Here is a 59,462-nt window from a genome sequence, read left to right on the forward strand (position 1 = left end):
TGTCCTCCCCCATAAAATCAATTTTGATTTGTTGGTTAACCATTTTCTAAAAGCTTCTGTTGGTTTCTTCACCATTAACATCCTCATCTGCAAGCCTTCACCCTCTGTTATTTCAGTTTTCTTCTTTGAAGATCGAGAAACCCAGTTAATATCCAGTGTAAAAGCTACCTCATGGCACAAAAATGTGATGACCAGCCACACCCACCCCAAGCTTCGCCAGAAATGTGGTAAGTTCATTCCTACAATAATGTAATGTGCGTGATGGCATTGCGGATAGTTTAATGTGATGAATGGAGGATAACAATAATGTAACATTCATAATTTTTTATGTATTAAAAGAATTTTCTAACAAATTCTACTCACAACTTCTCAAAATTCACAAATGTCCTTCAAGGTAATTTTACCAATAAAGCACTTACAAAAGCAACTTAACCAAACAAATATCAAGTGCTTTTTAGATAACTTTAATTTTAACAGCAATAGTAACCAAACACATATTTACTTAAAACAACCACACAAAAAAGTGATTTTTTAAAAAGTATTTTTTTTCAACCGCAATCACAAAAGCTACCATTCTTCCTAACACACTCTAAATTTGGCTATTTTGATGAACTGAATCGTAATAACTAATCTCTTTCTCTCTCCTTTGTTGTTTTCCAATGAATCTTTTTCTCTTATCTCAAACTCAAGGATCAAACTATAAATAAAACAAAGCTCTATACTAAATCATATAATTTCAAAATTAAAGGGACTAAAGTGTAAATTTGACAAAGTTTTAAGTCTAGAGGCACTAGCACCCTTTTTTAAAAAGAAGAAGAAGAAGAAGAAGAAGAAGGATTGCTATCTTACCAAGGTTTTAGTTTTGGTCCCCTCGTTTTTAATTTCTCACAAATAATAAAATTTAATAAATTCTTGCAAAATTGAGAATCAACCTATTTGGAGTTGTTTTTTAGATATTATGATAATCCAATTGATAGCAATACAAAACAAATCACCAAGCCAAACCACCAAATAACATAATGTTGAAAAATGAGATTGAATTTTTTTTTTTTTAAAAAAATCAATAGTTAGACTAAAAAAAATAAACAAAGTGCTGCTTTTTTCACCCTCCTTTTAGTTTTGGTCCCCTCGTATTTAATTTTTTGTAAATGACCAAACTGGAAATTTATTTGCAAATTCAAGAACCAATTCAATAACAAGATAGTTTTTAAAAACCTTGATAACCTAAAGGAAAAAAATATGAAATAAATTATTAAGTGTGATCACCAACCACAATAAAAAATAATAAAATTAAAAAAGAATATCGGTAATTAAAGCAGAAAAAATTTCAAGGATAAGAAAGAGTTTGATTTCTCTCTAATGGCATAGTAAAACATTGAGCCCTCTTAGTTTTTTTTTTTTTTTTTTTTTTTTTTTTTTTTTTTTTTTTTTTTAATTCAACAGAAAAGGGCATAGTTTGATTTGTCTCTTTGGTAGTGTCCCATGGTCAAGCAGTGTTGTTACGAAGCACAGAGAGAGTGGTCGATCATGGTGAAATTTTGACAGAACACAATATAAGATAAGAACAAGCAGCAGGCATTTGCTATTATTTGCTAGAAAATATAATGGTTACTTTAGTGTTTTTTAAAAAAATTAAATTTTTTTTATTTTTAAATTAATATATTTTTGATGTTTTTAAATTATTTTGATGTATTAATCTTAAAAATAACTTTTAAAAAATAAAAAATATTTTTTTAAAATAACTATAATTATATTTTCAAACACAATCTAAAAATATAAAACAATTCAATCAGAGACAGCCAAGTATGAGAGAGAGAGAGAGAGAGAGAGAGAGAGAGAGAGAGAAGGTTCGCGTCCTTGTCTCGAAAATAATTCTTATGGAGTGTTTGAAATTCTATGTTGTGGATTGACTTTCATTTAAGCTTGCCTTGTTGACTGGGAGGAAGCAAGGTGGTCCTGTACTCAACGTGTTGTCCTGTGATTCTTGTTTTGGTAGTTGTTGTTTTAATTCATGATTTTTTGTATTTTTTTTATTTTAAAGTCATTTTTTAATATTTTTTTATTGTTTTAATGTATTAATATAAAAAATAATTTATATTAAAAAAATATTATTTACATATATTATGAGTAAAAAATATTTAAAAAAACAACCATTATCAAACTTTTCAATATTACTTAAACATCTTTTTTAAGATATTTTTGTATTTTATAGTGTTTTGTCATGTGTTGAAAATACTTAAACTGATCATAATTTTAAAAATTATTTGGTTTCTATTACTTAAACTTGTTGTTCAACTCAATTTATAATAAAAACATGGATTTGAGAAAAGTTATAATTTATAGCTTTTTTTTATCTTGTTTTATTAAATCGTAACTGCAACAATTATTATAATGTCAAATATATATTGAAGTGTCTTTTTATTTTTAAAATAAAATCAAAATATTAAAAAAAATTATCTCAAATAAAAATAAATTAAGCTTTAAAATAAAATTTATATTATTTTATAATATATCTTTTTAAATGAAATTTTTCTGATGTTTGAAATTTGCACAAATATATTTTTAACTCAAGTTGCTCTCAAATACACTTTTAAAAAATATATATATATATATATATCCTTCAACCTACTTCACTATTAATAAAGGTAATGCAATTTTTATTACTAGTTTTTAACTCTCTTTTTTTTCCCTTCAAGATCCATAATATCGCGCTTTTCTTAAGCAAGATATCAAACAATCTTGGAGCAAGCCTATGAGCTGGAAAGCCATCAATGGTCAGGGAAGGAAAACTCGATCCTAGACTGGAACTTGGTAGCAAGAAGCTTAATTTCTTGAAAATGGTGTTATAATAATCTCCATCGATCATCGAACTCTGATAATTGTCATTCGAAAACGCATCGAAGAAGATAGAATTCTTCGGTTCGTTTTTCTTTTATGTGTCTGAATTATGTCAGCAAAAGCACTTTACTTAATCTCTTACACGACAAGAACGAAAAGTAACATTAGAATAACTGCAGCAGTTGATCTCCCATGGCAACGCCAAACTCACCTTTCACCAAGCTGAAATTAACCACCCATAGTAATTAGGTGGGTGAGATCTTCATGGGATTTAGTCACCACCGGCAGATCAGAGTTTCAAAGCTGAACGGATTTGCCACAACTTTGCGCCAAGTCAAATCAGCCCATATCTTCACTTTTCTGCTTTCTTGCCTCCATTGATGAACCTAATTGGTGTTCATGATTCCCTGTTTGGTTTTATAAAGACTAGTTCTGTAGAACTTCTCTGCACTAATAATTGGTTAATGGAAAAACATAATCTCCACTTTCAATTATTTATCCATTCCATTAGTCCAGCTCTCATGATCATCACGCACTTTCCCTTAAAAAATCTCCAAAGTAATGAATCTAAATAAATTTAGGTGGTGTTTAGTTATAGTCTCGGAAGTGACAAACGCATCTGTATTTGTCTCTTCAGTAAGCATGTTTTTGTCCATTTTTATATCTGTTTTTTAATCCTAGAAAACCAACCAAACATGATCTTAGATTTTGGTTCGAATATAATTATCGAATCTGCACGAAATCAGCGGTAGGAGAACTTGGAAATAAATAATCCAAACATTTAACCAGTTCGAATCTCATGAAAGATTGCTTAAACAATGGAGTCATAAAAACCAGAGAGAATCATTAGAACCAACAATTTGTTTAGAGACTTGGTCAAGCTACAATGAATCATTTTAAATATAATAAATTTATGGAATTAATATATATTTTAAATTTTTTTAATAATACCATGAATGATCAACCTATTGAACCAATGAAACAACCACTTAGAAAGATTTTCTACCAAGATCTTTTATATATATATATATATATATATAATATATATATATATATATTTATATATTTTAGTTTAACGTGGATATCTAGGCCAGATTGCACGTACCTCGACTAATTCCACGAGTTCTGAAATTAATAATTATATAAATCTCTAATAGTCATTATATGAGCAAGATTTGAACCTGAAATTACAGATAAAACAAATTTATTGATCCCAAGTTATTAGTTGATAACATTGGTAGAAGTATAGACTAACGAAACCCAAAGGAAAAGATTTTACTTTTCCAAATTCCAAAAGCTTTTCTTAGGTCAGGGCGTCAGGCTGCTTTCACCGTTCAACGTGGGGCTCCACCTCAAAGACTAGACTTGGAGGGTTTCATTTTTCCACAGAGAAATTTCTTTGATGGCCATTGCCGTGCTTTCTTTATAATCTACCACCAAATTTCTGGGAAAGACGAGAGGTGAGCCTGTCCAAGGTGTCCAAGTCAAGAAAAGAAAAATTAAGTAATAAAAAAAGAAAGAAAACAGGAAGGCCTCCTTGGCAAGTTCGAAGAAAAAGAAGAAATCCCGCAGCCCTACAAACACACATTACACAAAAGGTGTGATAACACCAATGCGTGCCAGTCCAAGTCTCTTGCCCGAAGAAGAAGCACAAGTTTCTGCTCAAGTCCACAGTCAACTTGCCACTCCCGACACGCCTTACATTTGTTTTATCTTTCCCACGAAACACAAAGCAAAGCAAAGCACTTACTTTGAAAAATCTTCTCTACGTCCCTTGAGTCTGCCATTTCCTTTTATTCCGTCTCCTCTTTACCTGAAACTGAGCCCAAGAAACAAAAATATATACAAAATACTGCACACTTGCACATCCAGAAACGAAAGTTCAAGTATAGAAAAAACTAGCTGGATAATTCAGCTAAAATGACAAGGTATGTGCAGCAAAGAACCTCTCTTTTCTTGTCCTTCTTGTTCTTGTTGTTTCCATCAGTGTTCTCTCAACTATCTTCAAACCAGGCCAGCACCATGATGAATCTGTCTAAGTTACTTAACCTTTCTGATTCGTTATGGGATGTTACTAAAGACCCATGTTCTTGGAAGGGAGTTAGATGCAGCTCTGGTAACTCGTCAGTAACTGGTCTTTTTCTATCTGCGTTTGGTCTCTCCAACTCTAATTTCTTGCCTGTTGTTTGCGAGATTGAAACTTTACAAGCCCTTAATCTTTCTGACAACCGTTTGAGCTCAATTTCAGATAAGTTCATCAATGATTGTGGAAGGATTGATGGGCTAAAGTTGTTGAATTTTAGCAAAAATTTGCTAAATGGTTCTTTGCCTGCTTTTAATGTTTTTGTTGGGTTAGAATCTTTGGACTTGTCTTTCAATTATCTGTCTGGTAATGTTAATCTACAGTTAGATGGATTGCTTGCACTTAAAAGCTTGAATCTTAGTTCCAATATGTTCACTGGTCCTATTCCTGTAAACCTTGGAAATTCCTCGATGTTGGAGGAACTTCAGCTCTCTGTGAATAACTTCCAAGGTACGGTCCCTCAAGAAATTGCAAATTATCAGAACTTGAACTTAATTGATCTCAGTGCCAATAATCTTGAGGGGTCGGTTCCTACTAGGATTGGGAATCTCACCAAGTTGAGGATTTTACTTCTGTCTGTCAATAAATTGATTGGGGAAATCCCAGCAAACATTTCAAATATCCCAACCTTGTATCGATTTGCAGCGAATCAGAATAAGTTTGGTGGTACAATTCCCAGTGGAATTACAAGATATCTTAGCTTCTTAGATCTCAGTTACAATAGCTTAAGTGGGCCTATACCGACAGATCTTTTATCAGGGTCGAACTTGCAACTTGTGGATTTGTCTTATAATCTGTTGGAAGGCTCATTACCTGCAAAGGTATCTGAGAGCTTGATCAGGTTGAGATTGGGAAGCAACAGGCTCAAGGGGTCAATCCCTCCTTCTTTCGGGACAATTGATAACTTGACCTACTTGGAACTGGATAACAATAGCTTGACCAATGAGATACCCCATCAGTTGAGTTCTTGCCGTAGGTTGGCACTATTGAATTTGGCACAGAATGACCTTACAGGCCCTGTACCTGCACCGTTGGGTAATCTCAGTAATCTTCAAGTTTTAAAACTTCAGCTCAACAACTTGAGTGGAGATATCCCTTTAGAGATCACTCAATTAAAGTTGTTGTCGACCTTGAACATCAGCTGGAATTCGCTCACTGGTTCAATACCTTCTCCAATTTCAAACTTGCAAAGACTTGCTCACCTGAACTTGCAAGGCAACAATCTTCGGGGTCCAATACCTGCCACTATCAACAACATGAACTCTCTGTTAGAAGTCCAACTTGGACAAAATCAACTAAGTGGAAATATCCCAATGATGCCGGTGAACTTGCAGATCGCTTTGAATCTCAGCACCAACCTCCTTCAAGGAGCTATTCCAGGAACTCTTTCCCGACTGACAGGCCTAGAAATTTTGGATCTATCAAACAACAATCTCTCAGGTGAGATTCCAGAGTCTCTTACTGGAATGGATTCCCTAAATCAGTTGATACTCTCAAACAATCAGCTTTCTGGGGTCATCCCAGATTTCAAACATTATGTGTCTTTAAATGCAAGTGGAAATTCAAGACTTATAAATAATACAGCAACAAACACTCCCCAAGAATCCCCGAAGAAGAGGAGATCAGTTGTTGTGCCAGTTGTTGTTGCAGTTGTTGCTGCTGTTCTTGCTGTTGGCATTGTCTCGATTATAGTTCTATTGTTCTCCAGGCGCTTTCTCAAGGTTAATGATCAACAGTCACAACCAGGGGAAAATCTTCCACCACCTCAAGTCATCCAAGGCAATCTGTTGACTACAAATGGAATTCACAGGTCCAGCATCGATTTCACCAATGCCATGGAAGTAGCTGCTGATCCATTGAACATTGAGTTGAAGACTAGGTTTTCAACATACTATAAAGCCACCATGCCTTCTGGAGCAAACTACTTTGTCAAGAAGCTCAACTGGAGCGACAAGATCTTCCAATTGGGTAGCCACAATAAATTCGGACAAGAGCTGGAAGTCTTAGGGAAACTGAGCAATTCTAATGTCATGACTCCTTTGGCCTATGTATTGACCGTCGACAGTGCTTATCTCTTCTACGAATATGCTGAGAAGGGTACGCTTTTTGATGTTCTTCATGGTAAACTGGGAGATACATTAGACTGGGCAAGCCGTTACAGTATAGCAGTTGGAGTTGCTCAAGGCCTTACCTTTCTTCATGGATGCTCCTCTGGTCCGATTCTCCTCCTTGACCTTTCAAGCAGAAACATTTTGCTCAAGTCTCTGAAGGAGCCACTAGTTGGAGACATTGAGCTCCACAAAGTGATTGATCCAACAAAGAGCACGGGCAGCCTTTCTACAGTTGCTGGCTCTGTGGGCTATATTCCACCAGGTAAACAAAACTCTATGCTCAACTTAATATCCAACGAGTATTCAAAATTTAATTTGTATGAACTGGTTGTGACCAAAATTCATGAATTCTCCCATGAACATGGATATCGAATAGTTTCTTGTAAGTAGTTTCAGACTGCTTGATGAATCCTTGTTCAGCATATGCCTGAGCTTCTGATATTGACTTGATGAGTGATTGTGGTTCTTGCAGAGTATGCATACACAATGAGGGTGACAATGGCTGGGAATGTATATAGCTTTGGGGTCGTTCTACTGGAATTGCTGACAGGAAAGCCATCAGTTAGTGAGGGAACTGAATTAGCCAAATGGGTTTTAAGGAACTCAACACAGCAAGACAGGTGGGATGGCATCCTTGATTTTAACATCAGCAGGACTTCACCTGCTGTCAGAAGCCACATGCGTGCGGTCCTTAAGATTGCCCTTAGTTGTGTTAGTGTTTCCCCAGAAGCAAGGCCAAAGATGAAGAGCGTATTAAGAATGATCCTCAATGCACGATGAAGACTGGCCTTCGGAATACAATCCCCCTAGAAACAGCAGTTCTATATATTCGAAAGATTATACTTCGCAAGTTTTTATTTCAAATCTGTAAGTAGAACATAGGTTTCTTGCTGGACAGAACGAGGCAGCTGTTGCAAGCCGACTTGCATGTAATCTGCAATTCCTATGTATACATAATACATAAATGAAAATTATGAGTAATGCATCTATCCATCTCTTGTTTTGCCCCGGTTAGAGTTCTTCCAAATTTTATTTTTATCTAGTGCCTATAATTTAACTAAATTGAGTGAAGCAACTGGGTGTTCAAGTTCGGTTCAATCTTTACTCGAGGCGCAGTTTAGGATCAAACTAACAATAATTCAAGTTTGCTATGTTTCTTCAATTAAGAAACACATAAATTTGATGATAACATGATGGTGACCACAACATGAACAAAAACATATAGATAAGAACAACAATGGAATATGAGGGAAACACATCTTACATTGGCTCTACCTATATCTGCAGATGCTCCATTTCTGTAGTCATTTAAGTTGCAGGCAAATTGCAAGTTTTCAAGCTAATATGAACATGAATGCTGACGAGATGGCGACTGGCATTTCCAGCCAGGAGTGCAGGCAACTGGCAAGTGCTGTTTACTTGTGAAACCGTGCAAGGGATGGAGAGACATTCATAAGAACTAAAGCCAAAATGATTCCTCAGTCACCGGACAGCAATCTTCCCCAAATGGAAGCACCAATTCCATTCAACTTTATGGACACATGGGAAGAAACATTGAAGATCACATTTATGTTTCACATATCTGATAAACAGCTACAACAACCAATCGCAGAAAAAGAAAAGGAAATTTGATAAGAAGCAAGAACTGCCAGCGTTTACAACAATGTTAAAGTGTAAAAGAATTTGTGATATCTGAAACCCAAATAAAAATTGCTCTTCAAAATTCTGCTCCTGTTCTAAATAGAACTTTGGACAGAGATTATAGCTCCTACATTTCTCTTTTTGAGTATGCTCCGTGAAGATTGAGGAATGATTATCAGAGGAAGATGGGCTCTGAATCATACAAGGAAAAGGGAAATCTTCAGAATGTAAAGATGGCCTGCTTTGGTGGCAGGATTCTGATTAGAAGGTAAGATCTTTGGGGTCCTCGATAATCTTTGCCAGTGTTTGCAAGAAGGCAGCAAGATCAGCACCATAGATTACCCGATGATCGGCTGTGACATTTACCTGTAGATATAGCACTTACAGTTTACAGTATGAGAAATAAAAATTAAACTATTTTTCATACAGAAACAACCTTTTCAGAAACTAATGAATATAATATACTTGTTACCTGCATCTGATTCTTCATGCCAATCTGGCCGTCCTTGGTTCCTACAACAGTTGGCTGTGATGCTCCAACAGCCATAATTGCTCCCTGCACCAACCATCCAGATGAATAAACCAAACCATATGTCACACCAATCATCCAGATGAATAAACCAAACCATATGCCAATCACTAATAACGAGCATACTATGTATAGTAGCCTCTTGTAGAGAATCCAGCAGGTATGAAGCTTGTGAAAACACTTACAGTTCCAGGGGGCAGAATGGCATCAAACCGATCCACACCAAACATTCCCAAGTTAGAAAGTGTGAAAGTACCTGCAAATAAGTGAACAAGAGCAATAAATAGAGATTGGGAAATGACATGCTAACAATATAAATGCCATGCCTAAAAATTTCTGTGAAAACACAGATGAGAAACACAATATTACTTTGTGACATCAAGGATTATGAACTACAGAAATCAAGAAAATATGACTAACGAACCAGTCAGCACAAAGCATGTAACTGGATTATCAGAAGTTGCAACAGACCCTATCAGTTTGCACTCGCAGCAAATTAAAGCAAGCATTACAAGCTGGACTCACACAGGAATGGATTGTCATCCCAGAATTAATATCTCCACACGTCCTCCTTTCAGTTTGCAACAGCTTTATATGCACTAATGATTTTGGAAACAGAGTGATTCTGGCAATCCACTTACAAAGGATATTTGCACAAGAATTACTAAATAACACTTCAAGCATTAGAAAACACAAATCGAATAACTCAGTACTCCACAATGAGAAAAACACAACAACAAGAACTATGGAACTATAGTCAATATCACCATTTGCAAACCTAGAAAAAACAGCCCTTCCCAACTCTGGGAAATGCAGTGAGACACTATCATTCACTCCTATGAAACTACATTGTTTCTTGAATACCTAAAGTAACCCAGATGATGATTTAGTCAAATGAATAGAATTATGATTATGCTGGACTATGCAGAACAAAGTGCTTTTCCATCCATTTTGAAATTACAATTATCCATTTGGAACTAATTAACCCTTTAAGTTCACAACTTGCAAAAGAATTAAGATTTGTATGTCCAGGATATCAACAAGAAGTTGATAAACTATTATAGTCACATTATGCATCAAAATAAATTGTTGTGAGCAATGTGGGTAGCCAAACTGGAACATGGATCACCAAGAATTCCTGATAAACATATCTTGAACAGTTAAATAAGAATTGAGAACATGTAATAGGTATACCTGTGTTGTATTCTTGAGGTTGCAGTTGCTTGGCTCGGGCTTTATCAACTAACTCCTTCCATTTTCTTGACAATGAGAAAATGTCAACCTGATACATGCATTAAAAGAAAAATATTCCAACCTGAACAAGGATTTATAACCCAGAATATCAATAGAACATCCCAAAACAGATTAACAAGAACCTTATCAGCATCTTGAAGCACAGGTGTAATCAAGCCACCATCAATAGCCACAGCAACTGCAATGTTGACGCAACTATTATATGTAAAGCTATTACTGTCTCGGCAACTGGAGTTTATTACAGGATGCTTAACCAATGCCAGTGCGGTTGCCTTTGCAAGTAATGCTGTCATCGTCACTCCCTTGGACTTGATCTAGACATGCACAGAAAAGGAAGCACAATGGCAAGGATGAATCAACAGACAAATGAATTCGGTACAAGACAATCAAAACCTGCCCTGTAGATCCCCATCTTAAATTGCTAAATTATCACTGAATCTAAATTATTGAACACTCAGAACTTTGGCATTCTTTAGCCATGATGATACCTTCCTTTGGAAAGCATCAATCAAATTACTAAACACTAATTACTCGAACAGCATATTTGAAAGAAGATCACGATAGAAACTTCTCCATACAGGGTACCGTTTTATGTTCTCATCTAGGATCGTTTTAAAAAAAAATAGCTAATCGCAAATACAGCAAGCTGTTTCGGATTCTAAACTAGAAAAATCATAAAACTTCACCAATCTAGAAGCGAAGCATGATCATCAATCAAACATCATCATCTCATATACAGCATATAGTATCAATCTTACGCAGCAGCAACATCCAAATATCATTATATTACCGGCAAAATCCCATCTTAAGCATCCCAAATTATGATTAGAAAAGGAAATGGCCCAATAACAATTATTACCTTCTTGTAAAGAGCATCAAGTGCATTGGTGGTAATAGTATACCCCACTCTAAATGTAGGCACTGACAAACTCTCCATCATATTCCTACTCACTGCCCCTTGCATTATCGTAAAAGGCACCACCGATTCCAACTCAAACCCAGGCGGTGCGTGCACAGAAGGTGCCCCCGAAACCTTTGCTGCTGTTGAACCCAATTCAGCAGCCCCCGCCGCCGCAGCCTCAACATCCTTAGCCACAATTCTCCCATTAGGCCCACTCCCTATCACTCTCCCCAACTCAACCTTCAACTCGTTCGCAAGCTTCTTGGCATACGGCGACGCCACCACCCTCATCCCTCCCTCCGACGCAGGGTGCACAGCCGATGCCACCACCGACGGAGAAGGCGGCGCCACCAGAACAGCTTTATCAACAGAAACTGTGGATTCCGGAGCCGGAGCCGCGGCGGATGGAGTCGGATCCCGAGCCGGAGAAGAAGAAGACGAAGAAGCAGCAGCTTTAGACTTGGCCTCCTCAATTTCCTCCTGGGATTCAGCTAATAAAGCAATAGCCGATCCAACTGCAGCAACACCACCTTCCTCGACCATGATGGCAGCCAAGTAACCATCATAGAAAGTCTCAACATCCATGTCAGCCTTATCGGATTCAACAACGACAACACTTTCACCTTTAGAAAGCTTGTCACCTTCGGATTTGACCCAAGAAACAATCTTTCCTTCAGTCATAGTAGAGCTCAAAGCAGGCATGAAGATTTCGCGGATCTTGGCATGGACCCGGGTTCTTGAAGAGGAAATGTGAGATGGGCATGAAGAAAGACAGGATTTTTGAGGGAGAGAAGAGGAGGAAGGAAGGAATGTGGTGTGGAGAAGGTGAGCCATTGAAGCGGGAGTTGTGAGAGAAGTGTTTGGAAATGGAGGAGTGTTTGATTACTTTTTACTATTATGTAAGAAACGAATGAATTCTTGGAAACATCGGGAGAGGGAGAGGGAGAGGGAGAGAGAAGGCGGAGGTTTCAACACAGAGATCAATTGTTATCATCGTTTTCGTTTAACTATGTCTCGTGTTTGGTTTCAGTTAGGTTCCAACTTCCAATATGATATCATATGGCAACCAAACCTGATGTCAGCTTGTGCTCAGCATGTTTGATCATCAGCTCAGCTGTGTGTTTGGGGCGGAGGTTTCATCATCGTTTCATAAAAAATAATAATAATAATTAATTAATTAATTAATGTTTATGAATTGTTTTTTTTTAATAAAAAAATATATACTATTTTAATATATTAAAAAAAACTTTAAAAATATCTTTAAATTATTTTGTTCATCAATGCTTGATAAACAAATTATTATATTGTAAAATATACTAAAAGAGTTTAGTGACTCTCTTATAATTTACCTAAACATAGATTTCTGTAAATTGGTAAAATATAATGAAAGAGTTGTCTTTGCCAAAAAAAATTGTTAGGCATGCAATGGGGGTAAGATTATCTTTTTCATGGGATGCATTTGGCATCGAAAAAATGATTGTGAATAAAATAATCAATTCGGATTTTATTGGGGCATTATAAGGCATGTAGGCTCCATCGCTTAGGCGAGACAAGACTGTCAGCCCTGCCCCAGGTGCTCTGACATGACATGGCCACCGGATACCCAATGCTGGGACATGGAATGATTGTTATATCCTAGGTGCCCAAGTCAAACAAGGCAACAAAACTCTAAGCCCTCGAGTCAGGCATGTCAACCAAACAAGTTTAGGGTCTGGCGTTCGTATCTAATGCTTTTGGGTCTGTCACTGAGACCTAAAGCCTCGGTCTAGCATCCAAACCCAAGGCTCTTGGATCTGGCATCTAGACTCGAGGGTCTAGGGCTTAGTGTTTGGACCTGCAACTATTAGGTCTGGTATCTAGACCTAAGGCTCTAAGATCAAAACGCCCAACCTAAGAGCCTAGGGTTCGATGTCAGGTTCCTAGCCTCAAAGGCCTGGAGTCAAAACTCGTAGCTCTTGGGTCTGGCGTTTGGACCCAAGGCTCTGGGTCTGGCGTCTGGCTAGCACAACAAACCTAAGTAACTTGGGTTTGGCTGGGGTTCCCGACCTAAGTTAGTTGGATTTGGTAGGTGCGCTAAAGACAATTAACTTGGGTCTGGCAGGGTTTAAAATTATTATTAATAAATTTGAAAAAAAATATTTATTATTACTATTGAAAAAAAAATGCATTTAATTTGAAGGGTAAAATTAAAAATTATTATCATTATTGTTGTTGTTATTGTGGATGTCTTTCAAGGCTTTTGAGCCCGACATTCGGATTCAAGTTAAAGGCATCAACCTTTCACTATGCGAATCCATAATAAAAGGAGGATGTTTTTCAAGGTTTTTAGGTCTAGCGTCCGGACCCGAGTCACTCGAGTCGGTCGGGAGCTCGACCCAAGTTACTTGGGTCCAGACAACACGCCAGACCCATGTAACTTTGATCCGGCTGGGGGTTCCCAGCCCAAGTTAATTGGATGTGGCAAGTGCGTTAGACCCAACTAACTTGGACTTGGCCAAGGTAGTGTGGGTCAAAATTAATGTTTTTTTCTTGCTTTTTTTTTTCAAAGTTTTTATAAATTTTAATTTTACTCTTGAAATCAAATTTAAGTTTTTTTTCAATAATAACAATATTGTTTTCAAATTCATTAATAATTTTATATCTGAACTCTAAAAAGTCCCTCAACACATGCATATTCTCCCCCTTAAAAGCATGGTTGTATCTACATTTTTTTTTTTAAAAGACCAAAAAAAACCCATAACCCAACGGTTAAAGAACGATAGTGAAAAAACAACATCTTCTAAGATTGAAGTAAGTAATAGATTTTTTTAATTCTAAAATAAGATTTTAGAATTAATAATAATAATTGTTTTTACCCTTCAAATCAAATCTAGAAAGTGATGTTAAACCCAAGTTTATAAGGACAATAATAATAATAATAATAATAATAAGAACAACAACAATAATAATAATTGACTTACCCTTCAAATCAAAGCTATGTTTTTTTTTTCGATAGTAATAATATTTTTTCAAATTTATAATATTATTAATAATAATAAATTTATTTGGCCTAAGTTTTTATAGTTTTTAATCTTTTCAAATAAAATTTATGGTTTTTCGTCGATAGTAATAATATATTTTTTTCAAATTTATTAATAATGATGGTGATGATAAATATGTCAGACCCAAGTTTTTAGAGTTTTTAATCTCTTTAAATCAAATTTATAGTTTTTCTTCAATATTAATAATATTTTATTTCAAATTTATTAATTAATAATAATAATAATAATAATTTTTTTTATTTTATCTTTCAAATCAAGTTTATGATTGTTTTTCAATATTAATAATATATATTTTTTTCAAATTTATTAAGTATTATATTAATAATATTAATTATAATAAAACTAATAATATTTTTAATATTAATAATAATATTAAACTTGTCTAACCTAAATTTAAGTGGGCCTAACAGCAATGCAAGGCTCAAGAACTTTGGGCCCTTCTTAAATGCCAGACCCAAAAGCCTTGAATCTGACTACAATGTTGGATCTAAAAGCCTTAAGTTTGACGCCAGACTCATGAGCTGTAAATTCGGACATCGAACCCATGAGCCTTGGATTTGGACATCAGACCAATGAGCCTTGGCTCAAGAAAGACAGGTGAATATAAATTCTCTAGAAATACAAACACTCTAGTAAAAATGCGTTGATTCCAGCTGTAGCGAGACCTGATCACTATTAAGCATGACAATATGCCAAGCCCCATCATGATGAGCTAGGCAATTTCAAAATGTGAATTATTAAAAGCTATGATCAGTATGGCATAAAAATCTTATTACATGAAGGGGAAAAAAAGATAAAAAAAGGTTTAAGAATGCATGAGAGGTTAGTTTTTAAAATATTTTTTATTTGAAAATATATTTAAATAATATTTGTTTGTTTTTATTTATATTTGGCATGTCAAAACGATAAAAAACATTAAAAATATTAATTTAAAAAAATCAAAACTTTGAAAAAGAATGCAGCCTTAGAGAAAAGAAATGGAACAAAGCAACACTTAAGAGAGAAAAGGCGAAACTTTATACATCTTAGGATTTCCAGTCCTCTCTTCCCTTAATTACCTTTGATGAGTAAACTTTTTATTAAGTTTTTGTTTGGTTATTTAAAACATATGAATATGACAAATATATCAGATCCAAAGCATTTGAATTGACAGTCAGTCAAGTGCAAAGTAGGTATAACATTTTAGACAGACTTGGATAAAATGGGTATGGTATGTTTGCCAAACCCAACACAATTGGACTTGACAATTAACTAAATCCAAGGTGACATTGATTTGGCACACTTTCCAAACCTAATACACTTGAATTTAGCAGTCAGTCAAGTCCAAGGCGATTGGATGTGGTAGTCAGCCAAGTCTAAGGAATATAGATCTAGCACGCCTACTAGATCCAAGGCACTTGAACTTGGCAGTTAGCCAAGTTGAAGAAACATGGGTCTTGCATGCGTGTCAGACTCAAGGTGCTTAAGCACTTGAACTCATCATTCAGCCATATCCAAGACACTTGGACTTTGCTGTTAACCAAGTTCAAGGTAATGTTGTTCTGGCACACATGCCAAACCCAAGACATTTGAACTTGGTAGTCAGGCAAGTCTAATGTGACTTGGGTCTAGAAAGCAAGTCAGGCCCAAGACACTTGGACTTAGCGGTTAGCCAAGTTCAAAGTGATAGCCATCTCTTGGCATGTCAAAGGGAATGATCAATCTCTCTTGGGTCTAAACCTCAGGGAAGAACTAATACTTTATAAGCTTAGCTACATTTGACGTCTTAAACTCTTAATCTCTCTACATCTTTTTAGGTATATAAAAGTCCTTAAAAAACACACCATATTCCTATGAAATATTAATATAGATGTAAGGATATTTATCCCTCATTAAATGCTATCAGAGTAATTACACGGCAGACCTTTCTTTTCATAAAAAAAAAGACTCATGGGTTATAAATACATCATGAGACCTTTAGAACAAAAGTTCATAATCTTCATTTCTTTACTGCATTTATATTTTCAGAGCATATTTTTATAGAATATTCTTGTATTTTTTTTATTTAAAAAGATAATTATTTAAGTATCAGAGAGTCCTCACCTCCACCAAAAAGAACCTTTTGACTAGCCATAATATGCATATGTTGTTTGGTTCAGTTTCTTTGGCCTCATAATTCTGATGTTGTAGTGTACAACTTAAAACATTATGTAGAAATGGATGAACAAATGATAATAAAAGTTATTCCCAACAAATTGGATGAATAACAAGTTCTAGGTGCTCTTAACCACAAACAACTCTTTAATAAGAAAGTAAAAAAGAAATCAACACAAAGCAACTACATAAGTAGCTCATGAATTTATTAGCAGGAGCATATAAAAGAGAAGTAATTTTTTTTTTTTTGTAATCGTGGGTGTCAAAGCCAACTTACGTGCACCTCAACTAATCCCCCAAGATTCTAAAGTTAATGATTAGGTAAGCTTTCAGTGACCTTAAAATTTATGGCATTCGAACCGATGACCTTTGCTAATTAGCAAGAGCACATAAAAGAGAAGCATTGTACCTTATCAATGACATCTAGGTAAGTCAAACACGTTTCAACGCCTTGCTGAGTGATAGTGCCATAGATGCCCACTTCCTAGAGGATGGAAAATTTAACACCCTCAACTCCAGTCTTTGCGATGATTGATTTACTTGGGTTTTCATGTGAAAGGATGGCTTGCCAATAAAGCTGCATCATGAAATCAAAAATGTATGGAAGGGCCGCCTCCCACAACCATATGGAAAGGATGATATTCCTTTCACAAAATTAACAGGCAAAATCAAACTATTTAACAGGGCAAGAGTTGAAATAATAAAAAAAAAAAAAAGCATATCATGTCTCCCCTTCTTCGTGGCCTTAAATAAATTAATCTGAAATCATTTAATGATACTCATTTATGTAAAGGGTAAAGCATTGGACTATTTCTTCTCTATATACCATAATACCCAAGCATAGACTCTTATTATTATTATTATTATTATTATTATTAACATGGGTGTTTGGGCCAGCTTGCACGCACCACGACTAATTCCATGATATAGACTCTTTTGAATGTTTGTGAAAGAGGAGAGTAAATTTTTATTGAAAGATTTGAGCATTCCATAATCATCATTTGAAAGAGTCCTTGTAACCTATTTATAATAAATGAAGCTCAACCATGAGGGGTGCAATTCAACTGATCAGGTCTTAGGTTTAACCATCACAAACTTTTAGAAACAAAAATAAGCATAAACTTTTAAAAACAATTAAAGCTGATTTGGTTGGATATACCCCTACAAAAAGTCAATTATTTGAGCGATAATCTACAATGCTTGTATTATATCCAGCACCAAAAATATGCTAAGAATCTAATGGAAGGTTTTAACATTTAAGTTGCGGCAATTGAGGGATTGTTTTCAAAATGCATATTAAATATCAGTTTAATAAGTGTACCAGTGAATTAAAGAAACAAAATAATAGTACAATGCTAGCAGATTAATTGAAAAAAATATAGCTATTCCATACCATTTTAAGGTGCCTTTCGAATTTGAGGTGCAGACAAAACCTAAAAGCAAACATGCGATCTTTGTAGAATCTTCTTTTGTCATCTCCTATAAAGGCAACAACAGTGGTAGAAAAACCATTTTATAGTTCAGCTGCTTTAAAACTACATAATTCAGTTGTTGAATGAAGTTTATAGGTGAAATGAGATTAAAAATACATTTTGTGACTTACACTGCATTGTCTCCACTGAATGAATTGATCAAGACCATCACCAGCCCTCTCGAAAATTTCAAGCAACTTCAATGCAGATATCATATTTTTCTTATCTATAGACATCTTGATCGATGAAATGTTTTGCTTATCCATATATATCTCCGTCGATTTTCCCAATTGTTGCATTTCTTTGTCAATTAGCTTCTCAATCTCGCTCATTAAAAAGGCGAATCTTATTGTTAATTAGCATCATGTTTACTGTCAAATGAGTCACGACCATTAGCTTTTTCCAAGCCACCATCAACAAAGCAGCCACTTTAACCACTCCTCATTCTCTGGCATAATAACAAACCAACTCCCCAATCTCCTCAGTTTTGTCCAAATGTGACTTGATTGTCTCTAGTAATTTTCTCTGTCATTCAGACAAGCTATTTTAAAAACTCTTGATTTCGATAATAATGACCACAAAACAAATAAAGAAAATATAATATAAAATTTCAAGCACCAACCAAGTCCATTGAACCAAGTGCATAAAGCAATGAGGTGACTGGATTTTCAGAAGTTCAATCCCCTAAACAGATATTTTGACTACAACAGAATAAGTAGTTTCAAATAAACCTATCAATCAAGCAAGAACAAGAACAAAAATGTTTAGGTTTCATTTGAATTATGGAAAAAGGTTCATAACATTTCCATATTAATTAGTTTCATACAAGTATGAAAACAAGAAAACATATTTACCTAGAATTAGTTTCAGTATAAGAAAAAAGGATCTTTCCAAGTTTAACTTAAAATAGAAAAATACAAAGGTACAAAACAAGCAGACCCAAGTTCTCTATTACATAAAAATCCACATGAAAATCTAGAATATTTTTTCATAGATAAACACACCCTCAACACCTTTGCAAAGCTTTATTGAGTTGTCTATTAGTTAAAAGTAACTATTTGAGATCTCTTAGTTGTACCATAATAATTTTATATCTTTATCGAGTAACACATCAGGCTTGAAGTCAATCTTGTTATACTTCATTTTAGTGCATCGCTGTGATTGGGAAGATTGGATTCTTTCTCCACTTTGTATAACTATAGACGTTTAAAGAAGATCCTTTTAAAAGTAAGGCACACATTAATATCACGCCAAATTTGCATGATGCACACCTACAATAAAAAGATAGTTTTGGGCAAGCTCAATTCATTTTTACAACCTACAACATTGAGAGTGTTTTCTAATGCATTAAATATGCATTTAGATTAAATAGGCATCAAATGAGCTTTCAATCTCTTTTTAATCAATTTGACATCCTCGTACAAAAGCCACCAAACATCATTCGGTTCATGCCTTTCCAGCCCAAAATCACCTCGGAAAAGGCCCTTCAAACACATTGCCAAACATAGCATGACCAGAGCACGAAATACACTGCTTTCATTTAGTATTTAGGTGTTCTATAAAATATGTGCTTAGAAAAATGCTAGTTGAAAAGAAATGTTTCCTCTGAAAGGAGCATTTTATAATTTTCTAGTTTTGTGGAAATAATAAAGATATACTCCCAAAAATTATACTTTATTAAATGAAGTATGTGGTTTGACAATCTTCTATAGTTAAAATACAATAATAGTTAAAAAATTTTGTTGTTAATCTGTTATAAAATAGTGATGAAATTGAGTTAAAAAAATAAGGATTAAAAAAATGCAAACAACACTTATCTATTCAAAATTTATTCATGTTAATATGGTTAACTTAACTCCTGTTGGAAATCTAGTGGACAAAGTAGTAAGAAATTATAAGCAACTATTGGAAGAAAAACACATTCAACATGCTAGCTCTCACCATAAATAGAAAACAACATTTCCAACCTTACCAATTGATAGCTTTTTTCTGCATTCTTTCTAACAATCTAGACTTTACCCAAATCCAGTAAACTTGGCCATGAAAAACTATGAAAGTTCAAAAAAAAAAATGAGATAACAAATTAATACCTTTCCTATGGAGCCTAAAAAAAAATGATCATACAAAACAAAATATTAACAAGTAATTCCAAAAGGCAGATTGATATGAAATAAATGTATGTTTGCAATGGCAATCATTGGCCAGCTAGAAATAGCATGAAAATCCAACCTTCCAACGTGGTTCATATCGGTGTCCTTGTCATCCAAACAAAAGCTCGTTTCTCGAAGTGCTTGGGCTACTTGTTCTTGTGGCGTCTACAAGGGAAAAAAAGGATTCCATTCAATGAAAATATGTTAATCATTGAAAAATATACGATAGGAAAACATGTTAATACAGTGGATGGTTGTTAGAATATTACGAGTCATGATTCTAATCTTATGATTATTCTCTAGCCACAAACAGAACAGCACAAGTTGTAAGTTGTGGGGTGAATCGCAAGTGTACATGAATAAGGCGAATTGGATTCGGTTCAACTTGATTTAGTGTAACTAATTCAATTTTATGAGTCAACTCAAATAGAAATTAACATGGTAATTTTAGAATAGATGGTTGCAAGAGGAATGATAAGTCTAGAAGGCATGGATGATGACAACAAATCAACAATCTTCTTTGGTAAATCATAATGTTCAAAACTAAAACCAATTAGACATAAATTTTCAAAAGGAAAAATGTTAAAGAAAGCAAGTGTGACAAAGACAACTAGAGTAACAATAGCAATCAAAAGCAAAACTAATTAACACCTTAGCAACACTACCATGGGTCGTCACATACCAATAAACAATACAAAGAAATTCCAAGAAAATCATCCAACCAACTTGGTTTTGAAGATAACTCTCAATGGTTTTGCCAGCCCTCTTAAAAATTTCAAGCAATAGTAAGGCATATATCATCAAATTCTGCTTTTCCTTACAGCTACTTGGTAATTTATTGTCTTCACAACAAATTTACAGCTTCACTTGAAGAGCAATTAGTCGTGCAAGCTCAAAAATGATGAACTCACGAAGAGTCATGCAATGATCTAAACAAGTAGAATCATGATCATTTTGAGATAAAGATGATTTTTTAACTAAGGAAACAACAATAACCTTCTCTCGAGCCACCAAAAGTAGAACAACTAGTCTTTATAAGCCTTCTATGCTTTACATAGCAAAAACTTTCCTCCCTAAGTTCATTTATCTCCCGAGCGAGCAACCTCACGATTTCCAACTTTGATCTCTACATTAATAGGGACCAACAAAAAAATAAATGACTAACCTCAAAATGAAATAAAATAGGCAAACAAATGAATATCTAATGACTTCAAATTAGGAAACCAACTAATTATGGCAGGCAGAGAACCATAAGCATCTTATAAATCGATTGCTCTAGAGTCAAAATCTTAAAATGAATTAGGTAGCTATTGTAGTTGGCATTATATATAAAAACTATGTTAGAGCTCATATAAGGGAGAGATACTTGGATAACCATAAAATTAAGAGTGTGAGACTCCTATTACATGAACATGCACTCTTAAACAATCGCAATGTGAGTAAATTAAAACTTTAAAGGTAACTCTGAATAGAATGAGAGAAAAGGTAGTTACCTTAACAAGTGAAGTGAATAATTAAAAGGAAGCATTTGATACTAATTCCAAATATCAAACGAGCTCCTAAAATCTATAGGAGCATTGTGCTTTAGGAATAACTCAACCAATGGAAGACAAGACTTCCAAACTGCCAAATGCAGTGGGGACAACTCAAAATCGGGATGAACTGCATTAAAATCAATGTGATTCGCAACTGCAATTATGCATTTCACTGAATTAAAGGTAAGGAATGTCATTAAGCATATGATGTGCAATGTCCGTGATCAGTCTTGGTGGTCTACTAGCCCCTTCAATGTTTCTATAAATCTGTTTGCATCATTAGCGATTAAAATGGTGGTGATTGGACAATCATACTCATAAAACCACATTAGACTACAACCATCCTGATAGACAATAATGAAAAGAAAACATATATTACTATTATTACTGCTATCAACAAACAAAAACTTCATACAAGCTAAAATCACCACGCAACCATTAGTGCTGGTAGCAAAACCCAAAATATCCAAAAATATATATTTTATTATCTTTTAGTATATGAGATTACAAATTTATACGTAAAATGTATCATTGATATTAAAAAGATAGGTTTTTTTTTTTTTTTTTTTTATTGACATTAAAATAGTTAAATTTTACTTGATGAGATAAGGATTTCCTTACAGAGAAAGACTTTTCTTAAACCTAAGACATGCCAACAACTAGAAAACACAATCATACCTTTAGCTTTTATCAGACAATCAAATAATGTAGCTTACTTTATGCATGACATATTTGGGTGCTAATACCTTTTTTTACGCAACTTGTCCTCATACCCAATCTCTAAGACCAGTTAGGGTTTTTAGTAATCAAAATATCATGTGACGACTCTCATTCCACTGATAAAAAACAAGAATTTCTTGTCTCCCCATATTTGCAGATACATACGAGATTGAAATATCGTCGCGATGTTGTACATGTGCGACAATTACTACAATTATTATCACTATTATTTGCATTATTATTGGTTTCATCATTATTATTACTATTATTATTTTAATTATAATTATTATCACCATTATTGTTGTTGTTATTATTATTATAAGTATTATTATCACAATTAGTACCACCACCACCACCATTACTATCATAATATACTATTGTTATTACCACTATTATTGACATTATTATTACTATTAGTAGTATTATTAATAATATTGTCAGTATCAGTATCATTATCTTTATCATTACTACTATTACTATTACTATTATTAAAATTACAAAAATCATAAACTTGACTTGAATGATAAAATTAAAAACCATAAAAACTTTGATAAAGAGCAAAGAAAACAAATAAAAAATCAAAAGAAGAAGGACCCAACTAAAATAAATATTATTACTATTGAAAAAACCTTCATTTAAAGGATAAAGTTAAAAACTATAAAAACTTTGACAAAAGAGCCAAGAAAAAAAGAGAGGATGGAATCGCAAAAAATGAATAAAATTGATAAGCTATTTAAAAAAATAAAAAGAATATAGATCAAATTCAAGAGATGAAAAACTTAAGGATAAGTTGAAAAGCTTTTTAATTTGAAGTGATTTTTTAAAATGAAACAAATAAAACATGAACCGAATGTCAAAAGAAAAAAAAGTTCAGCATTATGTTTTTTTCTTAAAAAATGTAAAAATCAAGATATATAAAAGAAAAATTAAAAAGATAAAAAAAAAATTAAATTATGATCATCATCATAAGCGCATTACCAAGAAAAGAATAGAATACCGAGATACATCCTATGGCATGACAACATATTTTTTTCCACCGTAATTTCACTATTATAACCTCTAATAAATCACGCTTAATATATAGTGTTTTTGCCACACGAAATAGTTTTTCTTAATCTATAGTAAGTAAAATTATAATTATAATTATAATATTATACAAGTTTGCAGCCCAATTTACCTTCAGCCGAGCCCAGCCCAGCCCAGCCCACATCGTTTAGCTATAAAAGTTATCTCTTCTCCATCCCTTTCTTTTCGACCTCCAATTATAGGGTTTAAGTCAAGACGACGTAGCAGGCAGCACTAAAACCCTGAGAGATCCACCCTCCCACCTGCCTGAAGCTCTCCTCTCTTTTTTCTCTTTTTTCAATTTCCTTTAATCAGCAGGTAACTTTCTTCTTCTTTTCCCGTGATATAGTTAGTAGGGTTTGAACTTTTGTCATGTGATTAGGAAAAAAAGAAAGAATGATTACTGATTTTATTAAACAATTTTCTCAGATCAAAATGGGGTTATCCAAGAAGCTGTCAAGGAAATCAAGCAGAGACAGTGACGATTTTGAAGAGTTTGATGACATGGAAAGCGAGCAGCTTCTTACTACCGTTAGTCGTGTTTTGGCTTTTCCTCTGTTGCTTTGCTTAATGACTGACAGCTTTTACGATTTAATTAACCACTGATTTAAATTTATGATGCAGATGGAAGATTATGATGATGATAGGGAAGACGACGAAGATGAAGAGGATGAGGAGGAGGAGGATGGCGAAGAAGAAGAGGAAGATGAGGACGCGGAGGGTGGAGAAGAAGGAGAGGATAAAGAAGAAGAAGACGAAGAGAGTGGAAAAGATGGCGAGATGGAAGACCTTGAGAAAGAATATATGAATCTTCGCAATCAAGAGCAGTAAGACAAATTTCTCTTCTGTTTTTGGTAAATATTCTTTTCATCTAGCTGTATAGAGAGCACACGATGAATTTGGTATATTTGAAATTTGTGCTTAGGGTTCAGCTTTGGACAAGCGAATGCACCTTTTTGCTATTTTTTTTTAGTTTACAGTTAACTTGATTTTTTCTCGAAGCATGAAGAGAATATGTGGGAATAATAAGACTGCAATTAGGTAGTGAGATGAGACATTTTGGTTTTATTGTTAATTTGACAAAGTTAATTATAATAATATTTGGGTTTTATACAAACTTTTAAAAGTTTGATTCTTGTTTTTGAAACTTTGTTTACAAGGATCATGAATTCTAATAGATTTGCTTTAATTAACCTTTTTTGTTTTAATTTCAGAGATATATGGAAGAATCTTAAACGCCACAAGGATGAAGATCTCATTAAAGGTCAAGCAGTGAAGAACCAGAAGGTTTTCAATCTTATGGTTTCTTTCACAATATTCATTGGTTACAATAGCTACTATCATCATTGATAAGGGATCAACTTGATAAATATTCTAATAAGATTTTTCATGCGCTGTGATCAAACACTCACAAACTTCTCTACCATTTTCTTAAGGCTCTCTGGGACAAAACTCTTGAGTTCAGATTCTTACTTCAAAAAGCATTCGCAAACTCAAACAGATTACCGCAGGTATCTTTAGGTTTCTCTACCTCTTTTATTGCTCAATGACTTGCTTGAAGCATTTGATCAAACATGAAAGGGATTGATTGCAGGAACCAGTTAGGTCTTCATTTTGTGATTCTGATGAAGTAGTTGGGATGGCATATGCTGACGTGATTACCTCATCCAAGAAGACTTTGGAATCTCTACTGGAACTACAAGAGGTATGGCTGTCATCGGTCTTTTATGTTGTACTCTTTTTACAGCTATTAATCTCATCAATTTCTGTTTCTTTGTTTAACTTGGGTTGTTTTTACTTCATATGATCAGGCTTTGCTTGAGAAGAATCCATCAATTTCTCAATCTTCTAATGGTACATTGCAAATGCTTGTTCATATTACTATATTCTGTATTTTGTGCCTTTTCTGTTGTTATTTGGAGGCTAGCATACTAAAACATTTTTGCACAATGATTCTGTCATTGTACGAATTATGTGCATCTAGTTGTCCAAGTGAATTGAATTATGTGAATAACACAAACTATAATTGGCAGATGATTGAAAAATAAATTGAGTGATGTAAGTGTATAACTACGCTTTTGTTTGTTTGGAAGGGAAGGGAAGTGTGAGGTGGGGAGGAGGTACCCATTTGCAGCCTGTCTTCAAATTGAACACCAATAGGCATCTAGAATGCTTGTTTCCATTTTTAGATGTCGCTGATGGTTTTTTTAAGACCCTTTACTGATACAGTTAGCATTCTATCTGGATGTTCAATTGTGATTTTCTTCATTAAATTCTACACTGTTTATTATGTGTTTTTCCTTATCCAGTATGAATTGGAATCTCTCTTGAAAGTTAAAAGACTTGCAGTAAGAAATTCCTGTGTATCTAAGCAATAAAATTGTTTGCTGACCTAGATTAAAAAATAAGTCCTGTATATTGGAATGAAACATTTTATTTCTTTTATTCCCGAGTGAATGGAGATATAACAGCATCAATCTTCATTTTTTCTTGCTTTGATTCTGAAGCTTTTGGAATTTGCTCCTGCAGTATTAATTGACTTTAGTATTAAGCAAGTTGTCATTTTTCAACATGCAACCTTCTCTTTTCTTGTTAGAGCGGTCTATGAAGTTATAATTTGAAGCCTGAAACGTTTTCTTTATTAAGATTTGTGTACAGTGGACCTCAATGTAATTTTTCCATGTATTTGTTCTCTTTTTAAGGTGATTCTGGACAGGTCACTAAGAAGCATTCAAAAGATTCGACAAATTTGGATGCCGAAGAGGATATAGATTGGTTAAGAATTTCTGAGATGCAAAAGAGGTATTACATTTGTCTGTAGATGCACAGCTATTGCTATTTTATTTTGAGCAATTAGGTGAATTCATACAACTACCTTCTGAATTATTGATCGTTTAGATGAAGATCTCTCTCTCTCTCTCCCTCTCTCCCTTCCCTTTGTTTTTGTTTGGATTGACACCCTTTTTACTATGTAAGTTATTAATAGACCCTTATTTTTTTTTATTTGGATTTACACTTCTTATATTTTTTGTTCTTTTGATTTTAATACATAAACTATGATTGGGGGCTCCTTTATTAGGTTTTAGGCAATGTTAGCGATGACATTACCACCGGATAAAGTTGCGAGTTCATTTGTATGAATTTTATACCCCACCACCACCGGATTTTACTGTTTTAAGGCTTTAAAATTTTAAATTGAAAAATTAAGAACTCAAATTTTTGAGTTTGATTGGAGTTTAATAATGGATTTTGATATCAAAATTTTGTGAGAGAGGTTGAAAGGATTATTTTAGTGATCTTTAGGGTTGATTTAGTTGTCAAATAGGTAGAGTTCCGATGGTGATGGTGACAAAAGTAGTGCTAATCCAAACACATCATAGTTCACGTGTTAAAATCAAAATTAAAAGAATATAGAGGGTGTCAATCCAAACAAAAAAGAGCAAGGAACTTATTAATAGTTTAACATAGTAAAGAGTTGTCAATAAAAAAAAAATAAAAAAAAGAAGAAGAGAAGGGGTCTCCATCCAAATGACCAACAATTCAAGGACTGTTTGTACAGATTCCCTGAGCATTTAATAGAGCATACAGATTTAAAATTTAAATGCTTCTTCGTTTTCATATTGGAAAACTAGCGTTCATACTTGGGATATGTTTCGGCTAGATTTGGGATGTGAAAAACTGCTGTGGATATGAACACATGAATTAAGTATTGAAACTTTAAATGCCTGTATCTTGTAGAATAGCTCCTTTCCGAAACAAATCGATAGATAAATGGCAGAGAAAGACACAGGTGATAACTGGTGCTGCTGCTATGACAGGAAAATTGCAGGCTTTTAATCAGGTTTGGCTCTACAGCTGATGATGCCATTATGCTGTCCAGGGTATGATGAAACTCACTGGATTTTACTTTTCCAATCACAGAATATCAGTGAACAAGTTGCTGCTTATACGAGGGATCCAACTAAAATGGTCAAGCAAATGCAACAAAGAAGATCAACCATTGGTGTTTTTGGAGCCGTAAGATAATTGGCAATTTTTCTTAGTTTAGTATGAAATGATGCAAAATTCATGGTATGATGAGCTCAGATTTTTTTTCCTTTTGCTGTTACTGACTACATGAATTTTACTAACGGGCAGGTTCCTGAGGTGATGGGCAATGCCAGGGGAGAGGTAATCCTGTGAATAATTATTTTGAATATCATTTTCCCATATAAGTTCAAACTTAGTAAGTTTAGGTAGTCCACATTTCCACCTAGTAACGTGGCTAAGAACTGAGCTAGAATCGAGATATGGAGTGAGAACAGGCTAAGCAAAAGGCCTCAGCAAAAGGCCTAAGCAGACACTTAATTGAAGTCAGGTTACATCTCATCAGCTAACACGTGAAAGTGTTCTGATAGAATCCAAATATTAATTGCCTGATACTACGGACATGATGTTTCCCTGGAGGCCTTTCCTCTTTCCTCTTATTTTGCCTGGGAAATTCTCTATTCTTTTTCCTTCATTTCATTATAACAATTTTTTTTTATGGATATGGCCAACCTAACAGTTTTGCTGAATCTTTCAATTCTAATTAGGAAACATGTCCTGATGGTGATCCTGAACTTCTAAATGACACCGAATTTTATCAGCAGTTATTGAAAGAATTTTTGGAGAATGTCGACCCCTCATCCACCGGTGAGTATTCTATCTCATCCTATTTGCTTATATTCATAATTCGTGTGGAAACTTTCTCCATATTAGACCTGCAGCCCCAAGGATCCGTAAAGCTATAATTGGTAGCCTTTTTTCACTTTCACATTCTTCATTTCCAAGATAGAGGATCAGATGGTTTCCTCAATTACCAGCCCTACACTTATTTAATGTCTTTAATCTTGCTTATTGATTGTCTGCAGAGACAACCTTTTATGCTCTAAAAAGGTTGCAAACTAAGAAGAGAAAGATTGTTGATCGGCGTGCTTCAAAGAGTCGAAAGATCAGGTACATGCATGGAAGGGCTCCTGTTCTTTGCTGTCATTTTCATCTCTATTAACCCAGAGCATTTCATTGATTTTTCCTTATCAATCACCATTTTTAGGTACAACGTCCATGAAAAGATTGTCAATTTCATGGCACCTCAGCCAATGAACATTCCTCCCATGGCCCCAAAAGTATTTGAGAATTTATTTGGATTGAAGACACAAAAGCCTGCTGTAGATTCATAACGTTATTGTTGGAATGTTTTGTGGGGGGAATTTTGTAATGTCATCCTCCAATAAACACTTGCATTTCTTTCTAGTTTACAATTTATTCCCTGGGATATAACCGCTGTAAGCTTGAACTTGGTGATGTCAAATTCCAGATTTGAGCATGCATCTGTCCTAATTTCTTGAGCTCGAGATTAAAGGTCAAATATTTTAAATTAAATGCTCCTCTTAAAACAAGTGTTTAGTACCAAACGGCAGCCAATTAAATGCTCTTCTCGGGCAGAATGGTGGGCATTAGGTCTTTGAGCTTGTTTTATTTGACTGTGTGACTGTTGTTGTTTTTTAAATAGTGTGTTAAATTGTATGTTAATAATATTTTTTTATTTTTTAAAAATTATTTTTGTAATAATTTTTTGAATTTAATAAAAAAATAAAAAAATTAAATTTTTTTTAAAATATTTTAAAAATACTGGAACAAACAATCAAATCTTATGAGTCAGTCTTGACGTCTTGTAAAGCAGACATTGAGCTCGGAGTTTAGCGACTGAAATGGGGAAGACCGTCGCCTCATTATTCAAAAGAGCTGCAGGAGCATATAAAAAAGATGCCACGGGGATTCGAGAGTTTAAAATATTAAAATGTTTTTTTATTTTGAAATTATATTAAAATAATATATATTTTTTTATTTTTAAAAATAAATAATGACAATGCAATGGCTATGGATTCCCGACAGTGGCCCCAGGTTGATTTCTATGCCTTGTTATCTCTCTTTGTAAGATGGTTATCTTTTATCTCCTTTTTTTCACAGATGAAATTTACTTTTACAATATTGTAAACACCATCTCTGTGCGAGTTGCTCATCTGTGAAGTGGATGAGTGCACTCCGATTTCAATTTCTAAGGGTTTTCAGTTTTCACATGTCAGTTCAATCTGAAAGTAAAAGAAAAAATAAAAAAAAAATCAAAATCATGGTAAGAACAAGGCCTTTCTTATGCATAGAAACAGAAAATAAATATGAAAATAGAAGCTGTTAATTCTTGGAGAGACTCTCCTTTAAGAAAAAGAAACCAAACGCGGCCTTATCTACTTCTGCTGTCAGTTGAGGACACTCTACACAAGTGATCTTTTTTATCTTCGACAACCAGCGAACTCTGTAGAGAGTTGAGTGCATTCATGTTCAGAAGAACGCCTAATTTCACATAAAAAGTAGACAGCAGTTTTTGTTCTAAAGAAACCTCCCGCAGACAGTAAAATCAAAGGAAAATGCTTCTCCAGGCAACCATCTCATCATCTCCACCTCTACAACACCATCACCCTCACCCTCACCCTCTCCTCCCATTTGGGTCTCTCCGGTTCAGGCCACACAGGCTCTCTCTTCAGGTACACATTTCCAGTTCCTTTTTCAACCCTCCTGGTCTCTCAAAGTTGAAATTTTTTTCACTTTCTTCAACTTATTTTGCTGCCTTATCTATTATATCATGTTTTAGTCTTTCTTGAAAATTGGCATGAGGGCTCATCCTATTTGATAGGTCTTGAATTATGGTGGTATATTTTTACTGTATTTCTTTGAACATGCCATGATAATGGAGGGTTTATTTAATGTATGATTTAACATGTAGAAATATTGATATGAAAATAATATTACTTGGGAAAAATTTGTATATTTTTTCAGGCCCTTTTTCAGCACTATAGTTCACCAGATTTGACAACTTTCAGAGTAGGCCATGGACTGAACGTCACAGAGTTTCCTGATTTCCAGGTCTGTGTTCCAACAATCTCCTTGCTTCAATGGTGGCTACTTTTGTATAGAAACCAAGTCAACTAGTAATCTGAACCTTAGCCTTTTTAAATCAACACTTACTGTTTTCTTTTACTCTATTTATTATAAAGTTTACCCTCTTCGTTAGGACAGAACTTCTCAGGACTGAAGGTTCTTTGGAGACTTTGTGAATTCATGGTTAGCAAAGAGTGGTTAGATTTAGAAAGTATGGTCTCCCCAGGCAGACACAGTATATGACAAGTTATATTTAAATTCTGGGAAGAATTGGAGTCTCGTGCACAAATGAAGAGGATTGGAGGTTTGTTATGGGAGGGGAGTAGGGTGGGTAGCTTTTGTTAGCCACATTTCCACGCTGGATCTGGCTTAGTTGTAGTGTTGAGGTCATCCTAGGGCTTGTTTCTGCATTGCTGAAGGAAGAGAGCGTTTGCCTAGTTATTCTTTAGTGTTGTACTAAAGTTATATTCTGGAGTCCCAGATTCTCATGGTGGTATAGAAGTGGGAACTGAAATCTGTGAGACATGTGTTGGTTTTCTACCAACATGAAGCTCTCATTATGAAGTATTGCTAGTTTCTTTTTAGGATGAGATTTCCTTGGAAGATGGTCTGTGACCGTCATGATTACTAGACTTCTCTTGGACTGGAGTGAATTAGATGAATACTCCCTAGCATGGCCTAGGGTTGTCGGAGTTGAGCTTGAAGTTGTAGCAGTACAATTGGAGAAAACTGCATCTATGTGCTCAACATGAAGTGCATGGTAAGAGATGAAGAGAAGTGATTTAGAAAGGATGAGCTAGCAGACTTGAGAATTAAAACTTTGATTCCCTCAGAAACATTTCCTTCTATTGCAGGTTTAATTTGTACCTTGTATTTGAACTGTATTGGTATCTAATATTTATTTTTGTACAATAGCTCCTGGGTGTAGATCTCTTTGCAGTTCTCATCATCCATACTCCTGCCTTCATTTCATATGTTGCATTCCATAGGGTAAAGATTGTTACCTAATCATACAAAAGTTGGCTATTGTAACAAAGACATGTCTGAGTGTGTAACCAAAATCATGGTCAACTAGTGCAATGCAAGTTTTTTTTTATATCAGCAGAGAACCATTTTTCTTAACAAATTATGATTTCCTCTCTTTCTTCTATGGCTTATGCTGTGAACCTGCAGAATGATTTTCTTCATCTCTCTTTCATTTTATTTTTTTCAATAGAAGCTTCTTCAATAAGGTGCCACACATTTTTCACCACTCATTTTGCATTCTCTTGTGGGTGAAGGCAGAACATGGAAAGGAGTTGGCAATGGGATCCTATAGCTTAACAAGTACCGAGAGTAGTGCCCTCTTCTCACCTTAATCTTTCATTTCAGTCTGATTTTAGTGGCTAATTAAATTTATGTGTAGTTGATGCTATATATCTCTTACATCAAATGTCGTAGAAGTTTTGTCAACAACTTCATGTCGTTATTTTGTACTATTCTTATAAAATCATTAATCTGGCATGTAATTTGAAGCCTCTCCTCGTTTTGTATTTTGTTAATTGTTTGCAGAATAGCCCTTATACTTAGCAGTTAGGATCCTCTTAAAACGTACTATCATTTGAGTCATGTCCTGAGCTAATTGAATGATGATCCAGATATATCAGTCTTGTTTGAGATGTAATCATGGTGATGAAAAAATCCACTATGGAAATCAGTAAATGGAATGCATCTAGACATATGTATGTATGCGGGTGTGTGAACAAATGTTCTATAAATGGTGGGCACAATTCCGAGTAATCAGGAGTTAATAATTTCTTGAAGATTGGGAATTTCTAATTGAAATATAATGGACACTGCTAGGCATGTGCACTCGTGCTCATGCTCACAGATTTCATCTAGTTCTGTTGACAATTTCGGTCTTCAACAATATTGCTTTGCTGGATTGTGTATTCCATTCTTATCTTCCAAATGCAACTCTGCAGATTTGTATCCTGGGTTTATTTTTCCTTTCAGTGACTGCTTCCTGCCACCCCATATCATTTTCAAAATTGAAGTGTCAAAGGACATCATACTAACAATGGTCATTGTTTGGTGATTGATTTGCACATCCAATGAAGCCAATTCAACTTTCTACGTATTCTTTTCCTATTTCAATAAGTGATCATGTAGTCAAATCAAAGATGTCTGAAGTAGCTATACTTGATAATGTGTTGTTAACAGCCTATCAGAAATAATGTTTATATTTGAGTTCATCATGTTCAGACTCCTCAAGAAGAGCTGCATGAAGTTTCGGTTTTTTTTTTGTTTACTACCTTTAGTGGGAGGAAGGATCTATATTCATAGGCTAATTTTAGCAACATTCTGCAGCTTCTTGGACATGCTATTTGCCTTTTTCCTACTGATTTCTTTTTTCTTTTTGTGTCCCATCCTCTTAATAACATAACTTATTGCAGAATCCTCGAGCAATCTTTGGAATATTGAGGATAATGAGCGCATGAAAAGAGTGAGGGTTTGGGCGTCTGTGCTCTCATTTGGACAAATCTCATTGTTAACTTCGGCTCAAGTGGCACATGCAGGAGAAAGTATCAAACCAGAAGCAATTTATGAGGTTGGGGAGTTATTTGAATTGGGAATCCAGCTCTCTTATCTGCTTTTACTACTAGCTTTGCTTGGGGTTGGAACTTTCTTTGTTATTCGTCAAGTCCTGACACGTAGAGAGCTCGACCTTTCTGCTAAAGAATTGCAGGCAAGTTCCTCTTTCATAATCTGTATTATGCTTTCCAAGAGTTCACTCTTCCTGCCACTGACATTTATTACAAAACCGTCTTGGAAATTCTTAGATATTTAGATGGAGAGGTCGGTTTGTTTAGAAAAATAGATCCATTTAGTTTCTCTCTCACCTTCCCCGGCACTCCCATCTCATGTTTGATAGTCATAACAGGCATTGGGCATCTGCATTTTGTTTAATATGATCTTATTATCTTGTTGTGTTTTCCCCTTTTAATTTCAGGAGCAAGTAAGAAGTGGTGATGCCACTGCAACTGGGCTTTTTGAACTCGGTGCAGTAATGCTGAGGAGAAAATATTACCCGGCTGCTACTAAATATTTACTTCAGGCAATTGAGAAATGGGATGGTGATGATCAAGATCTTGCCCAGGTATGATTGCCTTGGGGTAACTGCTTCTGATTTGACCTAACAGTTTCGTGTATTGCCTTAGGAAATGCCAAGCAACATCATTTTTTTTTGTTTTCACTAATAAAAGAAGGAAAAAGAAAATTTCATATGCTCCATCATACTTGATGGTCAAGTTCATATATTTAGATTACTGTCTACGAATACATTTACCAAGAAAGTTGCCTGCATGACACACTGAGAAAGTTGTCAGGATCTAGTCTTGGTGTTAACCCCTTGCAGGGATGGGTAATCAACTTGCAAATTATGAACAAAGACTAGAAATAAGAACTGAATATCTTTTTTTCTTGAGCAATTCTGTCTTTCAAATCAACATGATAACAATTCTCGTGCATGATATTGATGGTGAGTTCCTTTCTGCCTGCCAAATATTTGGATAGGTTTACAATGCCCTAGGCGTTAGCTATGTTCTTGACGGGAAGCTTGACAAGGGAATCAAACAGTTTGAAGCTGCCGTGAAGCTTCAACCAGGTTATGTCACAGCCTGGAACAACCTTGGCGATGCCCATGAAAAGAAGAAAGACCTGAAGTCAGCTCTCAAGGCATTCGAAGAAGTTCTACTCTTTGATCCTAACAATAAGGTGGCAAGACCCAGAAGAGATGCCTTGAAGGATAAGGTACAAATGTACAGAGGAGTTCCCATCAAGTCTAAGGATAGATGAATCTACTAGCTACTGTCATCAGATTATCAATTTTTTCTTTCTTTTTAAATTTTGTCGTCTTAAGCAATGCTGAACTTTTCTTCCTCTAACAAATTTTTGTACCTTTTCCAAAAATTACATGTCCAGAATCGAACATCCTTTGCTTTTATATCTGGATGACTGAATGTATAATTTTCAGAAATTGCTATTTTTTTCAAATGAAAAATCTTCTTTTAGATGATAACTAGTTAGATGACCCGTGTGATGTCGCAGGTTTTTTTTTTTTTATATAAAAAATATCAAAAAAGTTCAGATCTAAAAGTATTAGGTCTTTCTGCAAAACTATATCCAAGAATCTCGGGTTTGGCTACAATGCCTGATCTAAGAGTAATATTTATAATATTAATAATAATATTAAACTTGCATGATCCAAGTTTAAGTGGGTTTGACAACAATATCAAACCCAATAGCCTTGGATGGGTTAAATATTTTTAAAGACGATACATGACACGCGGGTTAAATATTTTTATTTTTTATAAAAAAATTATTTATGTAGAATTTTTTTTTGCATTTTGACAATTCAAAAAATATAACAAATTAAAAAATATATTTTCATGACAATTATAACTATCAAACTCGATCTAGAAGTTGACTCAATTAAGGAGTCAGGTCTTGGGTTACATGGGTTGACTCGGGTCAAACCTGTAATGTTCACAAAATTAAAAAAATATAATTTTTTTTCTTGTGAACATAGAGCATACATATTATAGGGTTTCAAATCCCACATTGAACAAATAAAACTTTCTTCTAATATTTATCTAGTAAATTTTAAAATGAATTAACAATCAATTGAAAAATATGAAAAAAAAAAATTGTATGAAGAAGAGAAAATTTAAAAAAGAGATTTTATCAGGTCGACCGGTTTTCTCTGGCTTAATTGCAAGCCCAGATTTCAAATGAAACAAACCCGGTTAATATTGTTAGGTTATAGTGAAAGCAGGATCCACCACTTGCTAGATCATGATGTCAGCTGGGATCATCTCTGCTGGTTCCTCGTGGAAGCACTCATTATATGCCAAAGCAATATTAAAAGGCCTGTAAAGTCCCCAAGCTATCATTTTGTAATTTCACTTTTAGCAATTCACAGTACTGAATATCTTGTTCAGTGTTTTTTTTTGTTTTTTATTTTATTTTATTTTATTATATGCCCTGCAAAGTTCCCAAGCTATCATTTTCAAGAGCCCGAACCCACTGCTAAACGCAGGCTGTCATTTTCATGGACCCACACCCTCTGCCCACTTCTATTCGCAAATCGCAAGGCGTTTCTGAGGATTTGCATCTTTTCAAGAGGGGGGTTCAAACAAAATGTGAATTATTAAAAGCTACGATCTATGTGGCATAAGAATTTCATTACCTGTTGGAACAAAAAAAAAAAAAACCTGATTAAAAGTGAGTTACTTTTAAAATATTTTTTATTTAAAAATATATTAGAATTTCCAGTTCAAATGCATACAAACATCACATGACACCAAAAATAGTAACAGGTTAAAAATTGGCAAGTTTTCGTCTCTGTTTGCTTGGAATTAGACACACATAATTCAAACCTACACAGACACCGAGTCACACTGGAGATAACTTATTGGGTGTTTGACAGTGTGGTAGCGGTTGCCTTTCAAATAGCTTTTCGTGCCGAAATATATGCCAATGATGTTTTTTTATTTTTTAAAAATTATTTTTGACATCAGCACATCAAAACGATCCAAAAAGTACAAACCAAACTCAATTTTAATAAAAAAAAAAATTCAAATTTGCACCAAACACAGGTGCAAACACAGAGACAAACGGTCTCTTCGGCAGTCATATCTTTGATAAGTTTTGCCACCTCTCAGGGCCAAAGTTTTCCCAAAAAACACCTGCAAAAGCAAAACCTGCAATCAAATCAGGCATCACATACTGCATTCCGACGGTCACCAACTAGAAAATTAAAAAACATAAGAGAGCCCTCAAGAAGATACATCGTAGCCATGTTCCATTTTATAAACAACAGTGATAATGGGACATGAGAGACCCTTTGAGATGATATCATAGCCAAGTTCCAATTCATGGATACAGTGATAATGGACTTTGAATACAGGAATTTTGGCTACATATTCCACAGATAAAATTCAAGCAGCTAGCACTCACCCTTTTTAATAAGGAACTACAAGAATGCTAAAGATAAAATAAGAACCAAAAACAAAAGTATACTTTGTTGTATCCGCTGCAGATGAGGGCAGTGCAAAATTTACTTTCCATTTGATTATTTTTTTATTCTCTGTTCTACTATATTTGCATATGCTGTTTGGTTCAGTTTCTTTGGCCTCATAATTCCGATTCTGCAGTGTAGAACATTATGTAGAAACGCTATTCCCAGCAAATCAGCTTTCCATTCTAAAATGATAATAAAAGTTATTCCCAGCAATCTGATGAACAAGTAGTTCTAGGTGCTCTTAACCACAAGCAGCTCTTTAATATAAAAGTCAAAAAGAAATCAACACGAAGCAGTTGCACTGGTAGCTCATGAATTTATTGGTAGCAGCACATAAAAGAGAAGTATTGTACCTTATCAGTGTCATCTAGGTAAGTCAAACACGTTTCAACGCCCTGCTGAGTGATAGTGCCATAGATGCCCACTTCCTGGAGGATGAACAATTTAACACCCTCGACTCCAGTCTTTGCGAGGATTGATTTACTTGGGTTTTCATGTGGAAGGATGGCTTGACAGCAAAGCTGCATCCTGAAATCGAAAATGTATGGAAGGGCCGCCTCCCACAACCATATGGAGAGGATGGCGTTCTCTTCACAAAATTAACAGGCAAAATCAAACTATTTAACAGGGCAAGAGTTTTAACAATAATAAAAAAAGAAACAAAACATATCATGTCTACCATTCTCCGTGGCCTTAAATAAGATTAATTCGAAATCATTTAATGATACTCGTATATGTAAAAGGGTAAAGCATTTGAGTTTTTCTTCTCTATATACCACAATACCCAGGCGTAGACTCTCTTGATTGATTGTGAAAAGGAGAGTAAATTTTCATTGAAAGATTTGAGCAATGCACTAATTGTCATATGAAAGAGTCCTTGTAGACTTATTTTTAATAAATAAAGCTCAACTATAAAAGGTGTAGCTCAACTAGTCAGACATTAGATTTACTTATTAGAAATCACTAGTTTAAGTCTCACAAGCCTAAGGGTTACTGGAGGTTTATACGGTTGTTAATTTCAGAATCCGTAAGAATAGTTGAGGTGCACTTAAATTAACCCAAACACCCACATTAATTAAAAAAAAAAAAGCTCAAAAGCCTTCAATACTGGTTCTTACACAAAACAGAAATCCTACTAATCATAGTTGACTAATCTTATTGAAACTCAAATACTAATCACACAACAACAAATTTCAAATAACACTAGGATTTCTCAATGACAAGAGAAAACCCAAACTATCATACACTTATAGAAACAAAAATAAATCCTGCCTCACATTGTCACGGCCACTCATTGCAAGAAATAGTTGGAAACAAGACCAACACCAGAACGCTAAGCCAAAGTACAGATTAAGAATATGCAAGAAATCATATTAAAAATAAATCTCACCTTAAACGCATATGCGATTTGACGCCCCACATCGGTGACGCGATTGTATGAATAATAATAAATGAAATCTACACGTAACAATTTTAGGAACATCATTAGTCAACAGTCTTCTATTATGCTCCCTAATCCCCATCCCCGTCAACCTTTCCTTCCATTCCCATAAAGCAACAAAAATAATAAATGAGAAGATTAAGTTAATCATTACCTGATGGTGATTCTCCTTCATCTAATTCATACTCTGAGCACCTAATGCAACTCCATTGATCACTTCAAACCACAAACACATTAACGGGTGCATAGGTTTTATAAACAAAATAATAAAATCAGTCACTCGACTATAAGTTATTGAACTTTCCTCCTCAACTTCTATTAATTAAGATATCCATTTAAATTTCTTCCAACTTAATATAGATAACAACTAAAGCTGATTTGGTTGGATGTACCCCACAAAAAGTTAACTATTCGAATGTTAATCTACAATGCTTGTATTATTTCCAGCACCAAAAATATCCTGAGAATCTAATGGAAGGTTTTAACATTTAAGTTGCGGCAATTGAGGGATTGTTTTAAAAAGATATATTAAATACTCAGTTTAATAAGTATAATAGTGAATTAAAGAAACAAGATAATAGAACAATGCTAGCAGATTAATTGAAAAAAAAAATATAGCTATTCCATACCATTTCGAGGTGCCTTTCGGATTTGAGGTGCAGACAAGACCTGAAAGCAAACATGTGATCTCTGTAGAATCTTCTTTTGTCATCTCCTATACAGGCAACAACAGTAATAGAAAAACCATTTTATATTTCAACTGCTTAAAACTATAGAATTCAGTTGCTGAAAGAAGTTCATAGGTGAAATGGGATTGAAAATATACATAATGTGACTTACACTGCATTGTCTCCACTGAACGAATTGATCAAGACCATCACCAGCCCTCTCAAAAATTTCAAGCAACTGCAATGCAGACATCATATTTTGCTTATCTGTAGACATCTTGTTCGATGTCATGTTTTGCTTATCCATATGTATCTTTGTCGATTTTCCTAATTGTTGCATCTCTTTGTCAATCAACTTCTCAATCTTGCTCATTAAAAATTGGCGAATCTTACTTCTACCACAACTAGCACCATGTTGACTGTCAAATGAGTCCACAGCCATCAGCTTTTTCCAGGCCACCATCAACAGAGCAGCCACCTTAACCACTCTTCCTTCTCTGGCATAATAGCAAACCAACTCCCCAATCTCCTCAGTTTTGTCTAAGTGCGACTTGATTGTCTCTAGTAATTTTCTCTGTCATTCAGACAAGCTATTTTAAAAACTCTTGATTCCGATAATAATGATCACAAAACAAGGAAAGAAAATACAATATAAAATTTCAAGCACCAACCGAGTCCATTGAACCAAGTGCGTAAAGTAATGAGGTGATTGGTTTTTCAAAAGTCCAATCCCTTAAACAGATATTTTGGCTGCAACAGAATAAACCCACCAATCAAGCAAAAACAGAAACAAAAATGTTTAGGTTTCATTTGCTTATGGAAAAAGGTTCATACCTTTTCCACGTTAATTAGTTTTATACAAGTATAAAAACAAGAAAACATATTTACCTAGAATTAGTTGCAATATAGGAAACAAAGGATCTTTCCCGGTTTAACATAAAAAAAAAAATACAGAGGTACAAAACAAGCAGACCCAAGTTCTCTATTACGTAAAAATCCACATGAAAATCTAGAACATTTTTTTCATAGATAAACACACCCTCAACACCTTTGCAAAGCTTTATTGAGTTGTCTATTAGTTAAATGCAACTATTTGAGATCTCTTAGTTGTACCATAATAATTTTAGATCTTTGTCGAGTGATGCATCAGGCTTGAAATCAATCTTGTTATACTTCATTCCATTGCATTGTTGTGATTGGAAGATTGGATTCTTTCTCCACTTTGCATAACTGCTGATGTTTAAAGAAGATCCCTTCAAAAGCAAGGTACACAATAAAATCAGGCCAAATTTGCAAGATGCACACCCATAATGAAAAGAAAGTTTTGCTCTTTTCAATCAATTTGACATCCTCGTATAAAAGCCACCAAACATCACTCGGTTCATGCCTTTTCAGCCAAAAATCACTTCAGAAAAAGCCCCTTCAAACACATTGCCAAACATAGCATGACCAGAGCATGAAATACACTGCTTTCATTTAGTATTTAGGTGTTCTATAAAATATTTTCTCAAAACAATGCTAGTTGAAAAGAAAATGTTTCCTTCGAATGGAGTATTTTCTAATTTTCCAGTTTTGTGGAAATAAAAAAGATATACTCCCAAAAATTATACTTTATTAAACGAAGCATGCGGTTCGACAATCTTCTATATTTAAAATACAATAATAGTTAAAATTTTCTTTTGTCAATCTGTCGGAAAATAGTGATGAAATTGAGTTAAAAAAACAGGGATTAAAAATGCAAACAACACTCATCTATTCAAAATTTATTCATGTAAATATGGTTAACTTAACTCCTACTGGAAATCAGTGGACAAAGCAGTAAGAAATTATAGGCAACTAATGGAAGAAAAACATATTCAACATGCTAGCTCTCACCACAAATAGAAAACAACAATTTCAACCTTACCAATTGATAGCTTTTTTCTGCATTCTTTCTAGCAATCCATACTTGACCGAAATCCATTAAACTTGGCCATGAAAAACTATGAAAGTTCAAAAAGAAATAAAAAATGAGATAACAAATGAATACCTTTCCTATGGAGCCCAAAAAAAAAAAATGATCATACAAAACAAAATATTAACAAGCAATTCCAAAAGGCAGAATGATCTGAAAAGAAATGATATGTTTGCAATGGCAATCATTAGCCAGCCAGAAACAACATGAAAATCCAACCTTTCAACGTGGTGCATATCGGTGTCCTTGTCATCCAAACAGAAGCCCGCTTCTTGAAGTGCTCGGGCTACTTGTTCTTGTGGCGTCTATAGGGGAAAAGAGGGATTCCATCAAATGAAAATATGTTAATCATTGAAAAATATACAATAGAAAAACATGTTAATACAGTGAATGGTTGTTAGAATCTTACAAGTCACGATTCTAGTCTTATGATTATTCTCCAATCACAAACAAAACAACGCAAGATGTAGGTTGTGGGGTGAATCGCAAGTGTACATGAATAGGGCGAATTGGTTTCGGTTCAACTTTATTCAGTGTAACTAGTTCAATTTTATGAGTCAACTCAAATAGAAACTAACATGGTAATTTTAGAATAGATGGTAGCAAGAGGAATGCTAAGTCTAGAAGGCATGGATGATGACAACATATACATAATATTCTTCTTCGGTAAATCATAATGTTCGAAACAAAAACCAATTAGACATAAATTTTCACAAGGGAAAAGGTGAAAGAAAGCAAGTGTGACAAAGACAGGAGGAGTGACAATCGCGATCAAAAGCAAAACGAATTAATACCATAGCAGCACTAGCATGGGCCAACATATACCAACAAACAATGCAAAGAAATTTCAAGAAAATCATCCAACCAACCTGGTTTTGAAGATAACTCTCAATGGTTTTGCCAGCCCTCTCAAAAATTTCAAGCAATAGTAGGGCAGACATCATCAAATTCTGCTTTTCCTTGCAGCTACTTGATAACTTATCGTCTTCACAACAAATTTCCAGCTTCACTTGAAGAGCACTTAGTCGTGCAAGCTCAGAAATGATGAACTCACGAAGAGTCACGCAATGATCTAGACAACTAGAATCATGATTATTTTGAGATAAAGATGATTTCTTAACCAAGGAAACAGAAGTAACCTTCTTTCGAGCCACCAAAAGTAGAACAGCCAGCTCTACAAGCCTTCCATGTTGTGCATAGCAAAAAATTTCCTCCCCAAGTTCATTTGTCTCCCGAGCAAGCAACCTCACGATTTCCAACTTTGATCTCTGCATTAATAGGGACCAGCAGCAAAATAAATGACTAACCTCAAAATGAAATAGAATAGGCAAACAAATGAATATCCAATGACTTCAAATTAGGAAACAAACCAATTGTGGCAGGCAGAGAACCATAAGCATCTTGTAAATTGATTGATCTGGAGTCAAAATCTTGAAATGAATTAGATAGCTACTGCAGTTGGCATTATATATAAAAACTATGTTAGAGCTTATATAAGGGAGATATACTTGGATAACCCTAAAATTAAGAGAGTGAGACTTTTATTACATGAACATGCACTCTTAAGAAACCACAATGTGAGTAAATTGGAACTTTAATGGCAACTCTCAATAGAATAAAAGAAAAGGTAGTTACCTTAACAAGTGAAGTGAATAATTAAGAGGAAGCATTTGATATTGATTAAATATATCAAACGGGCTCCTGAAATCTGTAGGAGCATTGTGCTTTAGGAATAACTCAACCAATGGAAGACAAGACCTCCAAACTGCCAAATGTAGTGGGGCAAACCCAAAATCAGGATGAACTGCATTAAAATCAATGTGATTCACAACTGCGATTATGCATTTCACTGAATTGAAGTTAAAGAATGTCATTAAGCATCTGATGTGCAATGTCCATGATATCTGGCCTTGGTGGTCTACTGGCCCCTTCAATGTTTTCAGAAATCTGTCTACATCATCAGCGAGTAAAATGGCGGTGATTGGACAATCATACTCGCCACAAAAATGCATCAGACCACAACCATCCTGAGAGAAAACAGTGAAAAGAAAACATATATTACTATTATTATTGCTAACAACAAACAAAAACTTCATACAAGCTAAAATCACCACGCAACGATTACTACTGGTAGCAAAGCCCAAAATCTCTGAGGTAGTTAGTTAAAGTTTCTCTCTTTCGCAAGGCTCATAGAAGGTCTTAGTGGGACCGAAGATTCTGTTCAGACCATGTCGGTCCGTTTATATGTTTTGCTAAAATTTAATTATTTTTTTTTTGTTAAAATATAATAGGATTTGTATGTTTTGGCTCGTTTTGATGTGTTGATGTCAAAAATAATTTTTAAAAAATAAAAAAATATATCTTAGGCATGCATTTTAGCACAAAAAGTTATTTGAAAAGCAACCACTACCATACTGTTAAACATACTCTAACACCCAACTTTTAAACCCTAAAATTGCTGCTTAATAAATAAATAAATAAAGAGTTTAAAAACAAAATGCATACATGGTTCTGAATGTGATTGTGGGAATCTTCATCAGAATCATAATCTTCTTCTTCGAATCTTTACATCCAAAAAATAAAAATAAACTCATCGTAAATAAATAAATTAAACAAGAAGTATGAAATAATATGTTTAAATAAATTTCCTTCGAATAGGAAACGTATAAAAAAAAAAAAAAGGAGTCTTACACTTTTCTTTTGAGAGCTTGGACAAGTGCAGAGACTTTCTTCAACATCGAAGACGTTAAATGAGAAAAGGAGATCGGCATTAAAATATCATATAAACAATCTTCTTTGGTAAATCAGTCACGAAAATTAGGAACAGCAGGCGACGCAGCGCAGGAAAGGCCAAGTTTTTTTATTTTGATGATAGGTTATTAGGTTTTAAATTATACGATTCTTTTTTATTTGTTTCCGCTTCTGCGGATTGCTTCAATCTTATATAGTGAGTTTTGCCTTATAAATTTGCAGCCGGCGCTAGGGCTAACTTTATATATATATATATATATTAAAAATTATAAAATCCAAAAAGCGTAAGATATGGTGTTAGAGCCAAATTCAAGTTTTTATACCCGGACTTCCAGCAAAACCCATAAAAAACATTGGGTGTGGCTACAATACCATGTCTAACAGTATTGGATTTGGCTGCAACTTCAGACCCAAGAGCTCTAGGTATGACTGCAATATCAAACCTAACAGTAATATTTATAATATTAACAATAATATATAACTTGTTTGGCCCAAGTTCATATATTTTTTAATCTTTTCAAAAAACAATTTATGGTTTTTTTATAATAATAATATTTTTTTTCAAATTTATTAATGATAATGATGATGATAATAATTTTGAATTTTTCTTGTTTTCTAATATTACTAATATTGTTTTTAAATTTATTAATTATAATAAACAAATATTATTATTAATACAAATAATAATATTTTTAATAATAATATTATTAATTACAATACAAATAATAATATTAAACATACTCAAGTTTAAGTGGGTTTGGCTATAACATCATATACCACTTCTTAGATGATTAAATCTATTTTGTGTAAGCATTAAAGAATTTCAGTATGCATATAGATAACTTTATAATATGTGTCATGGGGGGTGCGAGCCAACGCGACGTCGTCTGGTGACAGCGAAGGCTCTTGTGGTGCCTCCTGTGTAAGGTATTATGAAGGGTCTTTGGGTTTAATCATAAAATTATAATTAATGTTTAGGAGTCGCCACTTAGTATTATGGTCACTAGAAATCTATGGTCTGCGAGAGTTTAAGTAAGAGACTAGTTGTGCAAAGGTAAAATTAAAAATTGTTGTTGTTGTTAAATTTTAAAAAATATATATATTATTACTATTGAAGAAAAACCATAGATCTAATTTGAATGGTAAAATTAAAAACTATAAGAATTTGAATATTATTAATATTATAAATATTATTAATTTTATTATTATTAAAGGAGCTGGACTTCAGGTAACTTGGGTCTAGTAAGGGCATCATGCCCAAGTTTATTATTATTATTATTAAAATATTATTACTCTTGGATTTGGTATTGCAGCCAGACCCACTGTTCTTGGGACTGTTATTACTGCCAAACCCAATGCTCTTGAGCCTGGCCTCGTAGATAGATCCAGACCAAATGCTCTTGGGTCTTAGTTTATATATATATATATATATATATATATATATATATATATATATATATATATATATATATATATATATATTATGTAAAAAAAATTTAGCCGGTGATGTAGCGTGGGCCACCTAACTAGTATTATTATCACAACTATTATCACAATCAATATTATTATTATTGTTATTATTATTAGCACAACCTTGCTAATATTATCATTTTGTACTATTATTAGCACCAACATTGCTATTAACATTACCATCATTATTAATAATATTATTACTAATGCTATCATAATTATTACTAGCATCACAACTATTTATGTTATCAAAAACTATCACCATCGAGCCCTAGGTTGCTCATATGATGGCCACTAGAGGCTTACATGGTCGTTAACTTCAGGGTCCGTGGAATTAATCGAGGTGCGCGCAAGCTCGCCCGGACACCCACGTTAAACTAAAAAAAAAAAAAAACTATCACCATCACTACAATTATTATTACTATTATTAGTATTATTATTGGTTTCATCCTTATTATTACTATTATTATTTGAATTATAATTATTATCATTACTATCACCATTATTATTGTTGTTGTTGTTATAAATATTGTTCTTACAATTATCACCACCACTACTATCATAATAAACTATTGTTATTACCACCATTATTAACATTATCATTACTAGTAGTAGTATTATTAATAATATTATCAGTATTACTATTACTATTACTATTACTATTACTATTACTAAAAACCATAAAAACTTTGATAAAAGAACAAAGGAAACAAATAAAAAAATCAAAAGAAGAAGGACCAAACTTAAATAAATATTATTACTATTGAAAAATCATAAACTTTATTTGAAGAATAAAGTTAAAAACTATAAAAAACTTTGATAAAAGAACCAAAAAAAAAATAAGGATGAAATCGTAGGAAACAAATAAAATTTATAAACCATCTAAAAAAATAAAAAGATTAAGGATCAAATTCGAAAGATGAAAAACTTAAGGAGGATAAAGTTGAAAAAACTTTTCAATTTGAAGTGATTTTTCTAAATAAAACAAATAAAAAAAGGACTAAATTTGAAAATAAAAAAAGTTCAAGGGCTGTCATGTTTTTTTATGGACATCATGAAAGAGAAATTAATAGAAAAAAAAAAATTGATGCCAAACTAAATATCATCATCATACACGCATTGCCAAAAAAAAAAAAAATGTCAAGATCCATCCAATAACAAAACATTTTTTTCCACCGTAATTTCACTATTATGATCTCCAATAAATCACTCTTACATAGTGATTTTACCACGCGAAATAGTTTCTCTTAAACTATAGTAAGTAAAATTATAACTATAATTATAATATTATAAAAGTTTGCAGCCCAATTTACCTTGAGCCGAGCCGACATCGTTTGGCTATAAAAGTTATCTCTTCCCCATCCCTGTCTTTTCAACCTCCAATTATAGGGTTTAAGTCAAGACGACGTAGCAGGCAGCACTAAAACCCTGAGAGATCCACCCTCCCACCCGCCTGAAGCTCTCCTCTCTTTTCTCTCTTTTTTCAATTTCCTTTAATCAGCAGGTAACTTTCTTCTTCTTTTCCCGTGATATAGTTAGCAGGGTTTGAACTTTTGTCATGTGATTAGGAAAAAAAGAAAGAATGATTACTGATTTTATTAAACAATTTTCTCAGATCAAAATGGGGTTATCCAAGAAGCTGTCAAGGAAATCAAGCAGAGACAGTGACGATTTTGATGACATGGAAAGCGAGCAGCTTCTTACTACCGTTAGTCGTGTTTTGGCCTTTCCTCTGTTGCTTTGCTTAATGGCTGACAGCGATTACGATTTAATTAATCACTGATTTAATTTATGATGCAGATGGAAGATTATGATGATGATAGGGAAGACGACGAAGATGAAGAGGAGGGGGGGTGGAGGACGGCGAAGAAGAAGAGGAGCAAGAAGAAGGAGAGGAGCAAGAAGAAGAAGACGAAGAGAGTGGAAAAGATTGCCTTGGGGATTGTGTATTCAATTCTTATCTTCCAAATGCAACTCTGCAGATTTGTATCATGAGTTTATTTTTCCTTCCAGTGACTGCTTCCTGCCACCCCATATCATTTTCGAAATTGAAGTGTCGAAGAACATCATACTAACAATGGTCATTGTTTGGTGGTTGATTTGCACATCCAATGAGGTTGGGGAGTTATTTGAATCGGGAATCCAGCTCTCTTATCTGCTTCTACTACTAGCTTTGCTTGGGGTTGGAACTTTCTTTGTTATTCGTCAAGTCCTAACGCGTAGAGAGCTCGTCCTTTCTGCTAAAGAATTGCAGGCAAGTTCCTCTTTTTTAATCTGTATTATGCTTTCCAAGAGTTCACTCTTCCCTGCCACTGACATTTATTACAATACCGTCTGGGAAATTCTTAGATATTTAGATGGAGAGGTCAGTTTGCTTAGAAAAATAGATCCATTTAGTTTCTCTTTCACCTTCCCCTGCACTCCCATCTCTTGTTTGATAGTCATAACAGGCATTGGCCATCTGCATTTTGTTTAACACGATCTTATTATCTTGTTGCGTTTTCCCCTTTTAATCTCAGGAGCAAGTAAGAAGTGGTGATGCCACTGCAACTGGGCTTTTTGAACTCGGTGCAGTGATGCTGAGGAGAAAATTGTACCCGGCTGCTACTAAATATTTACTTCAGGCAATTGAGAAATGGGATGGTGATGATCAAGATCTTGCCCAGGTATGATTGCCTTGGGGTAAGTGCTTCTGATTTGACCTAACAGTTTCGTGTATTGTCTTAGGAAATGCCAAGCAACATAATTTTTTTTTTGTTTTCACTAATAAAAGAAGGAAAAAGAAAATTTGATATGCTCAATCATACTTGATGGTCAGGTTCATATATTTAGATTACTGTCTACGAATACATTTACCGAATGGTTTGATGTTGGTTCACTGTATTTTGGAATCACTGCAGTCTGTTACTGCAATCCTTTGCCTGTGTGCACTGACACACCAAGAAAGTTGCCTGCATGACACACTGAGAAAGTTGTCGGGATCTAGTCTTGGTGTTAACCCCTTGCAGGGATGGGTAATCAACTTGCAAATTATGAACAAAGACTAGATAAGAACTGAATATCTTTTTTTCTTGAGCAATTAAGACAAGACAGGGAGTGCCCTAGCCTGTCTTTCGAATCAACATGATAACAATTCTCGTGCATGATATTGATGATGAGTTCCTTTCTGCCTGCCAAATATTTGGATAGGTTTACAATGCCCTAGGCGTTAGCTATGTTCTTGACGGGAAGCTTGACAAGGGAATCAAACAGTTTGAAGCTGCCGTGAAGCTTCAACCAGGTTATGTCACAGCCTGGAACAACCTCGGCGATGCCCATGAAAAGAAGAAAGACCTGAAGTCAGCTCTCAAGGCATTCGAAGAAGTTCTACTCTTTGATCCTAACAATAAGGTGGCAAGACCCAGAAGAGATGCCTTGAAGGATAAGGTACAAATGTACAGAGGAGTTCCCATCAAGTCTAAGGATAGATGAATCTACTAGCTACTGTCCTAAGATTATCAATTTTTTCCTTCTTTATAAATTTTGTCATCTTAAGCAATGCTGAACTTTTCTTCCTCTAACAAATTTTTGTACCTTTTCCAAAAATTATATGTCCAGAATCGAACATCCTTTGCTTTTATATCTGGATGACTGAATGTATAATTTTCAGAAATTGCTATTTTTTTCAAATGAAAAGTCTTCTTTTAGACGATAATGAAACTATTTTCACAACCCCGAACAATCCCGGTCCTTATTTTATCTTTTTCTCACATCACCGCTGAAACAATCCAGGAAAAACATCACGGACAGGAAATTACAAAAACTAGAAATACGATACATGCCACCGGGTTAAATATTTTTATTTTTTATAAAAAAACTATCTATGTAGATTTTTTAATGCATTTTGATAATTCAAAAAATATAACAAATTAAAAAAATATATTTTCATGATAATTATAGTTATCAAACCCGATCTAGGGGTTGATTCAGCCAAGGAGTCGGGTCCTGGATTATATAGGTTGACTCGAGTCAAACCCGTGATGTTCACAAAATAAGAAATAAAAACATGGGGTTGGGAGCTGACGAGTCTAGGTCCAACTTGGGGTTGGCCACACTTGCAGTGCAACCAAACTGTGCAGGTCCATAATGAAAGCACTCACAGGGCCGTTATAGTGCAATCCTCAATGAAAGCACCCACAATGCATAGTAGGCCGTGGCATAATGAACAAATAGTGTAATCCATAGTGAAAGCATTTACAGGACAACTATAATGCAGTGCAATTCACAGTGAAAGCATTCACAGTGTACAGTAGCCCGTGTCACATTTAACAAACAGTGCGGTCCATAACGAAAGCACTCACAAGACAACTATAGTATAATTTACAGTGAATATACTCAAAGTGCATAGTAGATCGCGCTATAGTGAAACATTGATCGATTTTAGTTATAGTAAATTAATAAATTCTAATATAATGTTATTATTTTTTAGATTTTAATTATTGGCCTTAATTGGCCACAAGAGGACAATGGTGACAATATGGATCCTCAGCTAGTGTCTACGCGCTTTAGTCTCATTTTTTATAAGACTATTGTGAGCTAAGATCCATAAGAATGCCTTGATTCTTTCTGGGCCAATCAACTTCCATAGAGAAGCTTGATCATGGCGGTGCCCAGGAGTTTCAACCTCGGTGGCACATGCTGATTGTATAGAAAAGTTACCACTTGTGAAGAGGCCCCATGCAATAAATCGAATCACCATCCATATCAACACAGGGAGGAGGATAGCTCGCCATAGCCATTATCATCTGCACGGGTAATAATGAACGAGCTAATTAAGATTCTCACTTCCATTTTACAGAGGGAGGAGGATAGCTCGCCATAGCCAATTGTCCATGCTCAAATCCATCACCCATGGACTATATATCCGACACCATCAATCAAATGAGGCCAGATCTTACAGATTGCTTTCCATAGCGAGAATCTTTTCCTTTAGCCTGCTATGCTTGCCTCGAAGAACACCTGTCCAATGACTGTTGCTGTCATGAATAATTCCCCAACCTAGTTTCATGATAAATGCCTTGTTCCTTCGAAGACCTATCCCTCCATCTGATCTAGAGTGACATATTGTTTTTTATTTGTCAAAGAACCATTTCAATTCAATAACTTAAGCTGTTAGGTGAGATCCTAGAATATGATTTATATTATTCTCTAATACATCCCCTTAAGTGAAAGCTCTTTGAGCTTGAAACTTGCACAAACTTACATTACCTTATGCTTAATTTTTATCAAATAAATGGGAATGATGAGATTCGAACTCGTGACCGCTTAGTCATTAAGATTCTGATACCATATCAAAGAATCATCTTAACCCAATAGCTTAAGCTGTTAGGTGAGGTCCCAAGATATGATTTGTATTATTCTCTAACACCATTCTGCAAGGCGAGGTCGTCTTCTATGTTCATTTTCCCCGTACAAAATCCTAGCGTATTCTTTCAATGTCAATACAGAGTGATTTCAAGATAAGAGAAGATTGCATGGGATACAAAGGCACTGTTGCTAGGACTGATTTACAAAGAGTTATTCTCCCAGCTAGAGATAAATTCTTCGATTTTCAACTGGCCAATTTCTGATTGCATGATCTCAATAATATAAGCATAGGTTTTGTTTATTAACCCGCAGGTCCTCCGTTTTAACGGAACCACTCTCACGGCTGATGATTCTTGCCAAATTGGATGAGATAATTTGTGGAAAAAAAACACCATCGTCTTTGCAGTGCTCACCTTCTAGCTAGAAGAAGCACTGGACATATTCAATCATTGCATCACACTTTCCAACTGTATTTCACTAGCTTTAGCAAATAAAGACATGTCATATGCAAAGCATAGGTGAGAAACTGGATGCCCCCATTTGCCTACTTTAAAAGGCTTCCAAGACGCTTCCTCCGTTGCTTTATAGATAAGTTGAGATAATCTTTACAGACACAGAACAAATATATAAGGTGAGAGAGGATTTCTTGACGGATTTTAGCTTTAGTTTTGCTTGTAGTGAATGAAGTTGGAAAATCTAGCTAGAAAATATGGGTATTTAGGGAAAAATAATAATTAAATTAAGAAGAAGAAGAAGTTTTTTTCAAGGCAGCAAAGAGACTTTTCCCTAAAGAAAGACGCCAAGCTTTAGAGTGAGCCTCACCCTTTTTAGATTTAGAGTGAAGAAACAACAACGAGATGGCTCGGATGCAAGAAATGCTGCTTTAGAAAAGATTGAGGGTGAAATGCAAGAAAAGCCGAAGTTGAACTGGGAAACATGAATTTTATGTTTAAATTCAAATAACATCTCTGTTTGTTAGAATATTATATGCATGAAGAAGGAAAAATAGAATGTTATGTTTAAATAAGATTTTATTTAGAAAATTAATTAGTCGTTTAAATTGGGAAACATGAATTTTCTATATTATGTTTATATATATATATACTTTAAACAAATAAACATTTTATTATTATTTAGCGAAATATTTAGGTTATACCTATATATATAATTAATATCTAATCAATATTGATATCAAGAAAAAAAATTAAATAAATAACCATATATATATATATATATGTCAACAATATTCAAAAAATAATTTTCATTTGAACATGTTTCAAATTTTTAAGACTTCAAAAGTTTTACAAAAACACGAAATATTGGATATATTCTCCTCTTTTCCGAGAGAGAATGGAAAAGAAAGCTGAAGATATATAAATAGATAATGAAAAACTATCTTCTACAATTACAAAAACTCCTTAAATTCCTACATGACATTATCTTTATCAATTTTTTAAAATAAAATAGAATCCATGATCAAGTACGGATGGGAATTTAATTGAAAACTCTGAAACTTGACAGATAGATACAAAAATTTACTTAAAAATTAACAATATATATATATATATGTTGTGTTTAGGTTTGCCCAAAATTCTAAAGAACCATTCATCAGAGATCAAGCGATGTTTATGTTAATGCTTAATCACTTTCACTTCTTTTAAATAGCAGAAAAACTACTTATAATAAGAGCCAAATTATTAATTTGGTATTTTAAACAGTGTAAATATGGCATTTTTCATATGTGCATTCCAATGAAAAAAAAACTATTAAAAAAAGCTAATTATATTTTAATATATTTGCTATTAATTTAATTGTAACTAACTAATATGACTCTAATTATTATTTTTAAAAAAATAAAAATATATTAAACGAACTGACTCTTTCTGTGGAGATGCCAAGAGGACAATAGGATTATGCTAAAGGTGCCTTTAAAAGAATGAGCAAGCTTTTTTTTTTTTCTTTTTTTTCTTCTTTTGATGTTATGGGTTCGCATTCTTTTTCCTCGAAAGGAAGCACCAACGGCTAATAAGATCATGGTCCAATTTTATTTATTTTTATTTTTTTTATTATTTTTTTTCACATTTTATTATGTTGCTTTTCATGGACTTCGTTTTCAAAAATTGGATTCTCTTCCTCTTCTTACAAACAGCAGCATTATTCAGCTTATCCGCTTCCCGTCATTGCATAGGTCATTCTATGAAATCACAAGCAGGATTCGTCTATGAAATTAATTTGTCACGTTGTACCAATTACATGGCCATATGTTGGAGCCATGTCTATTTTTTATTTTGGCCCACAACTCAATAATGTTTTAAGGTGCGTTGAATTTAAAAAGAGGGAAAATTAAAAACAAAAAAAATAGAAGCTATTTTGATAGGGATGTTGTGCGCATTTTAATAAGTGGATGGTCAGTGTCATAATATATTTTTGGATTATTTCTTTAAATTTATTTTTTAAAATAAATAATAAATAATAATAACAAGAAAACATTTGATTTGACAAAAACATGTTAAGAACAACTTCAAAGTTTATGGTCTATTTTTAAGAAAATTTCTTTTTGAAAAAAACATCGAGCTTTGAGACTTAATTGATTAAAATCATGAATAAAATTAAAAAAAATTAAAAATTTAATATTTAAATAAAGATTAGTTTTCGTAAATTCAAGACTAACAATAAAACAAATTGGAGGCTGATGTAGAAGTTTGGTTAGGTAAAATTACATTAAATCAAAAGTTTATAATCAATTAAAGATACAATTGCAATTATTAACCCGAACTTTTTTTATAAATCAAAATGGTTTTGTTTTAATTATAAAAACAATTAATAAGATGTAATTATTTTTTAACCGATCGAACCTGTCAAATCAATCAAGTCATCAAAGTTTTTAAATTTTTAAATTTTTTCTTAAACTGACTTGATTTTAAGTCTAAATTAGTCGGATTTTAGCCAATCAAATCAAGTTAGATTTTAAAACTGTGCATCCTTTTTATGTCCATGTGTCGTGAAATATTAGCCAAATGCAAACAAAAAAAAGCCTCATGCATAGCAGAAATGAAGTGATTGACAGACATCCTTTCCTTTCCTTTTTTTTTTTTTGCTTGTACGCGGAGGCGCGATAGCTTCAAAGTTTTTAGCAAAGTGAGTGAGTGACAGCCACTTTATGTTGCGGATGAATCTTATGTTGAGGATCCAAGGCAAGGCAGAATGCAACACATTTTAATCTTCCTAACATTTTCGAGATGGGTCAAGAAAAGTTTTTTTTTTTTATATATATAAAAAAATCTAATCTACTTACACATATATAATTTATTTTTACTGAATTGTTAATTTTTATTTTTATTTTCAAGTATGACAATATGTCACACAAAATTTAAGACTAGTTTGATGGTCGATGGATTAAAAATTATGTATAATAGCATAAAACTAATTAGTTTGTGATTTTTCATTAAAAATCTGAATTTTTTTTATTTTATCCTTGCATAAATGATATCAATCATTCCACTAAATTCTTGGGACCATTTCTTTATTTCAAAATATATTTATTTTATATTTTCCACTTTTATTTTTTTATCGGACTTATTATCGTTTCATGATAACATTTCTGATTTTTAATAGCACTTGTACCATCATTCTTGCCTTTTCTTTACATTATTATTTCTTATAGTTTATTCTTTATTACAACACTAATTTCTTGGGATCATTTTTCTTATTTTTTTATTCATCGAAGCTTGTTACTGATTTCACCAACATTACGAATTATATACCCAAAATTCATGATTCTATTTTCAACTTCATTAATACTTTTAAATTTATTTATAGAGGTCATCTCCTTTGTTAAAAATAACATATTTTAATATTTTTATCATTTATTTATTTTTTTATCCTAAATTTTCATTTTACGTCGAGGTCTTATTACCATCAATCCTATATTTACATGAGAGTTTACACGAAGGGCCAAACTTAACCAAAAAAGTATAACTATTTTTTGAAAAGACATTAAAAACCTCTTTTTAGTCCATCAAGTTTGAAATCATACATATTTGATTTTTATTGTTTAAAGGTTTTATATTTTATTCTAAATTTTTATTTTTATCATGTTTCATTTATTGAATATTAATAAAGGACAAATAATCATAGAAAAAAGAACAAGAGAGGAAACATTCTCGATCACCATATTCCAACAAAAAAAACCAAACTTGATGTCAATGAGTTCATCTTAAAAAAAAAAGAAAAGAAAAAAGGATTGAGTTGGTTTTTTTATTTAAATATGCTGAAATTAAAAAATTAGATCACGACATGTGAGTTTTGTTTTGATTTGATTTTATATTTTTGAAACTAATTAGAGGGTGCTTTAGGATTACAAATATTTTTATTGAAGTTTCTATGATGTTTTAGATGAAAACAAGTTGATTTTTTTTTTTTAAATCCAAATATATGAAATGTGATTTTCCAATAATCGGATGTGAGCATAAATACTCCGGTGAATGACATGTTGGTTGTTAAAAAAAAGAGAAGACTAAATCAGACTAAAAAAAAGAAACATTATCTTTTTGTTTCTCAATGAGCAAAACTCTTTGATATCAAAGTACGCATCCAAAATGCAGACATATTTTTCTCTTACATTATTAATTAACTTGAAATCATGGGTTGACTATTATTATACTATTTATCACAAAGTTGTCATTTGTCACTTAAAAATACTAAAAAAATTATATTTTTTTCCAATCTCCTAGACTAATAATAAATAAATAAATAAAAGAAAAAAAAAAGAAAAAAAAAAAGGAGGTGGTGTAGCTTCCTGGTAACCTCCCTCCCCCTCCCCCAGTTGACCCTCCCCCAATAAACATAATCCTGAAAGCCAGTTAATAGATTTATTAAATTATTGACATTATTGTTGAAGTCCTAGAAAGAGAAAGAAAAAGAAAAGGTAAAAAACACAAGCAGAGAGCAAGTCAAGTGCAATGCACACGAGTGCAGATGCATCTAAACTCTAAAGAGACACAGTGAGAATCTTCCTTGATCCAATGAAACTTCACAGAAGTTGTCTTTTTCTTTTTCTTTTTTGTCAATGCGCCACTTATACCATGAGTGACCCAACCAACGGTTCTGATTAACGGGGTGCCATCAATCAAATCAAATCAAAGTGCTACAAATAACAGTCCTGATTGATGGGTTTGATTTAGTTTTGGTGATACTGTACCCTCCATGGTAGCAGAGACCTTTGCTGGTATAACATCGATGCTGTTAGAGCACAATTTTTCTTTCTCAAAATATATGGAGCAGCCGAGTTGAAGGAAGGTCAAAGTGTGTCTAGCTAAGATCCCAGCTTTTTGTTAGCTTTGATTCCACATACAGTGTGGAGAGGAGAGGAGAGGATATATGTATCTTAAGGATAGGCTATCTGTAGATGTATGGGCAGATGCTTCATCCTCCGGTAATGAATTGCCGGGAAGGATGTCCTCGGAGAATCCACCCTTCACCGATTTCAATTTACAGCAACAGCAGAATCAGCAACAAAAGTGGGAGGACAACATAATATCACCACCTTTCGGAGGATTCAACCAAGCATCGGAATCTGGATATTTGCTTCTTTCCAACCGCAACAATCAAACCAAAATTCCGGATCATCAAGAAGATGGAAAAAGTATTGAGACACTTGAAACAAACAAAGTCCAAGACTGGGATCCAAGAGCCATGCTTAGTAATCTCTCTTTTCTAGAGCAAAAGATCCATCATCTTCAAGATTTGGTGCATTTATTTGCTGGCCGCAAAGGTCAGGGTCTTGGGGGACAGGATCAACTCGTAACTCAGCAACAGCAGTTTCTCATAACTGCTGATCTCACTTCAATTATTGTTCAGCTGATCTCCACTGCAGGTAGCCTTCTCCCATCTGTGAAACATACACTTTCTACAGTCACTCCTAATGGACAGCTTGGGCAGCTTGGTGGACTTCTTTTTCGTCCTGTGGCGGGCATGAATTGTAGTCCAAAGCCGCAACAAGGCAGTGGAAGAAAAGTTTCCGATCAGTCCGAAAAGATGGACGTTGCTGGTAATTGTGGGACTGACCAGACCAACTTCATTGAAGAACATGAAACGAAAGAGGAAGAAGATGCTGATGAAGGAGAGTACCTTCCACCTGGTTCCTATGATATATTACAACTAGAAAAGGAGGAAATACTAGCACCACACACCCACTTCTGCACAATATGCGGGAAAGGGTTCAAGCGCGATGCAAATTTGAGGATGCATATGAGAGGCCATGGTGATGAGTACAAAACCCCTGCTGCACTTGCAAAACCCAACAAGGAATCAAGCTCAGATCCAGTGGTTATTAAGAGGTATTCCTGCCCCTTTTCTGGCTGCAAGCGTAACAAGGATCACAAGAAGTTTCAGCCTTTGAAGTCTATTTTATGCGTCAAAAACCATTACAAGAGAACTCATTGTGACAAAAGCTACACCTGCAGCCGATGCAACACCAAGAAATTCTCAGTGAGTGCAGATCTTAAAACTCATGAGAAGCATTGTGGCAAGGATAAATGGCTTTGTTCCTGTGGCACAACATTCTCGAGGAAAGACAAGCTTTTTGGACACATTGCTCTGTTCCAAGGCCATACTCCTGCTATTCCTCCCGAGGAAACTAAAGGACCAGCTGTGTCATCTGATAAAGTGGACGGGAACGAAGCATCAAATAAGGTCGGAAACATAAATTTCAGCTTTGGCTCTCATGCTGCTACCGGAAGTGGGGCTCAAAACGTTATGGAAGTGAACGAGGATGCTGATGATCCTTCCAGTTGTTTCTCACCGTTGAACTTCGATACAAGTAATTTTGGTGGGTTCCATGAGTTTCCGCGACCTCCATTTGATGATTCAGAGAGCTCATTCTCTTTTCTTCTTTCTTGATCCCGTAATTACAGTCAGAAAACCGGCGGGGAGTCTACTTCTAGTAATAATCTTCAATAACATATATAGTTATTTTAGTATTAGCTCATGATCATGGATCTCAGATTTCAAATCCTAGTACATTTGTAAGGTGAGGCTGTCCGATGTAATTTCATGAGTTCAAATAAATGCTTGTTCTTCAGCCATTTTCTTAATAGTAAATTTTGATACTGCAGCTTTATCACAGGTTCATACTTCTTGAAGCCCCATGGTATCTCAACATGAATTTTAGTTTGATAACAGCCAGATCTGTGATAGTTTTAGACATTATAAGATACACTCGTGATCATTCATTATATACTTCTGACTAATTTGGAACACGAGGCCTTTCACTGATGATGTCTTCACAATTTAGTAAACAACTTTTTCAGATGCCCAAAGAATTTCAAATTGATAAGCGAAAGTGTTTTGGTATGCCACGAAGTCTAGAGTAACTTCAAGAGATATTCGGCTTTTTTCACCGCTAGTTGATGGACTTTGAAATTGTTGGAGAAATTCCAGATCGTGGTTCGTGATCTCTTGCGAAACAAGTCTTGGGTTTGGACATGGTTTGTCCTAGCCCAACTAGGAGAGGAATTGGCTTGCCTGGGATAGAAAAGAAAAGATATAGTTTTTTAAACTTGAACATTAAATCAAATAATTTATTGTAAAATAAAATTATAAATAAAAACAAAATATAAAAGTAAATATAATTAATTATAGAAATTATTTACTGGTAAAAATCAAACTTTACAAAGTCGGTATCAATAATTTTTTAAAAACTTTTTATATGTATAATGCAACACAAATATTATAGAACTTTATTTTTTAAAAAACCACATCTCCACTGCAAAATGTAATCTCATTTTTCCATCCATAACCTTAGCTTTTAATATAACATCAGCTTGCCTAATTTCTGATCTCTTATAAGTTTTTCAAGTTTCCTAATCTAGTGCAGGATAAAAGCTCATATGCATGTTTGGTAGATACAACAGATAAATCATATGCATAAGTGAAAAATAACAAATCATAAGAATCTTCCAAGTTCTAGTGTGAAGGGGGCTATATTTTGTAAATAGAATAGATTAGTCTTTGTTTGTAAGAAATATAATCTACTTTGATGTTTTGATTTTTAAGAAAATCAACAACAAACTCTTACACATATATATAAAAGTTTATTTTAAAATACCATACAAATCCACATTGAAAATGTAGAAACTCTTTTCGTAGTTGTGAAATATATGTGGTAACAATAAATTTTTATCTATATAACTATTAATCCTCTATTTAATATACCAAAAAAAAAAAAACAATAGTTAATTATTTTAAAATGAGAGAATAAAACAATAAAACACACCCAAATAAAAAATAAACTTACAAACTCACCTTAATAGAAGCAAATTCATAAGATTTGTACTTAGACTGACTTTTGCTAAAATATCTAAGATATAACACGGGTTGTTTAAAGTATGAAAATACATTTTTAGATAATTTGTTCATGGTTGTTTGTTTTCTAAGAATGAAAGAAATTTTTGGAGAGAGGAAAAAAAACTATAAAAACAAGGAAAACAAGAAAAGAAGAAAAAAGAAGAAAGATGGTCTTAATATAAAGAAGGGTTGTTTGTTTTGTGTTATAGTGAACAAAGAAGCTGTTAGTGGAGAATGGAAAACAAGCTATTGAGAAAAAAAACATGTAAAAAGCTTGTCTGAGATAGAGGACGTTGGTATGTTTACATTTCAAATGCAATGTGGACTATGTCATGCAGCATTGCAACCGACAAAGTAGTCTATCTTATAATCTAATTTTTTTATGACAATCTAGGGTGTTTTTTTTATTATTATTAATGTGGGTGTTCAGGCCAGCTTGCACGCACCTCAACTAATCCCACAATTCCTAAAGTTAACGACCATGTAAGCCTCCAATGGTCTTGAGATTTGTGAGACTCGAACTAGTGATCTCTAGGGAGCAAACCTAGAGCACGACAAGTTAAGCTACACCTCCTTAGGGTTAGTCTTGGGTGTTTTAAATATAAAGATAGAGGTTTTGATAGGTTATTAGACTACACTGTGTTTCTTTAATAGGTTACTAGAAAAAAAAAGTATTTTATGGCCATCAAGAAAAATATATTAAAGGTTTATATGTTGTCAACAAATTGTATAATGTATCTTGCTTATTTTAGTTTTTAGAATTTCATGTCATCCTTTATGAATATAATGTATGTTAATTAAAGTAGATGATACTAACAAACTCGACATTTTACTTCTTTTTAGAGAGACCGACTTTCTTCTTTATTTGCTTTCTCTTCTTTGCTTGTTTTCCTCCTCCTTATAGTTTGTTTTACTCTCCACAAAAAGCTTTTTCATTCTTAGAAAACAAACAACCATGAACATATTGTCTAAAAAAATATTTTCATACTTTA

General features: G+C 33.9%; 7 protein-coding genes across 12 annotated transcripts; 5 read left to right on the forward strand and 2 right to left on the reverse strand.

Annotated features, from left to right (window-relative positions):
- The first annotated feature begins 4,254 nt into the window (after nt 1–4,254).
- On the forward strand, nt 4,255–8,046 carry LOC118056514 (uncharacterized). Its single transcript, XM_035068740.2, has 2 exons — nt 4,255–7,294; nt 7,505–8,046. Exons 1-2 carry the CDS (start codon nt 4,759–4,761, stop codon nt 7,810–7,812), a joined length of 2,844 nt encoding a protein of 947 aa, XP_034924631.1. The 5' UTR covers nt 4,255–4,758; the 3' UTR covers nt 7,813–8,046.
- Nucleotides 8,047–8,640: 594 nt separating this feature from the next.
- LOC118056515 (dihydrolipoyllysine-residue acetyltransferase component 5 of pyruvate dehydrogenase complex, chloroplastic) lies at nt 8,641–12,450 on the reverse strand. Its single transcript, XM_035068741.2, has 6 exons — nt 11,316–12,450; nt 10,579–10,770; nt 10,397–10,484; nt 9,388–9,458; nt 9,146–9,229; nt 8,641–9,039 (listed from the first exon to the last, which is right to left on the reverse strand). The coding sequence occupies exons 1-6, from the start codon at nt 12,189–12,191 to the stop codon at nt 8,935–8,937; spliced, it is 1,416 nt and encodes a 471-aa protein (XP_034924632.1). The 5' UTR covers nt 12,192–12,450; the 3' UTR covers nt 8,641–8,934.
- Nucleotides 12,451–23,632: 11,182 nt separating this feature from the next.
- On the forward strand, nt 23,633–28,820 carry LOC118056516 (uncharacterized). The gene is made up of 14 exons (XM_035068743.2): nt 23,633–23,791; nt 23,903–24,004; nt 24,098–24,300; nt 24,688–24,760; nt 24,910–24,984; nt 25,068–25,178; nt 25,285–25,327; nt 26,176–26,275; nt 27,212–27,314; nt 27,395–27,490; nt 27,611–27,643; nt 28,048–28,147; nt 28,366–28,450; nt 28,548–28,820. Exons 2-14 carry the CDS (start codon nt 23,909–23,911, stop codon nt 28,672–28,674), a joined length of 1,245 nt encoding a protein of 414 aa, XP_034924634.1. The 5' UTR covers nt 23,633–23,791; nt 23,903–23,908; the 3' UTR covers nt 28,675–28,820.
- Nucleotides 28,821–29,595: 775 nt separating this feature from the next.
- On the forward strand, nt 29,596–34,490 carry LOC118056517 (tetratricopeptide repeat domain-containing protein PYG7, chloroplastic). 6 transcript variants are annotated; one of them, XM_035068744.2, is made up of 6 exons: nt 29,596–30,036; nt 30,329–30,415; nt 31,711–31,765; nt 32,866–33,158; nt 33,423–33,569; nt 33,986–34,490. In XM_035068744.2, the coding sequence occupies exons 1-6, from the start codon at nt 29,920–29,922 to the stop codon at nt 34,265–34,267; spliced, it is 981 nt and encodes a 326-aa protein (XP_034924635.1). In that variant the 5' UTR covers nt 29,596–29,919; the 3' UTR covers nt 34,268–34,490. The 6 variants fall into 6 exon arrangements, with proteins under 6 accessions (XP_034924635.1, XP_034924639.1, XP_034924641.1 ...); XM_035068748.2 differs by having other exon boundaries at nt 29,597–30,036; nt 31,711–31,756; XM_035068750.2 differs by having other exon boundaries at nt 29,997–30,036; nt 31,715–31,765.
- A 3,192-nt stretch (nt 34,491–37,682) lies between these two features.
- Nucleotides 37,683–39,270, reverse strand: LOC118056519 (uncharacterized). Its single transcript, XM_035068755.2, has 4 exons — nt 38,776–39,270; nt 38,565–38,650; nt 38,090–38,151; nt 37,683–37,952 (listed from the first exon to the last, which is right to left on the reverse strand). Exons 1-4 carry the CDS (start codon nt 39,064–39,066, stop codon nt 37,828–37,830), a joined length of 564 nt encoding a protein of 187 aa, XP_034924646.2. The 5' UTR covers nt 39,067–39,270; the 3' UTR covers nt 37,683–37,827.
- A 6,853-nt stretch (nt 39,271–46,123) lies between these two features.
- On the forward strand, nt 46,124–48,405 carry LOC140954152 (tetratricopeptide repeat domain-containing protein PYG7, chloroplastic-like). Its single transcript, XM_035068749.2, has 5 exons — nt 46,124–46,282; nt 46,394–46,486; nt 46,579–47,032; nt 47,298–47,444; nt 47,968–48,405. The coding sequence occupies exons 2-5, from the start codon at nt 46,455–46,457 to the stop codon at nt 48,247–48,249; spliced, it is 915 nt and encodes a 304-aa protein (XP_034924640.1). The 5' UTR covers nt 46,124–46,282; nt 46,394–46,454; the 3' UTR covers nt 48,250–48,405.
- A 6,688-nt stretch (nt 48,406–55,093) lies between these two features.
- Nucleotides 55,094–57,205, forward strand: LOC118056520 (protein SENSITIVE TO PROTON RHIZOTOXICITY 1). Its single transcript, XM_035068756.2, has one exon. The coding sequence runs from the start codon at nt 55,504–55,506 to the stop codon at nt 57,022–57,024; it is 1,521 nt and encodes a 506-aa protein (XP_034924647.1). The 5' UTR covers nt 55,094–55,503; the 3' UTR covers nt 57,025–57,205.
- Nucleotides 57,206–59,462: the final 2,257 nt, after the last annotated feature.

Source organism: Populus alba, chromosome 19 (genome assembly GCF_005239225.2).
Source record: "Populus alba chromosome 19, ASM523922v2, whole genome shotgun sequence".
Taxonomy (NCBI): domain Eukaryota; kingdom Viridiplantae; phylum Streptophyta; class Magnoliopsida; order Malpighiales; family Salicaceae; genus Populus; species Populus alba.

What these genes read in the sequence shown, in the direction of transcription:
- LOC118056514 (XM_035068740.2), top strand. Translation starts at nt 4,759, where the DNA reads ATGACAAGGTATGTGCAGCAAAGAACCTCTCTTTTCTTGTCCTTCTTG. An exon ending in TGTGGGCTATATTCCACCAG is followed by an intron (nt 7,295 to 7,504) that starts GTAAACAAAACT and finishes TGGTTCTTGCAG; the next exon opens with AGTATGCATACACAATGAGG.
- LOC118056515 (XM_035068741.2), bottom strand. Translation starts at nt 12,191, where the DNA reads ATGGCTCACCTTCTCCACACCACATTCCTTCCTTCCTCCTCTTCTCTC. An exon ending in ACCTCAAGAATACAACACAG is followed by an intron (nt 9,459 to 10,396) that starts GTATACCTATTA and finishes ACTTATTTGCAG; the next exon opens with GTACTTTCACACTTTCTAAC. An exon ending in CCATTCTGCCCCCTGGAACT is followed by an intron (nt 9,230 to 9,387) that starts GTAAGTGTTTTC and finishes TGGTTGGTGCAG; the next exon opens with GGAGCAATTATGGCTGTTGG.
- LOC118056516 (XM_035068743.2), top strand. Translation starts at nt 23,909, where the DNA reads ATGGGGTTATCCAAGAAGCTGTCAAGGAAATCAAGCAGAGACAGTGAC. An exon ending in TGTCGACCCCTCATCCACCG is followed by an intron (nt 28,148 to 28,365) that starts GTGAGTATTCTA and finishes GATTGTCTGCAG; the next exon opens with AGACAACCTTTTATGCTCTA. An exon ending in TCAAAGAGTCGAAAGATCAG is followed by an intron (nt 28,451 to 28,547) that starts GTACATGCATGG and finishes CACCATTTTTAG; the next exon opens with GTACAACGTCCATGAAAAGA.
- LOC118056517 (XM_035068744.2), top strand. Translation starts at nt 29,920, where the DNA reads ATGCTTCTCCAGGCAACCATCTCATCATCTCCACCTCTACAACACCAT. An exon ending in CACACAGGCTCTCTCTTCAG is followed by an intron (nt 30,037 to 30,328) that starts GTACACATTTCC and finishes ATATTTTTTCAG; the next exon opens with GCCCTTTTTCAGCACTATAG. An exon ending in TTTCTGCTAAAGAATTGCAG is followed by an intron (nt 33,159 to 33,422) that starts GCAAGTTCCTCT and finishes TTTTAATTTCAG; the next exon opens with GAGCAAGTAAGAAGTGGTGA.
- LOC118056519 (XM_035068755.2), bottom strand. Translation starts at nt 39,066, where the DNA reads ATGGTGGCCTGGAAAAAGCTGATGGCTGTGGACTCATTTGACAGTCAA. An exon ending in TTCAGTGGAGACAATGCAGT is followed by an intron (nt 38,651 to 38,775) that starts GTAAGTCACATT and finishes TTGCCTGTATAG; the next exon opens with GAGATGACAAAAGAAGATTC. An exon ending in CCGAAAGGCACCTCGAAATG is followed by an intron (nt 38,152 to 38,564) that starts GTATGGAATAGC and finishes TGTGGTTTGAAG; the next exon opens with TGATCAATGGAGTTGCATTA.
- LOC140954152 (XM_035068749.2), top strand. Translation starts at nt 46,455, where the DNA reads ATGACATGGAAAGCGAGCAGCTTCTTACTACC. An exon ending in TTTCTGCTAAAGAATTGCAG is followed by an intron (nt 47,033 to 47,297) that starts GCAAGTTCCTCT and finishes TTTTAATCTCAG; the next exon opens with GAGCAAGTAAGAAGTGGTGA. An exon ending in ATGATCAAGATCTTGCCCAG is followed by an intron (nt 47,445 to 47,967) that starts GTATGATTGCCT and finishes ATATTTGGATAG; the next exon opens with GTTTACAATGCCCTAGGCGT.
- LOC118056520 (XM_035068756.2), top strand. Translation starts at nt 55,504, where the DNA reads ATGTATCTTAAGGATAGGCTATCTGTAGATGTATGGGCAGATGCTTCA.